General features: G+C 41.4%; 1 protein-coding gene across 1 annotated transcript; it reads left to right on the top strand.

Annotated features, from left to right (window-relative positions):
* The first annotated feature begins 15,880 nt into the window (after positions 1-15,880).
* On the top strand, positions 15,881-40,583 carry triqk (triple QxxK/R motif containing). Its single transcript, XM_034240815.1, has 4 exons — positions 15,881-16,046; positions 18,695-18,769; positions 29,581-29,666; positions 38,587-40,583. Exons 2-4 carry the CDS (start codon positions 18,709-18,711, stop codon positions 38,692-38,694), a joined length of 255 nt encoding a protein of 84 aa, XP_034096706.1. The 5' UTR covers positions 15,881-16,046; positions 18,695-18,708; the 3' UTR covers positions 38,695-40,583.
* Positions 40,584-72,089: the final 31,506 nt, after the last annotated feature.

Below are 72,089 nucleotides of genomic sequence, written 5' to 3'. Positions count from 1 at the left end.
TGTTTTGTTGTTGACTGGACACTTATTTTGTAAAAGAGATAGCATGAGAGGATCTCTTAAGCAATGCAGCTCACGTGTCCTTTTGATATGCTGTCCATTGAAATGCAGGAAAGTAATCACCAGCTCTGAGTGATCTGTTGCCGAGGGGACACTACACCGGAGTTACATAAGCAGAGATAAAGTGCTATTTTGGGGGGAACTCACCTCCTCTGGGGTCCCCCAGGAAGACTTTTTTTAAATACTGAAGTTAAAAGCATCAATCTTGTGCACTTTGAGAGCAACATCAAGAGATATGGATACATCTCTCAACACCCATATGTCAAAAAGAAATCAAAGAATCAGAATCAGAAACGGGTTTATTATTTAAAAACACTTCATTTTCCAATTAAATCATAAACTATGTCAAATTATTAGAAGTTGTTAGTAATCAGATTAAACAGAAAAAAGGGATGGAAGGAGGAAATAATAATCCCTCATCACTTGCTGTTTGCGGTTGAAATGATCTCTTTTGCTGGCCAAACATGCTGGATGGAAAGCAGTGATGTCTCACTTGCCTTGGCCCTGTATCTGCAGTCCCTAAATCAGTCATGTTACTCATAGACTCTTGTCTGTTCTGGTGTTCCTGTTCATTGTTGTCTCCATTGTCGTTCTTGTCTGTTGTATCTCCTTCTTGTGTGTCCCTTTCTCCTGTTCTCCTTTCTTCATCCTCTACTCTGTTTGGCTCATCTGTGATGACTGTGTAGGTAAACACAAACAAGTATGTATCAGTTTCCAGCTCTGTCAAATAAATGAATTTCAAGATACACACATTTGTCTTCATTAAAATGAGTGTCACCACACTGTCACAAAATGTAATACTAACCAATTGAAAATAGTTAAATGTACATCTCTTGTAGATATCACTGTTAGAGTAGTTATCTGCCAATAGGACAGAATCATTTCTATACAAATGCAGTTTGAGTAATTCACTTCATATATTTACTTAAAACTTTAATATAGTCATTTTCACTTAATACTCTAATATAGTCATCTTTCTGCATTCAACACTAAGGAAAGCTGTACAATTTCACATGATAATGAGGAAAAAAGGCCTCCGACAATGCAGATCATTTTTTGATCATATCAATTTTAAGATGCGGGTCAAGGCTTAATATTTGGGAGCATAGTGTCCCTTGCTCCCTTTCAGGAGCCCCACTGGATTGGCTTTGATCTGAAATATTTGTATAAAAAGCTTGTTAGCTGGTTGTCCATCTCATAATGTTCACATAGTAACTAGCTGTCAATAGGAAATATCAATCAGAAGAATTATATTTTCATGCAAAATCTGTCACAAAAAGAGGTTGCACATTTAAATGCAGGTGTTGTTATGGCAACGTCAGTGGCCAGACAGCCACATTTACTGCTGCAAATACGTTTAAACATGCTGTCGACACATAAAGCAGTGGCAACTATGCCACCATTTCAGCTGACTTTTTCTCAGAAATACTGTCACATAACATCCATATATATATATATTTCAGTGCTAGGTTGATGCTTAGCTAAGCTAACTATGAAACACTTTAACTGACAGGACTCAGGAATCAGGATCAACTGTGTACTCTAAGGTAGCTTCTAGCTTCATGTCGAACACTGACAGTAAGTCAACATTTTCCAGAGAGCTTTCTTTGAAATCACCAAGTAACGCTAAAAAACACAACATTTAGATTGTATGACAGTGTTTATTTAATATATCTGGCTAGCTATAGCTACTTGCTAACGGTTTAGCTTACCCGCGCGATTCAAAGTAACGTCAACGTAGCTATAATGTATGCTTTGCTTACATGTTCGCATAACTTGTAAGTTTACTGACAGGTACATACCTTGTTCACCTGGCTCAGGTGGTGGCTCTGGGGTTGTTGTGTGAGCCACCACTTGAGAATTGCCGTCTTTTTTATTAAAGAAATGTCTAATGTCCATCTTCAGAATCTCCGCGTCCGGGGCTGACAGTTTAAAGTTTAAACATTGTCACAGAGGAGAGGTACGTACCTGTCAGCCAATAAAACACGTGTATTTCCATGCAACTCTGTGATTGGTCTGGTGGCGTCGTCTTGCCTCTGTGTTGCATTCACCGAACATGGGAAATTACAATTCTGCCGTCCGTCCTATAGGTAAAGTAGGTTAATGTATTATATTATTGAGGGAGAATTTGTCCGGGGCTAAAGAAAAAACATCCGGGGCTAAAGCCCCGGATGCCTACCCCAGGCGACGCCCCTGGTTCAAAATATTGTCATTTGGGCGTTGAACCTCATTCACTTACATTACGGCGCGTCGATTAATTCCAGAGGTAAGTTGCTGAAATATCGAACTCTTTTGAATTGTCAACTGTCTATATTGTATCAGAGGCCCTTTATGATGCTTATACTGGTCTTCATTTGTATATGCACAGCGTAATTATCTATATTTTATCTTGGTTGTTACAACCAATTTAGCTAGCATTGCCTGCTAGTTAGCTAGCGCGACTTCGTCAGCTTTGAAGGTAAGATTTCAGTAATGAATCGCTAGCAGCTTATATATCAATGATGCTGGGTAACTAACAAGCAGGATTTAGATTGATTATGTGTTTTTATTGTTATTTTGGTTTTTATCCGCTGAACCTGACCGTGTCAGCCATCCTTAGTCGGCTTTTTCTGTATGATATGACTTCAAGAGCCTGTGACAGCATCCCAACAACTGTTGTGCAATGAAATATTGGGCTACTAGTAATCTCGAACCGTCAGTTTAAAAAAGAAAAAGCGATACCGTTCCGTTAAATATCAATAATTTCGAACATCGCGGGGAAATTCCTTCGACTCATTTTGAAGTTTTGGGGGAAGCCGGAAGTGACGTCAATGCGGGAACGCTTCACTGTGCGGCGAGAGAGCCAAACACGGACAAAGTGTGTTGTCATGCGTAGAAATGGTGAATTACTGAGTTTAGGCACGTTAATAACGTTTTAATGAAGTTGACTACAGTATATTCATATTTGTCAGTGCTTTCATGTCAATTCGGCGAACATAAACATAAATGATCGTGGTGAAGATGATGATTACATTAGGATTACAAATCGGTAGTGAGAGCTACTGAATTTCCTCCCGTAGGATGTGATATAAAAACAAATCGATTATTTTTGTAGTTGTAAACTCAAGTGGATGAAACTACATTTATTAGTGCTTTCATGTCAATTCGGCGAACATATGATAGATTAAATAATCGTGAGAATGATGATTAAAAATCGTTTGTTTGTGCCGGTCTGCATTTCCTGATGAGAAAACAAACCGATGCTTTTTGTAGTTGTAGTACACCAACATGGATTAAACGTGTGGTTTTTTTCACCACAATGTTGGGGAAATTAATGGATAAAATGCACGGATTATTATTATTATTATTCCCACTCCGATCGGGACACTAGGTCCACCGTTTCCCCGCATCGAGGCTCCCCCCGTTGACAGTTTACGTGGGCTGGGTGAAGTCGCGGACTGGCCATCGGGACGAATCCCGATGGGCCGGTACCTAAGTGGGCCTGTCGGATAAGTCACTAGCACATCCCCCATAGGCGGCGCGTGAGGCTCAGGTTTGGGAAGGCTAAATAACTTTTTTTACCTGACGCTGCCCGCCTCCGGCGTCTATAGAAAAGAGATCAACTCAGTGTGCAGAGTTTAAATCTCTCAAGTCATATTACAGGATAAAGGATATACAGTTTAAACTGCCGTAGGCCTATGCAGAGAAGACGCCGACGTGTCGCACTTATCATTCATATTACATCATCAATCAGATCATCGATCATATAATATCATAATATATCATATATTTCCTTATCTGCCGTATCTGGCCGTGCAACACTTACAGTGTCACATACTGTATGCAGAAGTATTATTTTTAGCAACACATTATGTTGACGAAACACTCGAGTCAAATGTAATTAAAGTCAGATCCACTCGTGTCTTAGACGTGAACGCGCTCTCAGCTGGAGAGAGAAACCCTGGCTTGATTTACCGAGTTGATAACCAGCGTCGTAGGACCGCTTAACGAGATCTCGTTTGTTAGTTTGTTGTTGTTAGTTTGTTTGTTACTCAAACATATCCAGGGTCTGTTGAACTGGCTTCGTAGTACAGGGCACAGGTGGCTGGCAGCGCTAATGTCAAAGACACACACATTGCATTATATTTGTATTTTACCAGGATGCAGTGACACAAATATTTACATATTTACATTTACTATCTACAGCACCCGCCGCCCCTGACATCCCCCACTCCCCCCGTTGACAATTTACTAGCGGTACCGAAGTGGGCCGGTCGAGAGTCCCGGGATGATTTTTAGTCCCATTCCACCACTGGCTACATGACCGTATGATCGCCCATATTGACGCACCTAATTCCTAAACTTCTAACAGATACAACATAAAGCGATCCTTCAGCCTCATATGAGCTCTCAGACACGTTCAAAATTAAACTGTCATCGCTGTCTGAGCTTGCTGCTGTGTGCGCCATCGTGCGTTTACATGCAGATGCTGGGATCCTGAACGGTGCAGCTGGAGCGCTGTGCCCGCAATGACGTCACACGTAATTTGGCGGGACTTGAAGAATCCCCGAGCAGATCCAGGAAATGGTCAACATTGAAGGGCAGATTAATGGTTATCAAAGTACAAATATCCAAAATCAGTTCAGTAACGGTTTTCAAGGGGACAATATTTACTCAAATTGATGGGTTTGGATGATGGGGGAAACTCGTGTCACAGGCTCTTTAACTGCTAGCACTAGTAGAAATGAGGTGGCGTTTGTGATAAATATTTCATTTAATATTTCATTGAATTTTGGGATATACTAACATAGGTATTATTCAGTCTTAAACAAATAATAGCCTACTGAATAGGCTACTCTACAGCAGTGAATGAAGGATGAGCCTAAAACATGGTCATGCATCCAAAATGTTTATTTTTAACAAAATAAACACTTTAAAAAAAATAATTAGCACTTTTTTTTTCACCCACAGTGACAACGAGCAGAGCATATTGGAACTCTACAGGTGTTGGGACAGAGTTCCTCAGACGAATGGACGAAAATGTGTTTTCCAGGCAGTCTTGAGTGAAGCGGCTTGTGAGAAAAAATGTGTGCCCTTGTCTCAACAGGTCATGCTGGACCTCCAGGGGGGTATACTACGAAGCAGGATTTTCGCTTAGCCGGCTAAATTCAGGGAAAACTCCGGCTTTCCGGTCCTACGAAGCTGGTTCTCTTTTTAGCAGGCTAGATCTCCATGGTAACTTATGCTTAGCGGCTAACCTGGTCGGGACCAGGTTAGGTTGCAGGCTAAGAGCTCAACTCAGTGAAAGCACTGCCTGCTGACCAATCAGAGCTCAGTGTGCGGAGTTTAAAGCGATCAAGTCATATTACAGGAGAAAGGAAATACCGAAAAGCTGCCGTCGCAGGAAAGACGGCTGGCAAAAATCACCGACTGTTTGAACGTGAACATTAATAGAATATCACCTCCCATCTTCAGAGCAATCTGACTATTATAACATTAGCGTTAAGAAAGCTTACTTACATATCTGCCACAACATAAGTAACCAGATCAGAGTAACATTAAGTACAGTCCGCGGCATATCACTTCATAATGTATCATATTTTCTTATCTGAGTCAGCTGAGCCGTGTCTGGCCGTGCAACACTCACAGTGTCACATACTGTATGCAGAAGTATTATTTTAAGCAACACATTAAGTTGACGAAACACTCGAGACAAATGTAATTAAAGTCAAATCGTGTTTTAGACGGGGCAGTGATATCATAAACCTGTTAATGTACGCATTCAAACACTTTTTCTTTTGCCAGCTGTATTCACCTTGCAGGTGCAGACTATGTGGCTTTTATCCTGGATAAAGTGTTTAAGTCATGGATGTTTAAAGTTTAACTTCTTCATTTTTGACTAGTATTAAAGTTCACTTTTCATTCAGGAAGTATGACGCTGCGCTGTCAGTACGCTTCTCCATGTTTGTGATTGGTCGAATGCTCCAAATACCACCCCTTTCATGTGAACGCGCACCTAACTAGATAGGGCACGGCTGGCTTGAGCGATCCACTTGATAACCCGCGTCGTAGTACAGTTTAGCGAGAGCGCGTATGTTTTGGATTAGGCCAACCGGCTAACTCAAACATATCCAGGTTAGGTTGAACCAGCTTCGTAGTAGAGGCCCCAGGATTGTTGTTGTGGCCATCACCAGTCCTGTCTGGACTGGTTTCCAGCTGCCCTTGGGACCGATCTTCAGGCCCCGAAACAGATGGATGGAGTCCCGGAGGAAGCTGATGGCCTTATCATACTCCTCCATCTTGAAATGACTTAGGGCAGTAACAGTGTTGCGTGACGACATGAGGTCAAACTTTTTGGTTTCCAATGTTCAGTCACTATTGGTAAGTAACAATTTGTTTTGGTCAAAATGTGTTATTCACACTCCTGACTCCAGTTTGATGTGCTGCATTCTCCTCTGAGTGGTCCTGATTTCAGGCAGAGGTCATGGCTTGGAAGGTTTTATATTCTGTGGTGTCTCAACAGAACCTAATATGAATTGCTTTATTGTCTCGTCGCTGGATCACCTCCCCCTGGCAAAGTGGCCTCGTTATTGTTGACAAACCTGTTTTTGTTGCTGGTTCAACAGGAGCTTCTGTAAATAGTTTTGTAAATAGTTTGAATATTTATCATAGTAATCATTTTTAGTCTCCCACTCTCTCAATTTAATGTATCGTTTCTTTGCCCCACCATATATTTTGTTGTCCAAGGGCACTAATTTGGTCTGTGTTGAAGATTGTTTTACACTTTAGATTAATCAAAATTGTGTTTTTTGGCTGAATTAATCTTTTTCTGTTGAACCCTAACCCTCTTTGTTCTCCTTCTCATTCATTTTACTTTGTTTTGTTCTAACACACATCCCACATCACATCACTTTTTCCATACACTGTTCTTAATACTTGTTCACACATTTGTTCGTCCCTTTTACTTTGTTCTTCCTGTTGTTCTTGTTCAAACACATATATCAATTGTTCATCCACTGTTGTGGTAAAATGATATTCATAGTCTTAATATGATCATGCTACCCATGCTAACATGAACACAAACGTTTCCCTCCAAAAATGTAAAACGTATCTAAGTACAGGCATGAAAACGGGTCAGGGGTGAAAAAGGTGAGAAGGATATTATCCCTCTTGGGGGGGTCCGGGGGCATGCTCCCCCGGAAGAACATGTTGAATGTTCCATATTTTAAAGCATCAATCAGATGCATTTTGAGATGCATTTTTTTTGCCAACCTGGGGAGAGCTGGAGAAACTTAACTTCAGCCATGAGTCAAAAATATTATGGCCTCCTTACTAAGTATTATCAGGGATGCAAACTCATCAGGTATGGAAAAGGTGACAAGGACCCGAGCCCCCCCGACCCCACGGAATATCGGCTTTAAAATAAGGAATAACAGAGGATTTTAGCAGTCAAAACAACTAAAGCAGCAGTGTTAATAATAACAGAAACGCTAAAGAGTCACATCTAATAGAAATAAAAGCATTTATTTTAATTGTGTAGCAGTCAGTTTATAATTTTGGCAGCACTGTTGAGCATTTTGAAAATCTATTGTCATGCCTCTGTGCAAGGCTTAGTCTTTCTATCTTTATGGCATCTGGTGTAAAGTAACTAAATTCATAAACTCAAGTACTATAGCCTACTTGGGTACCATTTTGAGATACTTGTACTTTATTTAAGTATTTCAATGTTTTGCTACTTTGTTCTTCTTCTCCTCTACAGTTCAGAGGTAAATGGTGTACTTTTACTCCACTACATTTATGTAATACCTTTAGTTACTTTGCAGATGTGGATGAATGATGTGAAATCTAATCATGTGTTGAATCAGACTTTAGTTAAAACTCAATAAAAAGTATGCAATAATGCAATTACAGCTGAAAAAGTACTTGGGTGTGTGTTTTTTTTATATATATATATTTACCATTCAATAACGCAATAGCTGCTGTCTGTCTGTCCCATAGAAGAACATGACAGTGTAGCGCAACTATACTACGGACGTGACTGCCCTGGCAGTGACAGCAACATAGCCTGCTTGTGCTACCACACTTTCCCCTCAAAATATCGTTAAATAACGAAACTTATAAATAGTGCCAATCCATACAAAGTGTAACCACATCATGTAAATATGAAAGCAATCTTTAAAAAATAACAGCGTTGGTTTAATCTATGACTATTTTGACCATGTTTGTGCTGTTTTTGCCATAGAGAAGCATTGCAACGGAAGTGCGTTTTGAACTATCCCGGCATACATAAACCACGTGACGGGCTGGCGGCGACATCAAAGAGTGTCGTAACTCTTATCTCTCTAGGGCAGGGGTGGGGAACCTCCGGCCCCTGGGCCGTATATGGCCCGCGAGACCATTTGGTATGGCCCTCGAGGTAATTTATAAACACACCCAAAAATGAAAGAAATCTAGACCGCAAAAAAATTCAACAAGCGAGTGCCTGTTTTTCCTGGCCAAGGTCAGGGTCCTTGAACACAACACGAGCCTAACGTGTCATCACGTGGTATATGTCTCGTCTGACAGGGGTGTAGTTCTGACGGAGAGCACCAGAACACCGCTCCGGCACTTCCAAAAATTGCAGTACCCATAAGGAGCCGTACACATGCCGCAGTTTTTGCGTGTCTGTGTCTTTAGTTGAAAGCCCAGTGGCGATCTGTCATAACTGTGTTGTTATTAGCATCTGGTTAGCTAGCTATGCTAACGAATATAGGCTAAGAAGCTTTTTCTCCAACCAGTGAGGTTAAGGCACATCTTTATATGATCATTATTATAAAAAAAATAAGAGAATAAAGTAAACAGGTATAAAATACTATATGACAGTAAAAAAAAGTTGTTATTAATAAACAAGAATACAGTTTGAAAGGGGAGTGATTTGTAAAATATCCATAAAGAAAAAGAAAATCTGCTTACAGTTCTGTTTCATATGGATGTTGAGAGATGTTTCCATAGAGCTCCTAATGTTGCTCTCAAAGTGCACCAGATTGATGCTTTGAACTTCAACATTTAAAAAAAAATCTTCCCGGGGGAGCATGCCCCCCGGACCCCCCTAGAGGAGGTGAGGTCCCCCCCACTTAAATCATGTCCACATGGATAGGAAACTAAATACATTTGCACACATCTTGTGTCCATATCTTTCTGTTTTGGTGGTCATGCCACAACCGTGCACGTGCATGCATCATCATGGTAAGATATCTGGATTCAGAGGTTGCTTTTTCTTTGCACAGCATGAAAGAAAGGCCAAATGAATGGGCTGTGATTTTAGTTTTTTTAAGCAGAGGTCAATAATTTGTACGGCCCTCAGAGGATGTTGAAAAAATTGAAATGGCCCTTGAGAGGAAAAAGGTTCCCCATCCCTGCTCTAGGGCTCTGGGAGAAGCGTACTGACAGCGCAGCGTCATACTTCCCGAATGAAAAGTGAACTTTAATACTAGTCAAAAATGAAGAAGTTAAACTTTAAACATCCATGACTTAAACACTTTATCCAGGATAAAAGCCACATAGTCTGCACCTGCAAGGTGAATACAGCTGGCAAAAGAAAACGTGTTTGAATGCGTACATTAACAGGTTTATGATATCACTGCCCCGTCTAAAACACGATTTGACTTAAATTACATTTGTCTCGAGTGTTTCGTCAACTTAATGTGTTGCTTAAAATAATACTTCTGCATACAGTAGGCCTATGTGACACTGTGAGTGTTGCACGGCCAGATACGGCTCAGCTGACTCAGATAAGAAACTATATGATACATTATGAAGTGATATGCCGCGGACTGTAGGCCTACTTAATGTTACTCTGGTCCGGTTACTTATTCAGTGCTGGAATTGGGCCGGTACTCACCGGTACGCAGTACCGGCACTTCTGGTTCTGACCCATGGAGTACCGGCACTTCTTGCTCAGTACCGGCATGCTGGCGGTACTCCGGTACTCATGCACCGTGCCAGTACTCAACACTCTCCCGCCGTTCTTATTATACATCCATATCAGGGTTTCCGTTAGCCGGTAATTACCGGTTTTTAGCTGGTAAAATTTATTAAAAACCGGTAAATTCAAAACCTGCCGGTCAAAATGTCTGGTAATAATTAGGAAGGCTCCGATAGATCAGCCACCGGTCATTATCGGCCGATATTCACTCTTAATAGTTTGATCGGTGCTCTATATAAAGAACGATCAGGAGAGCTGGATCTGATCGATATGGACATAAACGCGAGTGAAGTATAACCGGACAAGCGAGAGAGAGATCAGATCAGCTGCTGAGTCAGACCGAGACACGCAGCTCTGCATAATCACCTGAAGCCCCGCCCACTGTTTAGCGAGCTGCATGAGAAACTGACGGGCTGTCAGGAGAGAGAGAGAGGGAGAGGGGAAAAGAGAGGTTCCGTTTCTCCCGTGTTATTATTTAAAGTTAATGTAAACTTTTGAATAATGTACGTTATCTAGGCTACTACAAGTAGTTTGTTTGAATGTAATAATTATGTTGTTTGTTGTTGGTGGAATCATTTATTGAAAAATGGATCTGAATTTTTCGATCTGTTACGATTATAGACTGAAGCAATATAAAAATGAGCCCCGTGAACTGAGTTTTAAACTGAAGCATATCTGCTCATAGTCCGGTAATTACCTGCTAACGGAAACTCTGCTACACAACTCTTACTATTATTATTGAAACGTGACCGGTAAGTTTCAAATTTGTCCGGTAAAATAAATTCTGCCCGGACATTTGACCGGCGAGAAAAAATCCTAGCGGAAACCCTGATCCATATATATATATACAGCCGCCCGGTACTCAGTAGATCCGTCATGAGGTGCCGAACGGACATTCTCATCGCTCTAACCGCTGGAGTTTCACAGCGGCTGTCAGCTGTTTACTCCTGTCATTCAAACAGAACGTGCTGGAGAGGGGGCGGGGCTTATCTTCTCCATGTAAATACTGTGGTGGAAACGACTATGTCAAAATTAACCTATTTGACCGTGATTTAATAGTAATACACGTTTCAAAATAATAATAATAATAATGCCGAAGTAACAACATACTGAAAACTGTTAGTAAAACCATGTTTTAATGCTTTACAATTTACATACCTAGATGCACGTGTGTTGTGTTTATGCAGTGCAACTCCCACCCAGTGGGTGGCTATGTAGAGTGATAGAACAGAGCAGGCACACCCCCGAGAGAAGGAAAGCAAGTCATGTCACAAATGAGCATTTCTAAAATGTTAGCGTGGATTAATAAAAGTGCAAAAAGACAGCGGTTGTCGCCGGAAGAAACTTCAAATACAGAGAATGCTGTGCCTGTGTTGGAAATTGTGTCTGATGGGGAGCTTTCTTTGGTTGATCCTCCTGCTCCAAGTTCTAGTGCATTAGCATTAGCACTAGCTCCGCCGCCTCCTCCAGAGCCTCTAACGTTAGCTGCTGCTGGCGCAACTGCCACCACCAACACCGGGCAAAGCGATGCACCTGACTGCTGGACAACGGACCAGGTGCAATATTTTTTGCAAGACCAATGCATGGCTCCTTCTTAAAGATAAGAAGCTAGGATGTCGGATATGCAGAGATGTCAAATCTTTGGGAATACACACTGGTCAAGGACTGAAACTGTCAACTGAATGGGGTGAGTGTGCAGTGTCTCATTTCGGTGTTGACAAGGGCAAACAACAAGCTAGCCTGATAAAAAAAATCAAAGAACATAAAGAATCACAAGCCCATGTAAAAGCTGCTGACATCCTTACATCTGCTTCACGTGAAACTATTCAACATCAAGTGCAGTCTATGCATAAATCTGAATTAGACACCACTATCAGAGTTTTTCGAACGGCATATAAAATTGGCAAACATAGCCGGCCATTCACAGACATGCCAATTGATTTGAATGTACAGAAACTGAATGGGCTGAACGTGGGCAGGGTTTTGCACTCCAATAAAACCTGTGGCGAAATCATCGACCACATAGCTCATGAGCTGAAGAAAAAAATGGCAAAAGACATTACAGAAAACCAAAGAAAACTCTGTGTTTTGGTCGATGAATCTACCACTATTAGTGGTAAAACGGTGCTTGTTGTGTGTCTACGCTCAGCATTAGCTGATGCTGAGCCCGAAACGTTTTTTTGGGAGCTGATCGAGTTGGATGGAACAACGGCTGATGACATCACAAAGGCGTTAATGGAGTGTCTTGGAAGATATTTTAACGAGGACTTTTTAGGTCAGTGTTTCGTTTCTTTTGCATGTGATGGGGCTTCAGTCATGCTAGGGAAGAGAACAGGCGTTGCTACCCAGTTGTGTAGTAAATTCCCAAGCCTGTTTGTGTGGCACTGCTCCAATCATGTCTAGAGCTGGCAGTTGGGGATGTGGTCAAGGAGGTCTCAGGGCTCAATCATTTCCAGATCTTTTTTGACAAACTCTATTCCTTGTTCCATGCCTCCCCCAAAAATCAGAGGCAGTTAGCGCAGTGTGCGCAAGCAGTCGGACAGCGTCTCCTGGTGATAGGGCGTGTTTTGTCCATCCGCTGGGTGGCTTCAAGTGAAAGGAGCGTCAGAGCAGTCTGGGAAAACTACAGAGTGCTTCATGATCACTTCACAAATGCTGCAAACGACACGAGCAGGGATTCCAGAGACAGAGCAAAGTACAAGGGCCTGGATGATGTGCTCACATCTGCAACGTTTGTCAGCAATCTGGGACTGATGTACGATGCGCTCACAGAGCTCAGCGACCTCTCTCGGCAACTCCAAAAAAGAGAGATGACACTGCCTACAGCAGATAGGCTCTTAACTCGAGAAATACGAGTTTTTGAATCCATGGTCACCATGCCTGGCCCACACATGACTATAGTTCATACAGCTCTAGCTGAGAAGTCCTTCAAGGGTGTTGCCCTGCGTGAGAATGGCAGGCTTGTACAGATTCATGCAGGTCAGTTTTTCCGCAGTATGGTAGAGAATCTGAGACACAGAATGACTTCCACAACCTCCTCTCATGTCAGCACAAGAAAAATCCCATTACATGGCCGGGAGGCCCGGGACAATCAGCTAATCCAGGACATGAAAGTTATCCATCCTGGAAGTTGGCCTGAAGAGGAGTTAGACGTACAGTATGGGGACGTAGAGGTGCTACGTTTGTGCGAAGTGCTGAAAGTGGACAGAAGAGAGACTGTTCAGGGCTTTCGCGAATACAAGGAAACCAGGGCATCCCGTACACCTGCTGCCATGGAGCCTCTACTGAAAGCAGTCCGAACCATCGCTGTCTCCACTAGTGAGTGTGAGCGGGCATTCAGCTGCATGAACGATATCCTTACTGCAAAAAGGAATGCTCTCTCTGTCAGCCGACTGTCCAGCCTGGTTTTCATTAAATGTAATGGACCATCACTAGGACAGTTCAATCCGGAACAGTATGTGAGGTCCTGGCTGGCAAAGGGAAGGAGAAGTGCTGATGAAAGAGCCTGTCCAGCTCCAGCCCCTGATACTGATGTCCCCAAGGCCTTCTGGAGCCTTTTCTAACAATGTGAAGTATATTGCAAAGCAGCTCACCCAGTGAGAAGACTTTTGGCATAATGTGCCGATTTGTACAGATCCTGGAGATAGAAGGACTGCAGACCAACCAGGGAGTTATCTGATCAGCTTGGTGTTCAATGTAACTCTTTACCATGGCTCAGACTTTGTTACTTGCAGTTACAGTTTCTCATTTTAGATTGTGCAAATTTTGCATTTGTTTTTACATGTTCTTTGTTCATGCTCTTTATCATTTTTCTGAGTTGGAAAGTTAGATTGCATCATAGTTTACTTTATACATATTTGTATTCTTCAGTGGTGAAGTATATTGCAAAGCAGCTCAGCCATGTGAGAAGACTTTTGGCACTTTTTCGTTTTTCGTTTTCTGAGTTGGAAAGTTAGATTGCATTCAAAATGTACAGAAATACTTAATTTTGTTAAAGCTTTTTATAAAAAATGCTTCTGACCAGAGCTTTGTTTCCTTGTCATTAATGTTGAACACCACCAGAGGGGCTCTCACCTGAAAGGTCTCTGCTTCATGTGTCTTCAGCAGAAGATCTAGTCTTTGATTGCTATATTTTCAGTTAATATTGACCTTACTGAGCTTTAGCCATATCCGCTGCCTATCATAAAAAATTTTAAGTACAGTGAACCTTTCTAAAATATACAGTAGTAAAGAGACAAACCCACCAGCATTATAGTAGCCAATTCTTGTTTGTGGGCTGTATATATAAAATTGACTTGAAAAAGTTGCTGATTTTAGAGTACTGGCACCTTTTTCATTCCAATTCAAGCACTGGTTGTGGTAGATATGTGGTAAGTGTTCTTAACGCTAATGTTATAATAGTCAGATTGCTCTGAAGATGGGAGGTGATATTCTATTAATGTTCACGTTCACACAGTCGGTGATTTTTGCCGGCCGTCTTTCCTGCGACGGCAGCTTTTCTGTATTTCCTTTCTCCTGTAATATGACTTGATCGCTTTAAACTCCGCACACTGAGCTCTGATTGGTCAGCAGGCAGTGCTTTCACTAAGTTGAGCTCTTAGCCTGCAACCTAACCTGGGGGGTATACTACGAAGCAGGATTTTCGCTTAGCCGGCTAAATTCAGGGAAAACTCCGGCTTTCCGGTCCTACGAAGCTGGTTCTCTTTTTAGCAGGCTAGATCTCCATGGCAACTTATGCTTAGCGGCTAACCTGGTCGGGATTTCAACTTATTGAAATGAACTTATTGCACATATTAAACCTGGAACTAACAAAGCTTAAATGATTGCCTAAAAACAACATTAAACATTAAATAATCAGTTGCATTCATTTCTTATGGCTCTATCTGCAGCTTTTCCGGAGTCATTTCTTATAATTACATTTTTCCACAGGCCAACAACAGCTTCACTATTTCCCTCAAAGAAAAACCAAACATGCCCTGTTGTCGCAAGAAAAAAAGTGCAGAAGGAAACATCCATTGAAACTCAATTTGCTGCTCTGTGATGCTAGTTCAAGCCAGATACTTGGCATCTCATCTTGGGTGCAAGTTCATCAATGTTTGGGGTCAGGCTCTGAGCGGAGGAACTCCTCAGGATTGAGTGAAGGTGTGCGTGCAATATACCGGCGGGCCAGATCTAATAGTAATTGAAAATTATCCTGCGGGCCGAAATTAAATCCACCAAGGGCCTGATTTGGCCCCCGGGCCTTGACTTTGACACCCCTTCTTTAGATTGAGCTGATCATTGCTACTGTATACATTGCTGGTAGCTTCAACTTCAAACAAGGCTTTATCATTTTTTGTACATAAAATATTCATCTTTACAAGATCAAGATCAATAAGATCAGATACATGTTGTGGAAGAACAATTCTACCTGTACAATGTAGCGGAGTTGGAGTATAAACCCCTTAAAGATGCATTGCAATATAACGTATTATTGTAATATAATATTGTATAGTATGTGAGTAAATGTAGCCTACTTTTGACCTTTCCATTGTGCTTCACCTACATCAGAATACAGCATATTATTATGAAATGTTGTTTCATACAATACACTCATATAACTGTTTTATCATGTTCACAAGATAGCAAAACTCTATTGAAAACTGATTGTGATGGTAACGTCAATAACAATGTTTTTGTATATCATTGATATAAACATAATATATCAAAACATCTTTAAATGAGTGGGAGTGTCTCTACTATCCAGTCGTCGCGTGCTGCTCCTGTGTTTTGGTCTGAATGTCCCACCCCACTCTGTTGCTATTGGTCAACTCTATAAATACTCGAATCGGATTGGACTGAAGCTCTGCCTATCATTGGCGTGGACGTGTAAACCAGGAACTGGGATAGGGAGGAGTGGTGTGTTGGCATTTTGGACACATTTGGATCAAAGTGCAATAAAACTGTCAATGCTGTCGTTCCGCGTCTCCACAAACAACAGCCAGACATTTCCTAATGCAGAAACAGCTCTAAAAGGCGACACATTCACTCGATAAACAAGAGCAGTGTGAGTATCATCGCTAATGCAATGAATGAAACCTGCATGTTGTCAATAACATCTCCACTCGAAGTAAATAATGCTGTCAGTTTGCTCGAAAGCTAACCTCGTTGCCCTGCAAACAGTCGCTAACTTTCTTTTTCGTGATGAGGCAGAAGGAAAAAAGTGCAAATGCATGCATCGTCGTTTTTCAGAAACCTAAGAGTCTGATAGTTTCAGAGTGCATGTTGTCATTTTCCACATGCATACATGTAGGCTTTCTGAGACCACACCTCCCCACCATGTTATTAGAGCGGCCTGTACCTACTTTCAGTTTCCCATTTCAATAGAGATCCTCTAAAAAAATCCCACCATTATCATTTCAATATGTGTTATTGATAGTGTGGATAATGTTTAAAAAATGATCATTCCCTCTAACATTGCACTTCATATCGCAATTTCAATACATTCAAATAGTTATTTTCCCAAAATTGTTCAGCCCCATGTCTTTATCCCCCACTGTTGCAAATGCAAAATCTACAGTAGCCTATCATATCTTTAGAAATGTCAAAGTGGAATGACCACAGGTGATGATGGAGGCTTCAAATGTGTTGCTTTTGACCATTTACATAGTAATACTGTGATACACAGTACAACCTAGCTTTCAAGGGTCTACGGCCCCTACACACAGCGGCGTGCGTTGAAGCTGGGCGGTGGGCGTGTCTGAAGCTTGGGGAGTTAACGCGACCATCAACCAATCACATGAATCTCATGTTATTGTATAATTACATGTCACACTTTATATGATGAACATTTATGACATCTATGGTGCTATTTTATGCAACATTCCATGCTGGTTAAGTATACTGTCAATGCCTGATAGCTGTCCATTCAAACGAAGTACACTGGATATAAACTCCCCTAACAGGTGAAAACCTACCAGTTTCACCCACTGTCTCTGCCACCTCCCTCCATGCCTGGCTCCTCCGGTTTGTAACCCTGTATGTGAACAGGGACTGGTCATACAACACCGAGTGAGCTCTACTTTTGAAGCTTCAACGCACGCCGCCGTGTGTAGGGGCCGCTACTGTGTCTGACGGCCCGTCCACACGGCGGCATGCGTTGAAGCTTCAACGCTTCTGCTCATTCACTTTGAATGGGGTGACGTCACGCTTTACCGAACTGCATTGTGGCTTCGCGTTGCTCGCTTCAAAAGTTGAACAATGTTCAACTTTTGAAGCTTCGACGGAAGCGTCAGCCAATCAAATCATATGCCAGTACAAGCTCTAGCCAATCAAACCGCGTGCTTGTGTGTCCGGGGCGGGAGATTCATGTGATTGGTTGTTCGTCGAGTTTCAGACACGCCCACCGGCAAGCTTCAACGCACGCCGCCGTGTGGACGCTGCGTGACTGTAAACATTACATTTGGACAATTTCCTCTTTCTTTTGTACCCCTCTCGTGTCCTTTAATTAGCTGACTCTGGTTTCCCCTCGCTGGAGAACAATAGCATACATCCTCCTTCTCTGCTGGCACTAACCGTGTTTGAAATGTAGCTGAAAACTGTGTTTTTAGTTTAAGGTAGAATTCAGGTGTCCCTAGGCAGCAGTCTCCTGTGAGAAGGCATCAGTCGGCACAGCCAGCCTGCCACGCTCCTTGAACATGCTAATTCAGTCTCTTTCCTCTATTCCCCTGCTGCACCTCTAGACTCTTCACCACTCTTGTTCTTCTTGGATGCACATAGATTTATTTTATTCCATTCGTATTCAACTCTTCTCCCCTGTGCACACCTGCTCACACATTTCTCTTCCTATCACTCTTAAACATGCTTCTTTAAAATGAATTTCAATCATCATTATACTAGCAGAAATTGATAGATATTAAGAACGGTATTAGTGAAAATATATCAGGCATTTCTTACAAATCATGCTAAAAATCTTTCAGCCAGGTCAGAAGGACTTGGTATGATCAGATAGCACAGTCCTGCCCCTCGACTCATACTTGCTTTTTTTCACTATTTTAAACAAAAGGCTACAATATTGATCGATGCAGTGTGTTGTGACTTGTGAGGGATCCTGTCTGGAATTTAGAGCAGAGTGCTCACTGAGAAACAAACATGTTCGGTGGATGCATGAACACCCACACTGAGTTTTAGCACTTTTGTAAAGAAAAGTATAATACAAGCAGAGTTATTTCTGGAGACTATACAGCTATTCCTGCGCATGTTTTGACATTAACACATGTTGACTGACATTTATGCCGTCAAATAGTTACATGTTATGCTTTTTGTCTTACTCCATGCTTTTACTCCATATCTTCCCTGTCAGCTGCCAGGGTATTCAAAGAGAGCTCATGGTGTGAAGGGAAATGGTGTTAGGCTAAATGAGATGGATAGGAAGTGTGCACATCACACATGGAAAATATGGAGAATTAATTTAATTATGTCTAGCAGATGTATGTGAAAGATAAACCATCTGCCTGATCAACACTGACTACTCTTGCCTATTGTATGATTGTGTATTAACTTGAATCCTTGCTGCAGATTTCACAAGTCCTCTCCAGATACAGTAGCAGGAATGGAGCTGTATTTGATGAAGCTAAATGATCTGGTGTTGCATTGAAACCCAGCTGTTAGACTCTCTCACTCAGAAGGTGTTGAATTATTCTCATTTCTCGTTAGGGTGAGGAAGGAGAATGGGGAAGAAGGATGCCAGTGCGACCAGATTACCTGTCGAACAGTACAGAAAACAGATTGGTGAGTCTTCATTCCGCAAAGTTATCTGTAATCACTCAAGAAACAACATTTGGTATTGTCAGGCGATTTCACATTTGAACATAGTTTAGATATTTAATAGCTTGTATTGTTTCATAACAAAATCATCAGGGCTCAATTAATGTAGCATTCTGTAAACTAAATGATTTATAGTTTAATCAAAAAGATAATCAATGTATTAACTGACAATCAAAACAATAAGGTCTGTTAATTACACCAACGTTATTTTTGACAGATGTGATTGGTTATTGGCTTCTTGCGCAACTCCTTTTTAATACAAATCATAGTTCAGTGCTGGCAGTTTGACCACAGCTCTCTAATCAACTCAGCGTTCCCTCATAGAAATAACATATAATGCCACAATTCATAAACCTCACATGATACTGTGTTGCAGTCAGACATTTCTTTTGTGGTTTTACATATATCCCAAAGCGTCTAAGCCCAAGTCTTTTAAAGACATTCATTAACGTTGGAACCTAACATGAGCATGATCTATTCACACAGTGCTTGAACATTTTTCAGATTTCTGTTTGATTGAAAAACGTTTTTACTAAAGGAGAATCAGTATACAAGCTGTGGAAGTAATTTGACTTGAAGACAAACAAGCTGAATCTAAGGTCACATTACTGACAGATAGTGAATTCCATGCTTAAAAAGCTTCTTATTTTGATACGATGTCAGTAGCTGTTTTATCAAAGTTTTATACCACTTTAATGCTGCAGTGTTTTGTTCCCCATCTTTCCCCTTACATCACAAACGCCTCGATGGCAATATGTTCGGTATCAATCAAAAGTGTGTTCCCCTTTAGCATGCCAGCTGTGGTTGCTTGAAGATCACAGCTCCTATCGTATCATGTCTTTTTGTTTTTGTTTTCCTCTTGTAGAGGAAAACAAAAAGGCAAAGTGGCAAAGCTTGGTAATTGTGAGCAGCTAGCTATGATTGACACAGACACAAAGGGAAGGTCTGTTCTCTTTATTGGCTTAAGGTTTTCACATAAAATCCCTTATTTTTGACTTGTAATGTGACTGAGTAGTGTAATTAGAAGCATAAGAAGCCCACTTAAAAATCCAAGAAAGAACACTTTCCACTAAATATAGCGAGTCTCTTAAAGCTAATAATTAATTGGACTTGATCTCATAGTATCTCTAACAGGGACTTAAAGAAAGGCTGAATTATCTCAGTTGAAGTGGAGATCGTGCTCCTAAAGCCCCGGACACACCAAGGCGATTTTGGCCGTCGATGGATGTCAGGCTGTGATGCCCCTGTGGGTTCATCAGTGGAGAGGGTGTGGCTGTCCTGTCTTGGCTGCATTGATCGCACTGATTGCAGTAACTCAGGGAACCTGGGTCTCTCTCTGCAGCTATTTTAATGCCTCTCTGCTCCTGTCTGTTCTCTCTCTCTGCTTTTTCCTGCAGGCACCCGGCTCTGATGAGTATAAACCATGAGTTGACTTGAACAGTGTGGTGCAAATAAACACCTTTACCTACCCGTTGACATGTTGTGTCTCCTTTTTGTTGTGGCCAGGTCGCAACAAATGGGGGCTCGTCCAACGGGTTATTTGTTTAAAAAGTTTGTGTAGTGCTCAGAGCACATGGTGTCATTGAGCAGCTCATTCATTGTTGTGGTCCAGCTGTGTGCTGGCTTGTCGCTGCTATTTGGGGGACACATCATGTCTTTTGGGTTTCAGGAAGCTGTAGTGTTTGACATGTCGTCAGGTTTTGTGTGCCAATCAGAAGGTAAGATGTTGCTGTTTGTTACGCTTTTGTAAAAGAGATTTTACCCCGCTAGGCTTAAGTGGCGTTTCCCCTTGGGTTGCGTCTGTTTTTTGTTTTTTTCATAGTGTTGTGGCGACATGGTTAGTGTCAGCTGTTTTCGGACAGCTGTCTCGGGGGCACGTCCGCGTGAGTTCTTGGTGTTACCTGCGTGCAGGTCGCTCCATAACTCCGCCGGGTTCCAGTGCGTAATTACCCACCGCAAGCCACATGAAGACTAGGTGAGATTAGGAAGATTTTGTTTAGGTAGTTAGGGGGAAATTCTCTGTTGGGTTAATCTTATGCCCATGCGTGTTGGCAGTTTAATACTTTGCTTTCTGATTGGCCTTTTGAGCCAGGTCGCAACACAGGCCGACGATGAGCGTCCTGTCGCCCTACTCAGATTGGCGTGTCCCGCACCGTCGTGTCTTTTCGGCCGTGCCGACACCTTTTTGGCCGGCAATCGGCCAAAGGCTGTCGGTCAAATAAATCACTCTGATTGGCTGTTCAGCTAGCGAATCAGTGCATGAGAAGCGAAACGGAAGTGAGGGACCCAAACAAACTATTAAGAAGGCAAATCTGAGATTTCGTTTAACTCCAGCTCTCGACAAAGGTTCGGGAAAGCCCCATGAGCTTCTCGCTGTAGAGTGAATATGGAACGCACACGCTTTTTTTGTTTATATCACACAGTCTGTTCTTCTTCTCTCGGTGTATCACACAGTCTGTCTTCCGGTTATTGCCTCTTTTGAATGACGAATACACACTACCGCCACCTGCTGGTAAGGAGAGTTATTGCCACTCCCGCATTCGCAGTTCGTACGTGCAACTTGGCCGTCGGCTGAAGTCTTTGCGGTGTGTTCCAGTGCGACTGTTGGCCAAGACGCAGGAGACGTGAGGCGACACAACAGTCGGGTCCGTCTGTGTGAGTTCTTTGGTGTCAGCTTGGTGTGTCCCTAGCTTTTAAATGGCAACAATCACGGTTTAGCTGGAGAGTGACACAGTCTTCACATAGGAGACAGCTGGCTATGGGAAGTTTAAAAACCACATTCTTACGGCTAATATTTCTGCTGCTTAGACCACATGTTTGATCATGACTACCATTTTTAAGTTTGGAAAACAAGAACAATTTGTCCTATCAGTCAGAAGACTTTTAACCAACTACAAGGAAAGGGGATTAGGGATAATGTTGAACATACAAGCGAAGAACACCAACCACCCACTATTTGTACCTGTGTGTCCAGATCCAAGGGACATTCACAACAAAAGCTGGCCAAATAAATTTCATTTAATTATATTTTGCATCCGTTGTTTTTCGTCATATCTTGGAGCCACTGTTTCCATTTTGGGATCTTATTTTAAAGATACATTTTTTAAATCAATTCTGACAACATTAGATGTGTTGCCGGACTGTACACAAAAGTGTTTTTGAATTGTTAATGTATTTTTGTCTAAACTGTCAAGTGTTAACAGTGGATAAGAAGAGATAATGGTATTAATGATATACCCTTATATAGTGTGTTGCAAAAACGGAAGAAATGCCAATACAGGTTCAATGGTAATACAGGTTACGCTAAATGGAGATACATTCTCTGTCTTTAAACCATACATTAGGGTAATTTGAATTAACCTACACACCCACCCCCCCTTGTGAAGATTGTTTAAACCGTGGCATTGTTCAGGTCCTCTTCCTCTCAGTGGATGGTGATATGTTGGTCCCTGGTGATTGACATCCTCTGATTATTCAGGTTTTATATTACCTGGTGTTACTTATGTGTTTCCCCCTCCACCCGTTCACGCAACCTTGGCGTTATATTTGACCCCACCCTCTCCCTCGAGCCCCATATCCGTCAAGTTGTAAAAACCTCATTTTTCCACCTTTCTCACCCGCCCTGCAGCTGAGCGACTCATTCACGCCTTCATCTCCTCCCACCTTGACTATTGCAACTCACTATAGACTCCAGCGTGTCCAGAACGCAGCCGCCAGACTCCTCATCCACACCAAATCATGGCATCACATCACCCCAGGTCCTCAAAGAACTCCACTGGCTCCCCGTTTCACACCGCATCCACTACAAACTCCTGGTCCTCACTTTCAAAGCCCTCACCATCTGGCCCCCCCCCCCCTACCTCACTGACCTCCTCATCCTCTACCAACCACCCCGGTCCCTCAGATCCACCTCAGCCGGTTTGCTTTCCATCCCCAAGGCCAAACTCCGGAGCTTCGGGATAGAGCCTTCTCTGTGGCAGCCCCGAAGCTCTGGAACTCCCTCCCCCAAGACCTCCGTGAGTCTGAGTCCCTCACCCTGTTCCAGTCCCGCCTCAAAACTCACCTCTTCAACTCTGTATCCATAAGCCCCCCCCCCCCCTCTCAACCAACTTCCTCCTGACTGCTTTTCTGTTTTGTTTTGTTTCTTTTTGGCTTTGTCTTTGTTTTGTTTGTCTACCCTCCCTCCCAAATGTAAAGCGCCTTTGGGTTCAAGAAAAGCGCTATAGAAAATAAATGTATTATTATTATTAACTTGAGTCATGAGAGGGTCTTATAGTTTTTGCACCTCCTTTTTAGTTCTTAAAGGAACATTTATTTATTTAATTTGATAGCAATATTTGAGGCATTGAATAACCTTTTGAGATTGTTGTCTTTCTCCTGTTTATTATTGCATCTATAATAGGGCTAAGGTCTCATAAAGCAGCATAATGGTTGTGTATGTTTTTTTATAGTCGGACTGAAGAAAAACACTATTTAGTCCACAGACACCCCTTAACCGTGTGTACAACTCGGCAGCTTGAACAAAAGAGAGAGAGAGAGAGAGAGAGAGAGACAAGCTCATTTCCCATCGTTTTATCCCATACCATGAGGGCAGACACTTTGTTTCCTTTTTTTCTGCCCATTTAGTGTTATGTTTCTAAGCACATCTCATCACTTTAAAACATATTTTACACAGGTGTCAGAGACATGTTGGTCCTCTTTCTGCCTTTGCCTCCTTCAATCCTTAATTTAACCCTTGTTATGCTTTTTGAAAAAGAATGGCTTATTCATGGGCATCAGTAGTAGTGCAGGCTGGTGTTGAGCTACTATCATCTCTGCTGGAGAGCTTTTGTCGTGTCAGAGGGCCGTCAAGGGTCCACTGTTGACACTCCTTTAAATACCATTATTAAGCCTCTTATAATTGACTGCGCCTCAGAAGAGGTAAAGCTATATGTTCTTACATGTAAGTGTTCAAGTAATGATTGCAGCTGCCTGCTGAACAAATAGGGAAAATAGCCGACTTGACACAGAAAAACACCCGAGATTTTGAGTAGAGCAATTGATATGTGGTCTGAATATTTTACTAAAGACTACAATATATCATAAAGGTATAGTTGTTTTCCTCTTGTTATTAAATTGTAGATGATCTTTACTCAGCTCTTAATATCACCTTGACTGTGACTTTTCTCTCCTCGTTGCACATTAAGCTAAGGACAAGGCATACATATCTCATGTTTCTGGCATGTGCCCCCGAGTTCCTCGACCATCCATCCTGGCAGATGCCAGCGATCTGCACCATGTGGTCACTGACTATTTGGCTGCCACGTAGAAGCAAACACGAGGAACTGTCTGACATGCTGTCAGTGTGTTGCCTGCCTCGTCCCAGCGCTCTCAGAGAGAACCGGACTGTGGTCTGTATGCCAAATCACCCCACCTCACAGAAAATCAAAACATACACACTAAACGCCTCAGGTATATTTGTGTTTCAGAGGGTCAAGGGTCACCTTCACCGTGACACCTTCAGATAGTTTCCTGCCTGTCAATCCATCAGAATATTAGCATTGCGTGAAGAATACTTGAAACTTTGCAGGATTTCTCAGGGCTCAAAATGAGGCAAAGGTGGTGCAGTACCTCAGCTCTGACCTAATGAACCGAGATGGATTTTTATTTAAATGTAAGAATGGGCAAGACTGCCCAATATAAAGTGTGTATGTCTTATCTGTAAACATCCAGGACATGGTTAAACCGTACACCCCAGCGTGTGCACTACGCTCTGCATCAGCCAAACGACTCGCTGCGCCCTCGCTGCGCCCTCGCTGCGAGGGGGACCCAAGTTCCCATCGGCGAAAACACGTGGGTTTGCTGTCCTGGCTCCAGGATGGTGGAATGAGCTCCCCATTGACATCAGGACGGCAGATAGCTTACACACCTTCCGGCGCAGACTGAAAACTCATCTCTTTCGACTCCACTTCGAGCGATAGAACTATTAACGAAGCACTTTTATACTAATAAAGGACTGGCTTATCTAAAGCCAGTTGAGTAGCACTTGAAATGTTTGGCTCTATGAAACCTGATGTACTTATATGATTCTGTTTTCTTCAAGGTTGTGTCTTCCTGGTCGAATGTACTTATTGTAAGTCGCTTTGGATAAAAGCGTCAGCTAAATGCAATGCAATGTAATGTAATGTGTTTCAATTGACACACTTATGTGCTTGTTTGTAACAATTTTACCTGCACAGTAGCTTTTTAAACATTACAGTACTGGCTGGATTTTACATGTACCAACAGACAACCTGGCAAGAGGCAAATAACAGTTTTACCGCGACACCTTCAAATCAAATCAAGTTTTATTTATAGAGCACATTTTTAAACGATTTTTGGTCGAGCCAAAGTGCTGTACATATAATAAAAATAGCCTACAGTAGAGACACTTTACAGCAAATACACAGATTGTTCAGAATATCAGTATGAGAAAAACGACAACCTCTATCCTTAGAGGGTCAAGGGTCACCTTCACCGTGACGCCTTCAGATAGTTTCCTGCCTGTCAATCCATCAGAATATTAGCATTGCGTGAAGAATACTTGAAACTTTGCAGGATTTCTCAGGGCTCAAAATGAGGCAAAGGTGGTGCAGTACCTCAGCTCTGACCTAATGAACCTAGATGGATTTTTATTTAAATGTAAGAATGGGCAAGACTGCCCAATATAAAGTGTGTATGTCTTATCTGTAAACATCCAAGTGACTTGGTTATAATATGGATTTGTTGACAAGTAGAAGTATTTTATTGTTTGAAGTACTACTTAAAATATCAAGTCGTCACTTGTTCCTTACTGTTATATTGTAAAGTGTTAATATTTGTATTCCTTGGTATTTATGATATCTAAAATATTTTATGCTGATTTAAAGAAAAAAATATTGATTACATTTCCTTAAATGTTGTTTGTTTGTGACTAAACAACTAATGTTTCAAAGAAGAATTGAAACTATAGGTAACCACTTGTTTGTTTGCTGGAGTTCAAGTTGTCAGGAATGCATTTAATGCAACATCTTGACACTTTACCATTACTCCTATGGTCAACGTTTATTTGTATTCCATTTGACTACTTTACTACTTTTCATTCGCACAAGCTGTTACACTCTGAGCTGTATACTCTTCCCCTACCTTCACTTAAATGGCCAATTGAGATGACAAACAAATTACATACCTTTACCCCCTCCTTCCCATGAGTGCTCAATCATTTGTAGCTAATTTGAGCTACCTGTCTCGTTATGCTAAGCAGAACAATAGCTCTAGATACAAATAATTTCGACACCATTTACAGGTAAATGCAATGATAAACTATCAAGGAAAAACCCTAAAACACACATCTGAGGGAATGTACAGTAAGTGGGATGGGGGAGGGGGCGGCACATTCATTTTTCTCTTGTCCTCTTGACATGAAATCAGTGATGTCTTCAATGAAAGGTACACTCAGGGAAGCCTCTTAGCAGGCACTCTGCGCCGCCTTACAAGGCCTAATGTCTTCCTCAGAATGCTGTACAGGAGGACAGTAATGGCCTTTCAGTGTGGCAGGCAGCAGTAGGGAGGGATGGGAGGACGGGGTGTATCCCACTGTAGCTGGAAAATTGGTAACAGAGTGTCTACAGAGCAATGACTAATAGGAGTGCTCATAGGCCCAATGCAATATCATCAGGAGTGTGTGAATGTGTGTACACGATATATGCAAACAAACTACAGGAGACAACATGAGGCTTTAAGAATAACCACTGTAATACAACAACATTACAATATTTTACACAGCCTGATGTAATTTTCTGGCATTCTCTGTCATATCATTTATTCATCCTTGGTGTAATTATTTTTATTTTGCTCCAATTAAGTATTGATTCTTACCAGATGGTTACGGTTAAATGCATACAAATATAATTTCTCCAACAATTTAAGCCCCATGAATGAGAAAAAAAAGCAGCAAAGGTGGATGTTGTAAAGCCGTTTATGGGAATTGTTGTAAATGCTGAAAAGTCTGTTGTGGAAATGTTAACTCCAGCTTGTTTAAGTTTCGATATTGTTTTGTCTTTGAGTATCCTTGGGAACTTTCCTGCAGAAGCTGTTGTCCCAAAGGACATAGAGAGTATGAACGCAGAAAGTAGAGCTTGCTCAAGTTGTGGGCATCAATTTTTAAATCGAAGTCTACAACTTTTTCCCCCATGACTGGCTGAGTACAGGACAGTTGGATACCTACCATTTTCCACCAGGCAACAACATCCAATTGCTGATCCTGTTAAGCACATGAAGAAGGCTATTTTTCCAGGATTAGGGTATTCTAGTATTTTTTAAGTAAACGTATAAGCATAAAGGCCCAGGCATATCAAATGGTGTGAGCAATGGATTTGCTCTCATCAATGGCCCCAAAAGTCAATTTGGGCCAATGATCAAGTACCAGGCAATTGTCAATCAACAGTGGGTTAACAAGCTTTACAGTTTGAAAAGCTTTCCATACCATGAAGTATCATGTCTCTTGGGGAGCAGTGGACAGCCATGCAGGAGAGGAGATAACCATAAGCATGGTGTTAAGCAGCCTCTCTCCCACTTCACATACACATATCTGTTTTTCTCACCCCCCTACTTCTTTTTCAGAAATCTTGCACTCAATGTATCTGCCTTTCTCAATTCCTCCATCCCTCCTGGTCCCAGACTCCTCCTCCACCTCCCTCTGACTCATAATGTCATTAACTCTTTATTTAATGACATTATGGACAACACTTACAAATTGGAGGTAATCCCACTAGTAAAGAGAAAATAGGAGGGACTAGAACTAGCATTTTCTTGTCTGGTGGTTAGCTAGTTAGCTTCATCTGTTTGCCAACTAGACACAGAGTTAACTTATAAGAAAGGAGTGCTACAAATGTATTTAATGCAGCCGATTCTGTTTATGTTGCATACCCTATGTATGACTTTCTGTATTTTATAAATGTGTATATAGAATAAGAATTTGATAAAGTGTCCTGTCGTTTTACATGTTCATTCCCAGCCATTTCCAGTACAATTTCTGTGAATGGTGAGCAACCTGAGGTGCCCTCCAATCAAATGTCTCCCTCTTCACTTTCTGACAAGAGGAGACATCCAGTGCCCCCCCCCCCCCCCCCCCATAATAAATTCCCACTCGCTCACTCTGCTTCTGGCAACATGCTCCCCATTTCTATTAACCTTCCACTGAGTCAGAGGGAGGTGTAGGAGGAGTCTGGGACCAGGAGGGATGGAGGAATCGAGAAAGGCAGAGAAATTGAGTGCAAGAATTCTGAAAAAGAAGTAGGGGGGTGAGAAAAACAGATATGTGTATGTGAAGTGAGAGAGAGAGGCTGTTTAACACCATGCTTATGGTTATCTCCTCTCCTGCATGGCTGTCCACTGCTCCCCAAGAGACATGATACTCCATGGTATGCAGCTCTGTCTGTTTGTTTTCAAAATCTCAACACGCACACACCTCCTCACCACTCCTCTCTCACTAGCTCATGTTCACTCTTTTCTCTTACACAACCTTTCCAGATGGATTTGGACTCTTTCCCTCTAATTCCTCCTTCTCTTGTTCCCTCTCTCGATGTAAATAAGTCTTAATTGGCTGGGAGTAAAAACTCCAAGTAGCCTCTGCATGTCACATCACCCACTGAGAAAGCCTTAAAGCTGACCCAGGGGCTCTCTGACACGCACGCACGCACACGCACATACACACACACTTTTGTATTGTACCTTTCTCCTTGTGATAGCCATCCATTTATTTGCCGGCTACTCACTTAAATGTGATCTATCTGAAAGTCATGCATAATCTTAACCCTCACCATAGATTCAACCGAATCATATTTTCTAAATGTACCCATCAACTAAATGTTCTAAAATAACATGTTTAGGGAGCTTGCTAAAATGTCAACAAACCTAGTTTATAAATTGGTACTCACAAAGATAAGGGCTCAAGGGTAGAAAACACACACACACACACACACACACACACCACACACACACACACACACACACACACACACACACACACACACACACACACCAACACACAGTTCAGCAAGCTGTTGCCTTTCCACCCTATTGTTAGCAAAGTTCCTTTTCCTGCAGTGTGTTGATTCTAATTAGACCAGGACAGCCGGCTCAGCCTCATGTGAAACACACACACACACACACACACACACACACACACACACACACACACACACACACACACACACACACACACACACCACACACACACGCACACACACACACACACACACATAAACAAACATGCTTTTCCAGGTGGCCAGTTTGCCCACAAGACACACCCTAGATATTTGAGCCTCGAGCAAGCACAGGTGAACTGTGTGCAGCTCAGTCCAGAAAGTATTATTATAGTGTATATGTTGTCTGTGCAGAACCTGTGTGGGGGTTAATGTTATTGTAGAGATTGAGAAACTTAATTTACATAAACTACATTTATCTTTATTTTCTCATGCCTCACTGGATTTTTTTTGCAGCTATTTTAGTTAGTATTGAAATTGCAGCAAAACTTACAAAGTAGTTTTAACATTTTGGTTATAATTATTATTCCCTTTCTTGTAGAGAGTTACATGATGAGATCAATATTGCTCTAATTGCTTAGCATAAAGTCTGGAAACAGGGAAACTGCATCCCTGGCTCTGTTTTCAGGTTAAACTAGTCTGCCTTACATATCCGATTAAACTCACCAAAAACACGTGTGATCGTTTTTCAGTCTTTTCAAATGTGTAACCCACTTATTTTCTCTCTTTTAGGTAAACAGGACTACAAAAAGACAAAGTTAGATTTAAAGCTAACACGGCTGAAAGCTGAAGCAAAGAAGAATTCCTCTGGATTCAAGGTGAGAATTGCTGGACTTACAATTGTGTTCAGGACTGCTGAGGTCTTTTTTTCCATCTTTTTCTCTTTCTGCTGGCCTGTCCGTTCTATCCTGTGATTGTGCTTGTCTGGCTGTTTGCCAACTTTCTTCTTTTCGCATGTGTGTCCATCTACCTGTTTCAGGGTGTCTCACTAGATCAGTGGTTCTCAAACTTTTTTCAATCATGTACCCCCTTTGAAAAAAAAATTCAGCCAAGTACCCCCTGATCAGCGCAAAAACTATTTGTTAAGGAAACAATGCCTATATAAAAAGGTACGGCGCTGCACCATCAGTGTCTGATTTATTAAAACAACAACCTTGTAACTGAGAAACACTTAAATGCTACATTTCAAATGTTTACAATCCATCACTAAATTCATGGCAGACCAATTTTAACATCATGCAATAACACTAAGACGACATTAGTTGCGTTGAACTGATCTTTTTAATAAGTTGTACTTACAATGTCGTGAGAAACATGGGCTTGTGCTTCACTGAGGATCTTTGTCATTCTCAGTGACAGGGAGGCAAACTGCAGTTATTACACTTCGCGTTTTGAAATATGTGTAACTCTGTTCATTATAAAACCCACACTGCTCAAACTTCGTTACTTTTCGTAAATTGATATATTTATTTATTTTGGGGCGTGGGGAATGAAGAGAAAAAATATATGAGCATTTTATGAGCATGAGATTTTGACCCCTCATATAAACATATGCATAATGCTGCGCTATACTTTGCGGCCACACACCGTTGCCAAGCAACGCTTATTGTTAAGGTCCTTTTTGAAAAGCAGGCAGTCATATAATTAACTAGAACTAGCTAGATCTGATAGATTTGGACATAAACGCGAGTGAAGTATAACCGGACACGAGAGAGAGATCAGATCAGCTGCTGCTGACGGAGAACACGCAGCTCTGCATGATCACAGCTCCGCCGCTGTGACGGATCTTTGAGCCGAGCAAAATACACTAAGAGTTAGACCTAACACACTTAGCTAGTTTATCTACTCTGGAACTAGCTCAACTAGTTATAAATATATTTATTCTTTACTGTCGGGTCACTTATTACAGGTTCAGCGAGCTGCACGAGACTGACGGGCTGTCAGGAGAGGGAGAGGAAAAGAGAGCACCCCGTTTATTGTTCCCATTTTATTATCTAGAATTACTGTAAACTTTTGAATACAGTAGTTCATCTACAATTAGTAGTTTGTGTAAATGCATTAATGATGTTTGTTTTTTCATTAACATAAAATAAATCTCACGTACCCCCTGCAGTACTCCAACGTACCCCTAGGGGTCCGCGTACCCCCATTTGAGAACCACTGCACTAGATCATTTCCATATCTCTTGCTCTTCGCTCTTATACAACCTTCCTCTGGTTTTGTAATGAATATAATAGGGCTGTACCCGAATATCCGAATATTTGTTCGTTGGAGTACTATTCGGGTTTCAATTTCGTTTTCTTTTTTTTTTTCTTTTTTTTGTTGAATTTATTGAAATCTCCAATATCAACGTAAGTGCTTGTGCCTCTTCGGGGGTGCTAACACAACCATAAATGTTATCGTTTACTTTCTCCGTCTTTATATGTAGATATGACTTTTTCTCCATTAATCTCCGTCACGTTCAGCTACTTCCTGTCAACAGCGCTAACTCTCCTTCAAAATAAAAGCATGTCCATGCTGCTGATTACTACGCCCCCGGGTATTCTGGTCAGCCCTAGAATATAACAATATACTGTATATCCGCCTGTAATGATGTGATGTTGTCCCCATGCCTATTCTTAAAGGTCTGACCAATCAGGAACACTTTCTTTAAAAAATACATGAGCCTTCCTTAGAATATAGTTAACAAAACTCTTTTCTGTCTACAAAAAGATGACATTACATATGAGTTCCTGAAAAATCTAAAAACAGTACACAGATAGCGAACTACTACAGTGTTCTTAATATAGTTCGCTATCTGTGTACTTTGTTTTATATTTAATGTATGCACCATGACATCAAGTCAAATTCCTCGTATGTGTGAACCCACCCAGCAATAAACCCGTTTCTGATTCTGAAAGGATTGAAATTCAAGGGGGTCCTTGTTCATTTACTGGTGAAGAAGCAATTTAGGAGGAGAGACAGTGTATAATACAACGAGCAGAGAGGAAAAAGAAAAGGAACACTAAGGTGATAATAAAGAAAGAGTTGAGTAATTCAAAGGTAAAAGGTGGTGAGGTGTTGATAGAAAAGTCTGTCTCTCCTTTTCCATTATGCTGGCAAAGATGGATGACTCCACATGTATCACTGGCAAACACGGTACCGCTGTTTATGCTTTTTTTCATTCAGTTGGCTTACCAATAAACAGTTTATTGAAATAGTAAAACTGTTTATTGGTAAGCCAACTGAATGAAAAAAAGCATAAACAGCGGTACTGTGTTTGCCAGTGATACATGTGGAGTCATACTATTTCTCCATATATAGTTTGCCAATTCCAATATAATAGCTTTTGAATCTACCGTAAAATGCTTTAAAAACCTCTTTGTAATTGCAGATGCATGACATCAGGTGCTCAGTGTTTTTTCTTTAAGCTGTTGCAAAATGAAAGTCAGTTGTAAGAACATAATAACGGTCTGAGTACTGAACAAGACGTGCTGAACCTAGTTAACTGATACGGTTATTGTGCTTAGAGGTAGCAACGAGGCTCATTAGCACCACCTACAAAAGATGCAGCCTTCTGATTGGTCCTTTGAATCAACCCCCTTGATGGTCGTTGATTAGAGCCCTATGATCGACCGATTTTACGGTCCCTATAATTGTCCTTTTTGAACAAGCCATTTGATTGGCTCATTGAGCGAGACACATTTTGTAGGCATTACAATCCCAAGAGTGTTCTGTCATTATAGCTTAAATTATATGGACTCTTGACATTCTCTCCAGGAAATCATCAGTGATTTTATTGCATTAGTTGTACTTATACTGAATCCTAATGGTGCATGCTCAAGGGTTGAGGCCTTGTGATCAACATTGAGTCATAATCATTGCAATACCTCACGCCAGCCTCATGTGACGAACATTATCTGATGTACATGAAAATATATACCAAAAAAAAGACATGGATGTGAGAACCTGTACTTCCCTGCTTGCAGCTATAATTCAGACTTGTTTCCTTTTTTTACGCATGTTTTCTTTGTGGCATTGAGAATTGGTTCTGTGTACAGTACATGAAAAGCCACAAGGCTTCACTTCCTCATTAAACCTCAGTTGGCACGTAGTACACAGAGATGAACAAATCATAGTGAGGATTAAACACTGGGTGAAATGGTCAGGTTTTAAAATATGCATCTCTTAGACACGCAAGGCCTCATTAAGCACGTCTTTAATCCAATTAGATTAGTCCATATCTTGAAATATTGATATTGCTTATGAATTATTCAGGTTTTCACGCCCAAGACAGAGGGGAATTTTCAGAGGTCGGATTAAAAATACCTCTGGGACAAGGATATTAAACTGATTTGGACCCTTTGGCCCCCGAGTTCGACTGAAATTCAGCCCAAATGTAATGGATATTTGGTCACGCTTGCTTTCCCATCGAGTCGTTTTAGCATTATATAAAGTTGTGATTTTACACAGCTCTGTTATGACGGTAAAAAGCCCCCCTCCCTGCCTTTGTATCTCCTTCCTTAGGTTCATAGCAATGATTTAGCAGCAGGTTTTTAAATCATGTGTGCATTAGGATTCCTCTCCTCTCGCCTTTCCCTTCTCATTCTTTCACCGTGTCCCTGGTTGAGCTGCTGGTCTCGGATGCAGCTGGCATCTCAGAAGGACCAGCAGACATGCGGGCACGGAGAATCTGGCAGCTGCCAGGGCAGGCTGTCTCGGGGCTGTCCTAGTAGCAGGGCAGTCTGGGGAAGTTGGCAGCAAAAAGGATGGAGAGACTAAGAGAGAGCGAACGTCTGTTCCCCACAACAGCGATCAGTTGTCGGGCTGCACAAAACCTCGACCTCTGAAGTGGCAGAAAGCAGCCACATGTTATGGCTGAGGGTGTTATTATTAACACGTTGAGTCACGGTGTGTCTATGGAAATAGCTTGTTACTTCCTGAATGCAAGTGTAGACATATTTCCTGTCCTGCTCCTTCAAACTCTGGATGGCAGCGCTCTCTCTGCAGTCTCTCCTCAGGTTGCCAGGAGAAGAAGAGGCGCCTTCGAAGTAGCTCCAGCACACTCGCTTGCAGCACAGGAAACAAGCCTGCTGCCTTGTCTAATTGGCATACTAGCCTTCTGTTCAGTCCTGCACTATTTTCCTTCTGCTTTATTTAGCTGCTGAGCCTAGAAAGCTGGGGGAAAAATTGCTTATGGGATTGGCGGATGGAGGATACGAATAATAACTTAGAAATGGATATACAAGTCTGCAAAGAATGGGATTTCTGCTGTAGCATTATGTTTTTTGCCATCAAAATGTCTTAAAATCAGTTTAGTGTCAATCCACGTATTTCCATAAAAATATAACTTGATTCATGAAGCTTGAAGGAGAATTTCTGATAAACAGGCACAGAAATGATTGAGTGCCATCTCCATTGCTATTGAACAGTTGAGTAAAAAGTCTCCGTATAAGCTGTGAGTGGGGGTGTGCTGAAAACTGCCAAACTGTAGCATCTGCGCCTCTCACTGAAGAAGCCTGATCTGTTATCTGTGCTGGCCATTAGCTTCATGAGGCCTATTCACACCTTACTGCTGGTTTGGAGCGTAGACGGCTAACACATGGGAATTTGTAGGTTTTATGGCCTTTTATGTCTTTCATTTACAGTAGGCTTTATGACCGACTCAATGAGTTGTGATAAGACTTTTCTACCCCTGGAGATGCTTTTTTTAAGTGTCCCTTAAGCATGCGTAAAGGGAACGGTCGTATAAGAAAAAGGTTTTATCTGTAGTATGTAACGGGCCCATTTGTTCACTTTAGATGAGCAGATAACTAAAGGTGGTTACAGCGTGGAGTTATTTTGATCGCACTTTTACATATGGCTATCCCTTTGAGAGGTGACGACAGCTTGGGATATAAAAAAGCTGAAACAATTGGTCAATTATTTAATCAGTCTAATTATTTCAAGTTCATTTTTCGACCATTTGTCTTATAAAATCTTTAACAATTAATTGTACCCCTTGCTCTAGGGAAATGTCAGGCATTTTTCACTATTTTGTGACATAAGAAAAAAAGAAGATCAATGAATCAATATTTTAATTAATTTTTAATTGCAGGCGTGGAATGGTTTTAAATGAGTGTGGAAATGTTAATGATACCTGATCGTTTGCTGATTCATGGATGACGTATAATCAAATCAAGGTTAGTTTGAAGTGGGGTTCAGTGTAGTAAGTCAGTTTCCTTCAGTAGACGAAGGTTGGCATGCCCCAAGTTTGGAAAAGCAGACCAGCAGTTAGAGGACCAAAAGATAAGTAAAACAATATCTGTTTATTTAAAGGTTCACAGCCCTTTCTTACAGGGAACTAAAGAGGTTTTTATATTCTCTTCAAAGCCACCATGCTCCTTTAACAAAAACAGTAGTTTTAACTCGATTAGTTGTTTGTGTGACTTTCTTGTGAATCCAAAATACCCTTTCAAAGTCACCTTTTTACAGCCATTAAACCATAAAGAATAATTGAAAGAATGTCAATATAAAATGTCTTGTATTTAACCATAAAATATAACCTAATGGTTGTTTATTTACGAGTTGTACATATGAGACCTGCTTACCAACTGCATCCCAAATGCAACAACAGTTGTTTGTCTGTCTGCCACCCACACACAGCCACACACACTGAGTCTCTCTTGCTTAGCACATAGTCACACACACACACATACACACACACACACACACACACACACACACACACACACACACACACACACACACACACACACACACACACACACACACACACACACACACACACACACACACACACACACACACACAAACCCAGGAGGAGAATAAAAGGCAGACCAGATGAGGGGATGTCTGCTGAGTAGTGGCTTGTCGCCAGGGTGACAGGCACCCAGCTCCCAGCATGCCGAGCGCGCTGCAGCTGCCGCCGGTGCAGAGAGAGCCACATGATGAAGATGATGGTGCTTGGGCCCGCTCCAGGTGTCTCCATCAGAATGTGGGCAGAGAGGCTGTGTGTTTATGTCTGAGTGTGTGTGGACGTGTGAGTGGGCGCACATACATTTATTTGTGAGACAAGGCAAGAGTCAACACAGTGGGCCACTCTCCTCGAAAACAATGATCTCAATCAAGTGCAGGTGCTTCCTACAACTCAAGTGTTTTCACCAAAACCCCTCCAGCTTGTTTTCAGAGACGAGTCCCTGTAACCAGCTGGCCTCCTTTTCTCTCAAACCTGAAGCACAGACGGGGGAAGAAAAAGAAAACCTGGTTTGCGCTTTCATGGCTCCTTTTTGTTTCAGCGGCAATTCAAGGAGAAGCTTACCTGCGTCAGAAGCGGAACATATTCTCTGCGATAATGTCGGCAGCATTACTAACGCTTCTCTTTGTCATGTTTTCCAAAGCTGCGAGAGAACACAAGAAAAAAGAAATAGGAAAACAATCAAGCCTCTGTGATTTGATAACAGTTCTCTCTTCTCTGATGCCGAGGCAAAATTGAAAAGTAAATCAAGCAGTGGCAGCCTGGCGGTTAATATATGAAACTAAAGTGCATGAAATTTAAAAGTTTTCCAATTAAGCGAGGACTTAAAGCTGTTTGGAGGCTGCCGGGATGTAGATAAATGTGGGCTGAGGCTAATGAAGACCAATGCCGCTGATGACTAGGCACTACAACATGTACACAGATAGCCGTGGAAGCCGTGACGCCTTTTAATTGTCACCCCCCACCCCATTTGTCGAATGGGAATTATTATTATTAGCCCCCCGCCACCCCTCGTTTATGCCGAGCCTTATCTCTCACTTGTTTTCTCTCTCGTTCTTACTCTTGTTTTTCATTTTGTCATTCCTCTCTGGTCAGTGAGTTGAATTGCAGTCGCCTCTGTGTGTGCGTGCTACGTATAGCAATTACAGAACTGATGTTTTCTTACATTTTCATTCATTTGTTTCTTGTTGGCTGATTTCCTGAGGGTCCTATTCATTTACTGTAACATGGTTATTTAATTTATCATGGTTTAGGTAGATTTTTAGATATGTATTGTCCTAAAAAAATCTCCTGATGGAATAATAGGATTCTAAATATCTATTAATAATAAAATCAAAGGTTATTAATTGTTTTCTGTAGAATTAAAATCATGTTTTAAATGCACTTGCCATGTCACTACTGTTGTTGTGGCCCCGATTGCATGTAAAAACTAATTTCCATGTTCAAATCAAACATTTCTTTTTGAATAACCCCCAATCAGACAGCACTCCGCACCCTTTTAAAGCCCTCCAAGCTCTCCAGTGTTGATTAGAAAGTTTGCTGCTAATGAGTTCTCTTGATAAAAAATAACTGGCATTGTTCAATACTCTGAGTGGCCCTAATGAAACTCCAGCTGATGAAGATTGTAATCGTGTGAGCGCCACATAATGAACAAGCGTTCCAAATTCTCATTTTCAAGTTGAATGCCACTCCTCTGTAAAGCCTCAATTTGTTTGACAATTAACCAATAGAAAATCTGAAAAAAAGGAAAATAGGCCATTTTGTTGAGGAAAGTTAAACTTTTCAGTTGAAGTGTCAGGAGAACAGTGGAGACTGATTGCAGATAGAATAGATTCAAATACTGCGGTCACTGAAGGCCTGCTTTATGAAATGCGATACCACATATTTTCTTCTCAGGTGTAGCTCCAGATTTACTTCGCAACATTTTTCCACTTAATCTTTATACATTGATAGAAAACCTGAAACCAGAAAGTTTCTCCAATTGTCATTGTTTTATGAAAACTAGCTATACCCAACATTAGTGCGTGAAAGGGAGGTACTGTAGCTTTCTACCTTGAACAAAACTAACTTTATGTAAAGAAATAAAACTAAACATGAATGCTTTGAAGTATTGACGTAATTTTACATCAGTATATTTATCGTTAGTGTTCCTTTTATTTCACCAGGTAACGGTTCCCCACAGGGATTCTCTCGAAACAGCTGAGAGTGTTTGTGTCACTAGAGTAAGAACACCTACTGTGGAGACCTGGTTTACTTTAGAGAGTGTGAAACTGTTGCCACACAAATGCAGAAACATGCAACACACCTGTTTGTCTGTTTTGGCCATTAGCAGTAATGTTGTTTTCCACCGCTGTAAACTATTCAGAGTGGATGTTTTATAAATGCCATTATTGTGTACGTGTGAAGAGGAAACGCTGACACATGATTATGAGCTTGTTATCCTTTTTAAACAAAACCAACATGGCTTTCAGATGACTGTGCAGTTGCTTTATTTCATGTCACATATGCAAATGTTATTATTTTTAAAGTGATATTATAAAATATTAGGATTTGATCAAAGTAAACCGGATTTAAATGATAGAATAATAAGATTGTGTTACTGCGGAGTCATCGTAACACTGAAACAGAGACATACCATAAGTCAGAGATAACTCCTGTATCGTATGATCAGATATATTATACCAATACTTTTAATACAGTGTTTTCCTATTTGCAGCCCACTCACATTCAAACACTTAAAATAATTAATGTTAACTTTTCAAAATGAGCAAATAAACAATATATTCTTTCTTCGTTAGCCTGGTAAGACTTAGATGAAAAGAAACACAAAGGGGACTTGGCGAATAACAACACTAAGAGATAAGGACAGTAATAACAGAACCATGCCAAAGTAGAGCTGTTCCTGTGAGTAACAGAAGACAAGGGATCCTGCAGATGAATATATAAATAGTTCTGCAGATAAACAATGTATCTTTTTAAAACTTTCTCTCTGTCCTTCTCAGGATGCGTTCCTGGTCATCGCAGCAATCGCGTTCTTCGTCCTCTGCGTCTACGCCTTCTTCTACCTCAACCTGATCACCGAGCTGGACCTGGATGTGGACGTGGATTAATGACAGTCTGTCAACTCACTTTTGGTGACGCTGTGACAAGAAACCTTAAGGAGAAATGACCCAATGCATCAAATAACTCAGGACATTTTTAAACACATTTTCTTCCTTCCCTTTATTGTTCTGCTTGGGAGCACACCAACGTAAATCTAAGGATACTTTACTATACCATGTTTCTATATTTATAAATCTTAGTTCTTCTGTTCTTTCCCTATATGAGTGTGTAGCTTTGTTTCTCTTCCCTTTTTACACAATGCTTCCAAACTCCAGTGGAGACCAACCCTCTGCTAATCATATTCCGCAGAATCACGTCCCACTGTTTCCTGCACTAATAGAAAAATGTAAATCTCCCACTGAAGCTCTCGTCACATCGAGACAAACACTTGCCTCACATTCCAGCGCCCAAACCTCTCCTCCCGGATATCTGCAGATCACAAAGTGTGAGATTAGAATCCACAAAGCCCTCGCTCTGATTGAATGTGTGTGCAGAATACAGAACAACACATTCAACCTGCTGCACCAAGGCAGACATTCTCAGGATTAGCTTTACAAATATCATTCCTCTTCGTTCATTTGAATGGAAATTACCGACATGTACGTGGACTGATTCGAGGTGAGCCTCTGTATTCCTCTTAATGAACACCTTGATAATTCTCCTTCTTGTCAAATGTATGTTTTGTGTGAAGGTTCTGTCAAAGACTCTTTATCAATGCACAAGTACTGCAAGGTGCAACGGCTGACCTTCTTTTAAGCATCTCGGTCCAAGTGCTTTCACTATTTGAGAAGTTCTTTGTTCGCAGTGCAAGCAGGAGCTTTTACCGAGTCCATTTTTCTGTTTGAAATTGCAACATTTTCCAAGTTATTATCAGTTTCCATTCCATCTATCTTCAGCACTCATGAACCTTAACTATCAGTAGCAATTATTTTCTCTTAAAGCAATAATGCATTGTTTTCGATATGACTCTTCTATATATGTATTGTTGTGTAATAGAAGCTTCGAATGAAGAACCAAGCGAATCTTGTCCAAACTGAACGCGTTTACTTTATATTAATTTAACAGTTTCCAACAAGAACGGTGGAAGACGGAGAAAATGCACTCGACATACACTTATTCATTTCTATATCAAAACAGGAAGGAGCAAAAGCAGAACACATACTTGCACTTCAAAATAAAAGCATTTGCTTTTTTACCTTCAACAATTTACCCTTAACTTCTGTCAAGAAGCAAATAAACAAATGTTTTTACTGCCTTAAATAAAAGAAGTTACAACATGTATGGTGCATGAAAGGCTAATAGCAAATACACAAGAGGCCTTGTTGCTTATATCTGACATGTCCCCCCCCCCTTTCCCTCGACCATGCCTCTTTTAATAACAAGTCTTGTGTCTGTGCCTCACGTGTTCAGATGAAATGTGAGACTGAATTTTGAGCTTTAAGTTTCTGCCTTTTTCCTCCCATGACCTCCCTCACCCCCCCGAGTCACTCACATGTGTAACAATAGATTTCCCGACCGAACAGACCTTCATAGTTGACACATGTTATCTAAAAGGTTACCATTACATACTACATGAGCTCTGACATCCACACAATGCATAGGATCTCGCGGGACAACATATTTATTCAGAACCACCTTTTGAAATATTAGGTGCAAATTATTTTACTGCTTTTTTAATTGGCATTTGAATTGCTATACAAACATTTGTAAGGTTTGTTTTGTCATTATTTCTCGGTTACTGTGTGGTGATATATTTTCTTTGTGTTTTTTGTCAAATTGCTTTGAAGATTAAAACCATGTATCTTTCTGTGAAGATATATACATAATGTGAAAGGAAATTAAAGCACCTTTTCAATAAATGTATTTCTATCATTTATATGAGATCTTAAGTGTTAAAGACGTGTCAGCTTCTGAGTTTACATTAGATTAAATATGTCTGGGTTTTGTTGTTTTAATAGTTCTCATTAACGTTGAACACAAAGTGCTTTGTATCACAGTGAAATCAACAGTCAGTGTTGAATATCTATGGTTTGAAAGATGAAAACTCTAAGTATGTTTCCTCTATTGCACCCATAAAACTTAACAGTATAAAAATGGACAACAGTATATGCTTATTGCACATTTTAAATCGTAGTGTTGCATTGAAACATTTTGGCAGCTGATCAAGCAGGGTATTCTTAAAATAACAACTTGACATTAGCTTATCTACCAGAAACGTTTTATACTTTTTTATCCTTGAAGGTTTATATTTATCTGTACAATACAGGTTGTTGTTACCTTGAGTGTTAAAAGTAAAATAAATCCCATTGTGTATACACTTTTATTGGGTTTAATTGAGCTATTTCTTCTTTTAATTAGCTTTAATTCAAGTAATAAACAACTGTGTTCTATCAGCAATTGGTTGTTTAATGGAATTGACTATAGTAAGGTCTTTATCGGTCTAAATGTCATGGCCTTTCCTTAAAAAGAGCCTGTGTGTCAACAAGTGTAGCTGGTAGGATGTTGTTGCAGGATTTCCTTACACACAGCAGAGATAATCCACGACCATAACAAAAGGACATGTGTATGTGATGTCAGCACTCCTCGTCCGACATATCTCTGCTAATTGACGGCGTTTCACTGACTCCTGCACACCGCAGTCAAACGTAGGAAATTAATCAGCAGTAGCATTGTATGAGTGTTTAGCGTGACCTTAGCAGCTTCCACAGGAGTTGAACGCACCAAAGCTTTACCTACCATCCTGTGACAAATGAGCTAGACGCCACGCGCCCAAATCCTGCTCATTAGTCATGTGAGGGATGTCACCAAGAGTAATTATACTTAGCTTCAAACTTGCATATGCAACACACACACAAAAAACCGTCTTGCCGCACTTTCCCACACTTAAGCCAGTAGGAAACGTTCTCATACATACAAGGCTGTTTACCGAGACATGAATCATAATTATGACTGCTGGTGAACTCGACACTGCGCATTTCAAGCATGCTAGGTTTGGCTCTCATGTTATTTATTTTAGACATAAACAAACACGTGCATTTTGTCACATTTTCTGAGGGCACCATGACGTCATGTGAACATAGATGCACGTTGACCTTGGCGTACTTTCTGTTTTGTCTCTGGTTTGGAGCCATTTTTGTGTGTGTGAGAATACAGGGGCTTTTGCAGTCGCCTTTCTCCTGTGTGTGTGTGTGTGTGTGTGTGTATATTTTCAGTATTCAGCACAGTGCCTTTGGCTATGCTCCAGTGGAGCGCTCAGTCTCTCTGACGGACCAGTGAAAAGTGAGGAGGGTCAGTCCCGCCAGGAGCTCATTTAGTCCCTATCTCTGTCACACACACACACACACACACACACACACACACACACACACACACACACACACACACACACACACACACACACACACACACACACACACACACACACACACACACACACACGCACACACACAGTCTTCACTAGTCTGACAGGGAGACTCATTGCTCCTTCCCTATCTCTCTCTATTTCTCTCTCTCACACACACACACACACACACACACACACACACACACACACACACACACACACACACACACACACACACACAGTCTTCACTAGTCTGACAGGGAGACTCATTGCTCCTTCCCTATCTCTCTCTATTTCTCTCTCTCACACACACACACACACACACACACACACACACACACACACACGCACGCACACACACACACACACACACACACACACACACACACACACACACACACACACACACACACAAGCACACCCTGCTGCGCTCCCATTAGGGAGATATAGTGAGAAGACAGGGCCGATGATGCATGTCACAAAGTACTACTGCTAGTCTCTCACATAATGTCTCCTCCCTTTTTCTCTCTCCCCACTTTCCCCCATTTATTCTTCCACATCTCATTGATTTGCTGAATTTTTTTCACTGCTTCTGCTCAAAAATTAAAATATGTATGGATTAATATCATGAAGCATACATCCAGAGTCAGGGGGTCATAATGAAAGAAGACATAAAAGCTTAACTCTCAGGATGATGTGTTGCATATTTAAAGCACTACCCTATATCATAATGTGCTAAATAACTCTGAGTGCACAGTAATGTAGAATACTGATGTGTAGTAGAAATATGTTGAAGTTACAAACCATCTGCCTACCTATCTACTACATTACCGCAGTAATCTGCAGACTTTAATGTGAAAAACAAACATGACCATGTCAACACAAAACTTGACAGTAATGCTCTGGTGTTTAATTCTCTGCCGACCTCTGTTGCCTGTGTGTCTGATATGAATGCATTAGCAGGATTGTGCTGTGCGGTGGATTAGAAACTCCCCTGTGCTTTGTGAGGTGTGTGGTAATGCCAGATTTAGCGGATTCTACTGCGAATCACATCCCCCCCATCCCCTTCTTAATCCCTGATGCGCTGCCTAATGACACAGAGACTGAAGAACTCAGCGGGAGAGCGATGGAAGGCAGGGAGAGAGTGATAGAAAACTTGGAAATACTCAAAAAGCAGTTTGATCTGATAGAAAAGTCCATGTTAAACCCTAAATATGTCATTAATCGTCCTTTAAGGTACTACAATATTTGCTATTTGGAGAAAATGTAATCAAGTTTTTTGTGTATGTGTGTTCAGTTCTGCATCCGTAATCAGTATGTCAAGAGCGGATAGGGCAGGTGCTCAACAGGTGCGCTCTCTGATACCAGTCCCTCTCCATTTGCCTGTCTGTCCCTCCATGTTTGCACACGCTCATTGTGTTCTTCATAGAGGAACACCTGGGCTCTGCTGTACCTGGGCTCGTTGCCCAGTCTCCACACACACACTCACACACTGGAACTCTGCCAGTTCCTGTTACTGGCTATAGCAGGAAGCAGCAGCTGACATCCTATCCTTCAGTTCCCAGGAGACTCGACAGTAAACCATCCGAGTCGGACCCACTTGAGACCGGCTCACCTGAGAATCAGGCCTCTTGTACACAACAGTTAAATGGGAAAGGAGAGCACTGAGGACTCTGTTAGCGTGTTAAGCTAATAAGTATCAGGTACTTCAGTTGGATTCTCTAAGGCTGATTGTTTTGAGCAGCCATTTGTTTTGCTTTTCAAGCGTGGTTCATCGTGCCAACAAAAGCCGCATTAGAGATTTTTGAGCTAAATTCCAGTGAATAAGCTTCAGTGGCAGGTGCCAGATTTAGCCATGGTTTGTCTGTTTAGATCAGTGTACCTTTCCTGGCAACAGATCACTATGTTTCAAATCAACACACATTGAGCAATGTTTCCTCTAATATCTTATTTTGGAGACCTTTAAAAATGCTTTAAATAGTCTCCCATGAGAAACATATATAATATTAGATTATTTTCACTATTAACTCAAAGCTGCCCTTTGTGTGTTGGAGATAAAGACAAAGTCTGATGCAGTGAGGAAAGAAAGGCCTCCTAGAAATGGAGCAGAATCGCTGTGTTTCCCACAATGGTCTGCTTTGCCATGCACTAGTGAGCTTGGGATTACCTGAGGGAATAACACAAACAGGTTGTCTCCGGTTCTTTTGGTTTGTTGTGGGTTTTTCCTGGAATAAGTAAGGAGATCTCAGCTCCTGCTTCTCTCACCGAGGCATTGTTCCAGAGAGTAGGCAAGCACTGAAGAGTGCATTCAAGTAGCTCAGTGGCTCACTCGATTGTTTCTCAACCATCAGGCTCTCCAAACAGCAGTTGATGCATCGGTTGCCATTCCTTTTTGTTACACATTATTTTCATTTTAATATATTTGTGTATCACCTGCTCATTTAAATATGTTGCACGTGGGCGCAGCAGATCAAGCTATGGACACATCATTGACTTATTTTCAATGTATTAAGTGGTTTCGGCTAATGTATAAGGCTCAGTGTCCTCATTGTGTGCCTTCTGGAATTGTTTTGAATGAGAAAAGAGTATATCCATGCGCATGCGACTGCCTCCTTTTACTCAATGCTCTGCCTTTTTCCGGCGGCCTCTACTGACGCCTCTAGTAAAATCTCAGATTTATTTTTAAAAGTCTGTAGAAAATAAAAGAGAAGCTTATTTTCGTCCTGTCAGTATTTATTTGACAGATTCTTTCATAACATAACTGAAAAGCCCATGTGTAGGGACAGATCAGCCGGCTCTTCCTTGCTCTACAACTAACAGATTAACTGGTGACAAATGTATTCATACACAGTATTGGGGCCGGCATTCCTAATTTGTGTTCATGTTGAAAAACATTGTCCATCTTAAATGAAGTCACACAAATACTGTAGATAATAATAACCTAGGGCGCGATGCTTTTTTCTCTCAGGGTGATATGGTGTCAAGAAATTGGCTTTTCTGACCTGAAATATGTTTCTCCATTATTCAGTCATTTTCTTTTTGAACGCTGCGTTTTGTTCTCCACCAATATATATACTGACTCTTAAGCTGATGAATGCTATAATGTGGACTTTGGCTACACACCAAAAACAACGAGCTGTAGAAGGTTGCAGTTTGATTGAAATCACCAAAAGTGATTCTTCTCACAGTTTTCTTAATTAGCCAGTCTCCCATCTTCAAGCAGGCACAGAGTTGACCTGGGCAGGATACCAAACCCCACAGGAACAACCCATTAGTTGCATTGGGAACGTAACCCACATCATTAGCAATGGCATTTAACGGACTGAAGTAGCAGTCAGTGTTTTGGCAACAGTGACAATGGCAGATGATACATGGTCCAAGAAGATGGTGGCCATCAATCTCTCTATTCACCTCTCCATCTTGTTCACTTGTTCCCTCTTTGTGGGTGAAACAACCCTGAACAGATCACATGACACCGGGGTAACGAGCCTGAACACAGTCTGTGTTTTAGGGACCGTGTTCACATAAGCTGTGTGCAGCAGTCGTGTGTCGTTATACTTTCTATTCTCCACCTGAGCGAGGACTCTTAATGGTCGTCTTTAGGAAATGTTGAGAGGGTCATTCAGAGATTGTAGTTGTGCAGTGTCTTTGATTCAGAAGAGCCAGAGCCACAGGAGTCACACCCCGGAGGGAAAAGAGAGAAGACACATGCTCTTTCTCCTTTTTTCTGTCCCACAAATTCACACACTGCCTTCTTTATTTCCACATCACTGTCCACTCTCTCTCTTTCTTGTCCCCTAAAGCCAGAGGTCACTCGAGGTCAGGGCAGATATCATATAGTCAGAGGGGCTTTAGAGGAAGAAAGAGGGCCATTCTTTTCTCTTGTTTCAGTTTTTCATCTCTGCACCGCTGTCATTCTAGATAGTTTCTGCCAGAAGACCCTCTGTCAAAGGGTAGTGAGACCGTGCACGGGCTATGCTCAGCGTTCAGAGAAGTTTCCTGGCAGCAGATGCTGGATTTATTGTGCCTGGATGAGGGTTTGACCTTAGGTTTTGTCCTGCACTGACACTTGGATATACAATTCATTATTTATGTTTGTGACTAGATTTTTTCTGTTAAGAGTAAGACCTGTTTAATGAATGTGTCATTGGTGAACGAAGAAATATGTTGGATGCCCCTAGTGAGGGCAGTGCTGTTCAGCTGATCATTCTAGTCCAGACTTAAATATCTCAACCTATGTTAAAGGGTTCGCGATAACATTTTGTTCAAATGTTCGATATTTTTCTATTTTATTTCCCCCCAGATGTGATACTTGTAGGGACTTCTGCGGTCTCTTGACTTTTCCTCTTCTTCCCATCAGATTGACATTTGGGTTTCAGTCTGACCATTACTATTGGATGGATTGACATAACATTTTGCACAGATACTTCCAGTACACCACAGGATGAAGATTCATATAAGGATACCCATAAACGTTATATCTAGCCTTGTCATCAATTGGGTCCAACCAGTCGAGTTAACTAAGCTTTGCAGATTGTATCACTATTCATACAAATAAATCCCAATGTGTTCATAAAGAAATTGCTTACTAACGAACAAACTTGCTTACAAGACGACATCATGTTTAACTTTTAAATGTACTCTTGAAACTAATCTTGTCGGTTCAATATAGCCTAAAAATTGTTATATATATTATAACATATATTGGAGAAAATGTATATTGCAATGTCCGTTTTTTTCCAATATGTTGCCGCATGAACGTACAAGTCAAAAGAGTATGGAGACTGCAAGGTAAAACTTGCTATTATTCAAAACACTATTAAATACACTTTATTGTGCAGAGAGCAGCCAGTGAAAGCATTGGTCTGTATTTAGGCCTTGTTATTCTTATTATCCAAGCCCTGAGATGCTATAAAAATGACCTCAATAAAGAACAACCATAACACAAGCTTCAATTGAGCTGATCTATTATTAAAGCATAAAGAGTTTATTGTAATTATTAAAAGATATTGCCTCAATAAGGTTGAACTCTACAAAGGTGTTTTATATAATCTAAATGTGTGTATCTTGGAGTTATCACAGAATCAACATCACCTGACAGGCCGGGCTCTCTGCACACACATCGAAATATCGAGTGACATGGCAGTTTACACAGGTGTCCGCCCTTCAAAGGAGAGAGAAAAATTCCTGTGATATTTGCATTTGACTTCTAAATATCCGCCCTTAAAAACACTCGCACACGCACCCTTTGAGTGAGGGAGAAAGAGAGAGACAGCGCTTGACAGGCCTTGGGGCGAGAGTGAAATTTACACAGACAGGCTTAATACCAATACCTTTCTGAAGGACGACTCTGACACCGCCGTGGCTCTGCGTCATTACATTTCATTCCCATCACCGGGCACTATGCGAGTGTGTGTATGTGACACCTATTCGTACTGGACCTGTTTTAATGATGGGGTTAGATAATACACACCTGTGGCCTTTTGTTATCTCCACACACACACACACACACACACACACACACACACACACACACACACACACACACACACACACACACACACACACACACACACACACACACACACACACACACACACACACACACACACACACATCCCATCATGGGCTACTGAACTGATCCTTTATTTGGTTTCTCACACCCAGCTTCAGCTGGTCCACCACCACAAAATGATTGATCACAATCACATGTTGACTTTAACACACAACATGATTGTTTTTTCTTTTATTGTTGTTGTTAAAAATACAGTATTCCAATAACATCCTTCTTCCTTCCCTCCCTCTCCGTTTGGTTAGCTCGCAAACACTTCTCTCTACAAAAAATAACGCAGCTGCTTTCATAATAAATCCTCAGAAAAACGAATTCAGACCTTCTGTTAAGGACAAACAATGTGCTTTATATACATATTAGTTTTTCTTAAATCTGATACTAATAGTTTTCATCTAAAAGCATCTGAGGACAGTTACACTCTGCTGCACAAGTCACATCGTGATTTCCAGATTTAAAACATATTTCTGCGGCCGCCAATGGTTTCCATTATTTTGATATGCAGTGAAAATCATTGGGAATAATAGAAAACATTTCCTTGAGGAAAATAGTCATTACATCTCTGTTTGTTGTAGTCAAAGCACACAAATCACAACACTTCTATTTCAGAGGACAAACAATACGCAACAAAAATGTCATTAGAAGAAAGTGATGTGAGTTTGACAGCTCCTTGAATTAAAGTTTTGTTTGGCAGTTGTTGTTGTTGTTGTTGTTGTTATACTGTTTTTACACTCTTTATTCCAAAATGACTTTGATGCATCGATATTCAAACATTAGGGTTGTCAATACCAAACAGAAGGAAAACAAACACAAAACATACCTTTATCCGGTTTTAGAAAGATGAAATGACCAAATAGTGAAATATGTCTGTTGAGAGATGGTGGAAACAATACAGAAATATAAGTGTAAGAAAATAAATGTTTCACAGTCTATTGCCTTTTTATCTTTAGCTCAAAGCGAGTGGCAAACAAAGTAACAAGTTTATCATAAACTATGATGTTTGTTTCTTATTTTATTGTACCTAAAGATGTATATTACAGTTCATACATTTTAAAAAGTGTAATTATTGTAAGCTCTCACAGCAGCGTTGCCGTTTACACAAGGGTTAGACACATTTTCACCTCTCTAAACAAAGAATCTCAGAGTCGTATAAATCAGGCTATTCAAGCGAACACCACCCACTGTTTTCAGATTGAATATGAAACTATAAACACGTACAAGCTGCAGATGAAGAACGGCCTTCCTCACACCTTGTCCTCGTCATCCCTTCACCTTGACCACAGAGAAATAATGAATATTGAGGTCCCTGCAAATCATTTACAGGTGCTGACTAGGCGTCTACACAGTGTGTGTGTGTGTGTGTGTGTGTGTGTGTGTGTGTGTGTGTGTGTGTGTGTGTGTGTGTGTGTGTGTGTGTGTGTGTGTGTTCTCCAGGTCATCTCTCCCCCCTCTGACCCGCCCACACACCATTTAGCATCATTCTCCCTCCTTTTTGTATTTTACCCCACCCCCACACACCTCAGTCATAACACTAACTCCCCCCCCCTCACCCACCTAGCCCTGACCCAGCCTCCCCCTCCCTGAACTGCAGATAGTGTAAGATGATGGAGGGGGGGGGGCAGACGGATCCCAGGCCTCGATGCAAGCCAGTACCAGGGTGAGACAGGGAGCATCCCTTGCATACTTGCCCCCTGACTCACCCACAAGCCAGGGGTGAGCTCGACCCCCCCCCCCCCCTGTCTCCCACGCACCCTCGGTCCCTCCTAGCGAGCTCATCTGTCTCACCTTGCTCTTTGACTGCTTTTTAACTGTGTATGTTTCGAGCTACTTCCTTGTGTTCCCCTATCACACCACAATTGAACCTCTTTTTGCAACCCTTTTTCACAAGCGTTGACTTTTATTTGTATAATTTGTCATGTTGTTTTGACTTCATCACACTTTTTTCTATTAATGTCTTTCTGGCATGAATGATAATGAGATGCACTACCGCTAACAATTATTAATATCAGAGCATATGGAAGAATATATTAATTAGCATACATTGCTAATTTGCGATTTCAACACCTTTTTTTGATATCATTGCCATCTTTGTAGTGTCACCCTGCCGGTGTGAAACTATGAACACACACTGAGTCATAATATGATCTAATACATTTCGAGCTTTATTGCATTTCTCTTTAAATGAGAAAACATTCTGCTGTTGTCGAATAGAATTAAGAAAATAATGAATAAACCTTATTTATAAACTCATTACAAATTGAAACGCAAGGTCACAGTTTGATTGTGTCACAGCAGAGGAGTGTGCCTCATTGTGTGTGATCTGTGGAAAGGTGTTACCTCTGAAATAACCCGTGCTTTGTTCCCTGCAATCAAATCAAACAATGAGACTAAAGGGAACTATGTTTAAAATAAATGTTGAATTTTTGAAAATAACCACCATGTTACACAGCCCTTTGTTTGGTCTTCAAATATATTTATCTCTAAGCAAATACCAAAACAGTAGCTTACAATTTTTCAGTACAAACTCATTTGAAGCCTCTGATTTGTTGAAAGATAAACACTGTATAATAAAAGCAGTTGTTTTTAACACTTGTTGAAAGAAAATAACACTTAAAACTCAAACAGACACCAAGTATTACATTTCATTTAACTGTATATGCTAACACAGGTTATGCAAAGCTACCAAGCTGACCATATCTTGTCAAATCTATTCACGTCCCACTGAAATCAGGCTTGAATCAATTGACACGCATATGATATCAATCAGCTTGACCCTTTGTTGTTCTGATGGATGCTAACTGGCCATCTTGGCAACAGTAGACAGTGGGTGTTTCATCTTTGACTTTCATGGATGTCTTTCAGGATTAAGATTATTGGTTATTTGAAATTGGGAATCTCTGTGTTCTTTTTAAGGATATATTGTAAAGGGGGAAACATTTTGCTCATACAAACAATTTCAGTACACCCAGCTGCACGAATGCATTTCCCCCAACAGATAGAATGTTGTGATACCATGACCTGTTAACGTTCTGGTTACATCAGGTATTAAACTTTCAAGTGCCTCCTAACCTAGAAAGCATACTGCGTTTGGAAAAGTATCCACTTATACTAGATTGTTTTTTTACCTGTGCCGTGACCTGTTGTCGAAGCATTGACAGTGTACAAACACGAATATATTAAGCTTGTTTTTTCATGTTAACTCGGATTTGCAGAGGATGTCGTTGCTATGATAACACAATCTGAGTAACACGGCGCACAGATAAACGGGATTCCTGTAGTGCTCCAATGGATTCTGTGCAGAGCGAATATCCAATTCATCCTCCGCCCATAGCTATTGTGTTGTCAAAGCATCAGCTGAATATGAAAGGTGCTGTTGCTCCCAGTGTTTATTTACTACGGCTTAACATTAACCATCGCCTATTTGTTAAAAAAAAAATACAAGTGAAAACGAGGGAAGGTGGGATGTAGAAGGAGAATATGAACAATTCTTCCCAGTTCAGTACAATTCTTAACTGCATGTGCTGCCCTCCATCGCAAATCTTCTGTGGCGCAATTTTTGGCCTATTTATCTCATTTAATGTTGTTACTCTGAAAGGCTGAATTGCATTTGTGAAAAGGAATGGATTAGGACGCATTCACACATGTTGCACGGACACAAAAAGCACTTAGGAGGACCCCTGGAACTGCTGCTGGAGGAAAAGGCAAAACGATTACACCCACTGTTCCCATTATTTCACTATGACCCATGTTTGAGAGTCTAATCTACTTCTTAAAAAATCAGTTAGACAGTTACATATACTCTGGAGCATATGCGGAGATCCCGCCATCAACACTTAACATTTCATTTTATTCAATTGTTGCTCCCCAAATGGTCGATAAACGTGTGTCCTTTTAGGCATCGCATTAAAGATAAAGATCTGAACAATGGCTCTGAGCCAAACACACTTTAATCGTCTTGCCAATTTAGTTATGTCTTTGTGAAAGTAGGAAAGTGTACTACACGTACAATAATCAGGTGTATTCTACTGCGCGTCACAGTGCTTTTAGATTCTAATTGGTGTTTCCTTGGCTGTTCGGTAACACACAACATCCTGCGATACACATACAGACGTTATGCGTCCCAAGGTATTCCACCGTCCCCTCACCCCAAAAAAGGAGTGCTTGTAGACACCGATTGCAGATTGAAGATACATTTCAGGCAAAGTTTGGAAGCGAGTTCAAGTAAGGCTATTGATTTAGCATGTGTCTCTTCTGTGAGTGTGTGTATGGCGGTGTGCATTTGGTGTGAAGTTGTTAAAGAAAGTCAAACTGTATGTGATTGTATGAGTGTATTAACTGTAGACAAGCACTCAGCTCTGTTTTGGTAGCTGCTATGTACACCTATTTCTCAGGTGTCCACTCTGCGTTGTGTGTGTGTGTACTGTACGTGTGTGTTTGTGTGTGTGTTTGTGTTAGTGTTAGTGTGGTTCTACACACATTGCCAATTATAATTACGACTTCCCGGGGCCACTTCCCACTGTCTGGGCTGGCTCTCCCAGCAGGGGTAGATTGGGAGAAAATAAGGGCTTATTCACTGGACTATAAAAGAGCAGTAAACAATCCCACATTGTAGCTACTGGGAGGAAACGGGGAGCTGGCAGCGTGACTGAGGCACTCGGCTGCCTGGCTGTCTGCTGCTCGGCTACTTCACCGACTATCTGGTTAGTTGGGTTGTTGGGGAGTCGCCTGGCAGTTTGGCCGTTCGTTGCTCTCCAAACGCCTCTGGCCATCTCTGCCACGCATCCAGGCACTTAGTAGAGGAGGAGGAGGAGGAGGAGGAGGAGGAGGAGGAGGAGGAGGAGGAGGAGGAGGAGGAGGAGGAGGAGGAGGAGGAGGAGGAGGAGGAGGGAGTGGAAGAGGGTTTCAGAACGGAGAGACAGTGTTTATGACCTCAAACCCACTTTCCCAGCAAGCCCGTGTTCAGCAGATTAAAGAGATGTGTAATTTCAGAGTGATGCTCTTTGATTACGATTGGTTCCCTAGAGACTGAGTCATAGACTTAGTATAGCAGCTACACAATAACAATGTTTGAAAGTTCATTCAGGCCAAGTTGAGTCTTTTTCTAGTTTGGATGAGAAACACCCATAACAAGTATTTTAGATATGTTTATGTTTTGTCAAGTGCTTTCATTTCATTTTCATTTAATCGCTTATTTGAAAAGGGACAATGCACTTTGATGAACACTTTAAACAAATAATGCTTCAAATGTGAATATGCCGGATTTGAGCTTTGAGCTCATTTCCATCCGTAGTCCCTCACATACAACATTCAGCTGGTAATTCAGTAAAGCCAAGCATTCTCAGATGTGTATTCCTGCACTGTAAAATGTTTGACTGTAAAATTACAGTAAATTACTGGCTACTAGTTGCATGGATTTCACAGTAATTGACTGTGAATATTTCACAGTAATTGACTGTGAATATTTTACAGTCAATTACTGTAGATATTTTACAGTAAATTAGAATAAAAGTACAACTAAATACTGTGACTTTACAGTTGCCATGCCCATGGAATTACAGTGATATAGCAGTACAGAGCTGTGATATTATGGTACCTTGCTGTACATAAATTACAGTATTACAGTAAATTACTATTTTCACACTATTACTGTAGAAGTAATGCAACACAGTAGCCAGTAATTTACTGTAAATATAAAAATGTAAATAATACGATAATATATTGTAAATCTGACTAGTTCACTGGGATTTTACCATAACTACACAATTCAATCAGCTCAATCAACAAAGAAAATGCCCATTTTAACTTTGTATTACTCCATTGAAGTGCAAAGTACATTTCACAGTGTCTTGGACATGTTGTTACGGCCCCAACCTCTACTCCGCGTAGTGGCTGGTGCTGAGACCCGCAACATGAAAGAATACACGCAATAACACACGCAATAACACACGCAATAACCGGTACTTGGTAATGAGCATTTATTGATAATCAGCCGTTTGCTCACACAAGCAAAACGGGAAACAAAAAGAGGTCTGGAGGACTGGCCAAAAGGAACAAACAGAAGGAGGGAACCCGAGCCAGCCACACCACGGGCCATAGGACCCAGAACTGCCCCCCCTAACCAAAAATCAATTATACTGTAAACCCTATGGGAAACAAAATAAAGCCACGAAAACTGGACTACCAGGTCCTCCAGGCTAAACATAAAGACACCTGCAAAAATATGGCCTACAGCTCAAAATGGCAAAGAGGTATTCTAAGGAGAGTGTCTCCCGGCGTTAGGAAAGGCGAGACATCCTTCTCCTCCAGCTTCTCTTTATATATACACGGCTGAGTGGAATTTGGAACACCTGGGCAGAGGCGGAGCCAGGGGAAGACCAGGTGCACCTGGGCAGAGGCGGAGCCAGGGGCAGACCAGGTGCACCTGCAGCAGGGAGACAGAAAGAAAACAAGGAGGGGAGCACGTAACATATGTCTAGAGACATCCACTCGAAGTCAACAATTTTTCTGAAGAATGTGCTGACATGGGGGTTTAAATTGCCATGCCTCTTTTTGGCTTTTGAGCCCGTCTTGGGGTTAATGCCCAGGAAGCACCTGAAAACAATAAGCCAAGACAACCATTTCAATTTTACATAGATTTATATGTTGCATCGTTTATTTTAAGGCACATGCAGCGGTGCCCCTTTCAATTTAATTAAAACCTGCACCAAAGAAATAAATCAGTATTTAAAGCCAAGCAAGAGCGATGAAAGCAAGAAAATCACTTAATTTGTTGTGTTATCACAGAGGATGGTCTGAATACAGTATTTTACTGTGAAATAATACAGTAAAATGTTGTGAAATCCTTGTAATCATTGATGCTGTACATTCACAGTCATTAACTGTGCCTGTATTGATTTCACTGTGAAATTCAAAATTACAGTATTATATTGTGAACATTACAGGTAAAGACTGTAAAGTGGTAAAACAGTACATTTATTGTAAAATATTACAACTAAATATTGTGAAATCATGGTAATATTTTACAGTGTGGCTGTAGAAACATATTTTACTTAAAGACAAATGAAGCTTAGCGCAAGTTCAGACAGGAAGACCTATCACTCCGTATTGCACGTCATGGCAATACTCGCTCCCTGCACTAAATGACAGGGAGCGCCACTCCTCAGCTAACCTATCACTCCCCTCCATTTACAAGCCTAATTATCGCACCTGTTAATCCCCCTATATATGCTCTCCCCTTTCCTATCAGCTGTCTTCCAGGTGTCAACGCGCAACCCCCCTTCGCCTCCTGCTTTCAACTCAGGGCCAAGCTTAACCTTCTCCCTTCCAACCGGACCTAACCACTTATCACCACCACCAGTGTCTAGACCCAGGGGGGTTCATCGGAAACGGTTCTTCCCTTCCCGATTGATATCCTACAAAACCTGGGCCTAATCGCCAAAACACCATTTCATTCACTTGTTATAAACTGTCATCATTATGTTTCATTTATATAATGTGACCGATAATAAATATGTATTCCATACATCACGTCTCTCCTGATTGAAATACAAATACTGCTCCACATCAACAATGATTGTGTACAATCTCTATTCTGCCTCAGTTCATTGTTTAAACTGTATAATTATAATCTGACGACCCTGACAGTGTTGCCTTAAATTCCTATCACAGCATCACGCACATCTCTCCTCATAAAAGGACAGAAAAAGTCAACATTTTAACTTTTTTTTTTTATATATAAATACATAAACTGTTAACCGTATTTGTACATCATCACTTACTGGCAGGACTTAAAGCCTCACCACCTGCCCATCAGAAGCCTGGGCTGCAGTGAAGTAATAAGCACGTAGCTGCATCAATATGCATGCACAGTATGAATGGGGCATTTATATAATGGCTTGTAGTCACGTCCCGCACGTAATAATTACGCAAAAGGCATTCGCCTGGTAATGGCACATAATTTCCCCCATCAAGATTCCTCTCAGAGGTGTCCCATTCGGTGGCATATTGATTCGGCTCTAATGAGAGTCTGGGCAGCAAGAACTTTCACAAAGGTTACAGACAGTGCTGTTTGTGCATCAGTAATGATTCAGGAAATAAATATCCGGTTTTTTATGAAGTGAAGTTTGCTTAAGTTTTTGTAAACATCTATTCATATATGTAGTATAAGTCAATCATTGTAAATGTTTGTCTTTTTGTGTATCGTTAAAAAACACTTCAATGGAAAATCTTGAATCTGATCAATCAGATTACTTATTTTACCATCAGCTAAAAGTTACTATTGGCAAGTCAATTTCTTACATCAACCGATGAATTGTCACTGTTTCCATATGTATCTGAAATGCTGTTATTCCTACCAGCTATTAGCAAAATAGGCTCATTGTAAAAATCTGTTTAAAAAGACGCTCAGTAATGGAAGCTAAGCACACTTAAAGCCTTGGTTGAATGTGTGTATATCTGTTGGATACACTCACACACACATTTCAGGCACCCGCCCAATGATAAGCAGCTCATTAAAACAACCTGTGTGTTTTTGCCAAGTCCTCTCAGCTTTGGGGACATTATTCTGCGATACACACCCCTCTATCTGGGAGCAGGGGGGATATCGTTTACTGTTGCACAACTCTGAGGAGCCACTTATGCGTGAAAGGCAGATGTGTTTGTAATGTAAACAAGAGAGGGGAGACGGAGAGGGGCTCAGAGCCATGCCAAGAGATGCTCTCTCTGCCAGGGGGGCTGCACTAGTAGACTCATGAAACAATACACAACAATAAATGTTAATGTAATTATTTGACATTCAATACTTTCGCAAATCTGTTATCCTCGTTGTGTTGAGCGTACACACACATCAGCAGGACATGCTCATCACCTTTGCAGCAAACAAACAGTGTATTTTGGCAGAAATCTTGAATAATATCCGTGGAATCTTTTGCTTTCATCAGCTTTCACAGTCACTTGTCTGCAACGTGTCCTTACGAAGCATCTATTCATTCATTTTGCACAAAACAAAGTATGCCAATCTTAATTATTTCCACAGCATCAAAGCTCAGACATGGCTCTGCTTATTGACACACTGCTTTTGTAAGCTATGGTACAATGAGATTTCACTTTGTCCTCTCCCACCCGTAAGCTGATTTCAGTGACGTTCTGTTTATCAGAACCTTTGAATAGAGTAGACCTAGTTATTGCTCTCCACAGTTCAAAATGGAGTTAATCAAATCCCTCCCCGAGCTATTATAGACTTCTTTTCTGACCACAAAATACAGCCCACTTTATTTCTGGCCTTGTAAAACATAACATCCTTTTCCCAAGAAAAGTGTATCCCGTCATTGTGGATCAGTACTTTATTGAGTATCAAGGAATCCTCCTCCCTGTCCTCGCAATCATCATGTTCATCTGAAGTTGAGTATTGTCTTTTTGGTTTCATTTCATCTAGTTTCATATGAATACTAAAAGGTTTTTCAAAGACAGAAAATCAAAAGGGTTTAGTGTCACTAAGGCCACTTTAAGCAGATCTTCTAGCAATTTCATTTGACTTCAATAAAGTTGATGGACTCACTAACATGTCATTAGGAAAAACAAGTGGTTGAAATAATAATATCAAAAGCTGAGCGATCTTGAGTTGAAGTGTGTCCTTCAATTCCCATCATGCAACTTAATTAATAGTGTCCTTGGATTAGATTAGACCCTCCCCGACTGAGTGACCACACATCTGTAATTCCATGCCCTGCCAAGTTTCTTCTAAAAAAATTGTTTTACAATGTGATATCCGCCCAATAGGACTCTTTTAGTTCTCTATTATTTCAGCTGCATATTTAAGAGAATAACTTCGATCCAAGGCAACATTTACTGAACAGCGGGACGTAAAGTCACCATTACAAATCCGTCTGCTCCTTCAGCACCACGGACAGCGCCATGGATTCATCAATACACTGAACTGTTACTTCAGAGCCATGGCCGGGGGCTATAGATTGTAACTTGCAAAAAACTTCAGTCAGATAAAAGATCAATGACTCAGGCGGACTAGACTAACATATTCAACCTAATGATCCCAGCACTCTCTGCCATATAAGATGGAGCGGGATAGCAGGTTTAAAAAGGCCAAGCATGTTTTGTCATCTTGGTTAAAAAAACATACCATTACATTGATATGTTTCATTAGGGTATAAAAGTGTTTTCACGATTACAAAGTTGGTTTTCTTTATTGTCATGTAATAAGTATTGATCAAAACAGATAGAAAATATACACATTAACATACTGACTTAATGGATGCCACTTTTGCATAATGTCCATACTGTAGTTTGAATAGCATTGTTGTTCAATCCAATCCACTTTATTTCTATAGCACATATTAAAAACAGAGGGTTTACCAAAGTGCTTCACAGCAAACATAACATTATAATAAAATATAATATTACAATAATAGATAAAAGGCATACATTGTTCTCAGAAGTCATTTGAATACTTTAGTTAGACCCTCTCAAACAAGACATTAGGGGAGTACTTATGCATTCAGTCCAGTGCCAATATCCTCGCAGGCTTTCTCTTGTGCTTTATTTATTTATAAAGCAATTATTTGAGCGTTTTTTTGTAATTAAGTGTTGGAAAAACCCATAAATTTCAATTAATGAGTGCTGCTCACCGGCCATGAACTTCCCAGCGTGGTCCTGACAGGTAGTTGTGGCCATTATGGATATTTTGCTTTGATGTTTGACCCCATATGTCGGCTTAAGAATAATGTGTTGTGAATATGTCCTAATTGCTCAAACTTGGCACAAACAGGCCCAGTCAGAGAGAAGCTTGATTTTACCCTTTTGGAATCTATTAAGTCTTTGTTGGATATAAATCTCTTGTTTGATTCCCTTTTCTAATTGAATACCCCACTGGTCCTTCGAAAGGAGGTCTGTATTCTGTAATAGGGATGGATATCTTGGCTCAGTAGGTGCAAACTTAATTGATAGTATCATCATAATGTTCCTACAGTTTGCATTCTTGCTGAAAAGAGTTTGTGTACAATTGTGTGCAAGTTCATATTCATTTGTGTGTGTGTGTGTGTGTGTGTGTGTGTGTGTGTGTGTGTGTGTGTGTGTGTGTGTGTGTGTGTGTGTGTGTGTGTGTGTGTGTGTGTGTGTGTGTGTGTGTGTGTGTGTGTGTATATAATAAGTTACCTCATTACAGAACTTAAAAATCAAAAGGCAAAACTTTATACAAAATAATCAAGAATTAAAATGGATGGCCATTTCTCAGATTTGCCAGACTATGGAATATGACAAAAATACAAAAACTGTGTGTGTGTGTGTGTGTGTGTGTGTGTGTGTGTGTGTGTGTGTGTGTGTGTGTGTGTGTGTGTGTGTGTGTGTGTGTGTGTGTGTGTGTGTGTGTGTGTGTGTGTGTGGCACTGCAAGTTGATAAGTGAGGGCGAGCGGTAGACGTGTGTGTTTGTGTTAGGGGGAATATACAAACGTTTGCCAACATGCATTAAGAGAGAAGTGTGGTGTGAATGGTGATTGTGCGTATTCTTTCTACAAGAATGTAAATGTGGGAGTAAGCACAACGCGTGCATGTAGTGTTAATGAGGCCGCACGCCTGCTTGTATTTGCGTGTCTGTGTGTCTGTATACCAGTGTACTTGTGTGTACACACATCTCATCTGCATGGCGCCATGCCCCATCGCTTCCATTGGGGTGTGTGAGAACAAAGACTTTCCATTTCCAGCGCTGCTGTGCCTGCAGGGAGAAGCCTGATCATAATTAGCTGAATGATGAGCCTCCGCCATGCACCGCGCAGCAGGCCTGTGGCTGCCTCTCTGCAGCACCTCCCTGTCTCTCTCTCCATTTGACTTATTTGTCTATTTCAGGCCTTTTCTTTCTATTCATTATCTCTCGCATGTGCTGCGTTCTGCTCACAATCGTTCTTCCCCTCTCACTCTTTATTTCATTCCTTGGATCTGACCCACTCGATTTTCCCTCTCTGTCTTCTCTTTTCTCTCTACCTCGTTCTGCTTCTCTGACACACTCCCGTTTTTTGTATCTTCCATCTCCTCTGAAGCTGGAGAAAGTAGGGATGGGACAAGATTGCCTTTAGACTGTCTCGGGAAAGATCAGACCCAGACATGGATTTGCATATTGAGACGCCAACATGCCACAGAGCTGAATTAGAAATGTGTGATGACAAAAGGGTCTGAATCATCATTCAACAATTACATTGAATATATGCAGGTAGTTATATTTTCAGCATACCTATTATTAACTTTAAGAGAATATGTTCTCTTTGGTATATCATTTCAAATCAATTATATTTCATCTTCAGATGGTGTGAATTATAGTTATTTTAAAGGCTCTCTTTTTATGCGGCATGAAACACATAATTTTCTTGTGTAAATGACATCAACATCTAAAATCAGCCCTCCTCATATAATTTAAAAGCTTTGCACCAACCAGATATACAGAAATAAAGATGGGAACGTGGTGCAAAAACAATTCTTTGAGATTCACCCCACTTCAAGCGATAAGACACTTTCAATTTGTTTTCCTGCTCCTCCCTTGATCTTATCAGTTAATTCAGTCTGGCAAAAATTCCCCACATTGTGATATTATTTTTCTGAGTGTTTACAACTCAAGCAGCCCCTTTTTACTGCTCACCTCCAGGGTGAGTGTTGCCATGTTTGTTGCCTGTATCGTGACTTGGGGATCAGTGGCATTTCATTATGTTGGGGATTATTAATGACATCTGTTCTCAGCCAAGCAGCGTAGCCCTTCCTCCATGATGGAGTGTGCTGAGAGGCAACAAAGGTTGTGTGAGCAAGAAGATGAAAGGGATACTGTGAAGTCATCTGAGTAGTGTTTGACTCAAGTGGAAATCCCTGCATCTGGTGAGCATCTGCACAGAGAACCCAAACCAGTCATTTGCTCACTCAACAAGGTGTTGATGCTTGATGCAATAATGAAAACGTCACCATTAGGGCGTATTTTAAATTCCTCTTTTTTAGTCTGGATACTGGTAAACCATCATGAGTTTGCATGTGAGGGTACATTAACTGAATAGTAAGCATTACATTAAGATGGTTTTGTGAGTGGAGAGCTGTCTGCATTCACATGTTGATGCATGTGTAGATGTTCCATGGTTGTCTTTAAATGCCTCTCTTGTTAGTCCGAAACTCAAAAATATTCTTTTAATATGATGTTAAACAGGGAAAAGTTGAGAGGCTATAAAAATACTTTTTGCGTAAAAATTAAAACCTTTAGTTTGATCAATAAGTCATCAACAAATTTGTCTGCTGATTGAGTAATCAAGTAATTGAGTATTCGTTCCATCACTAGTGTTGTGTGTGTATGTTTGTGTGTGTCTTATACCAAAGTGATGGACCACCAGAACAATATTGTGTGTGGTGGCCTCTGGGCAACGGTCATTCACTGCACTCTCACACCCCCACACACACACATGCACACACTACTCTCTCTCTTTCCTTTCCTCTCTCCATGTCTCTCTCTGTATACCACAACAGGCCGGGCAGATGGCAGCCCCTCGGCCCGCCGTGCCAGGGAAAGCTTGTGAATTAAAGGTTATACCCAGCAGGTTTGAAGAGCTGCCAGCCCCGACGCGTTGCGGCAGAGGGGGGGGCCCCGGGGCCCCGGCCCACCTGCCTCCCAGGCTCTGGGACATCTGGCTGGGGTTTTGTGGAATGATGAGTGCGCCGTCGCCAACCACCACGACAGGCAGCACGCCGAGAGGAGAAGCCGTCATCTGTTCGGGTTTTCAGATAGCAAATGAACAAATGAGCGGGTGTCCCTCTGTCTGCTGGTCTGTCTGCTGGTCTGACTGCTGGTCTGCCTGCTGGTCTGTCTGCTGGTCTGTCTGCTGGTCTGTGTACTGGTCTGTGTGCTGGTCTGTGTGCTGGTCTGTGTGCTGGTCTGTGTGCTGGTCTGTGTGCTGGTCTGTGTGCTGGTCTGTCTGCTGGTCTGTCTGCTGGTCTGTGTGCTGGTCTGTCTGCTGGTCTGTGTGCTGGTCTGTCTGCTGGTCTGTGTGCTGGTCTGTGTGCTGGTCTGTGTACTGGTCTGTGTGCTGGTCTGTCTGCTGGTCTGTGTGCTGGTCTGTGTGTTGGTCTGTGTGCTGGTCTGTGTGCTGGTCTGTGTGCTGGTCTGTGTGCTGGTCTGTCTGCTGGTCTGTCTGCTGGTCTGTGTGCTGGTCTGTCTGCTGGTCTGTGTGCTGGTCTGTGTGCTGGTCTGTGTGCTGGTCTGTGTGCTGGTCTGTCTGCTGGTCTGTGTGCTGGTCTGTGTGCTGGTCTGTCTGCTGGTCTGTGTGCTGGTCTGTGTGCTGGTCTGTGTGCTGGTCTGTGTGCTGGTCTGTGTGCTGGTCTGTGTGCTGGTCTGACTGCTGGTCTGTGAGAGGACCAGAAGAGGTTTCTACTTCTAATCTGTCAGATCGGATTGGAAGAGGAATAAGGTTCACATAATGGATTTAAATGTTAGGGCAGAGTTCAGGTTGAGTCTCAGCAGACCCCAATTTTCCAAAGTTTTCCTGCTGTATTATTTATTTGTCTCCGTTAACAAAACATTTAGACGCATATGGAGTTTGAAAGTTCTATACAAAAAGTACACTTCTTAATATATGTACATTTTAAGCCTCCAGACATGCAAATCAGCACCTCGCAAATCTTGGCTGGGGTTGCCAGGTCTATGAAGCGGTTGCCAGGTCATGCTGTCTGAAACAGAAATGTCAGTGGTGAAGGCTTAACAATACAGACTGTCTCAAATCTGCCCTTAATTCCTTCCCAATATGTTTCCTCTTGTTTGCTTTAGCTTGGAGCGAAGTGAAACGTTAGGACCACAAGTAGCTTCACAGATGTTGCAGCATATTTCTAGTCCTGCCAGCACACAGAAGCTTTATCAGGGAGCAAGACACATTACATCCACCTCAGGGAGTCCCTGACAGTAATGATTAGAGGTGGTTTGATTGGAATGGCCTTTGGTTTGTGAAGTTAGGAAGAATACAGAATATTGGATAACATTCAGGGGTTACAGTTGCTATAGATGGTAATGTTTTACAACAGTTTTTTGGCTATCACCATTGGCTTAAAACATATTTTGTTACTTCTAGAGGGAAAGTAAATATTCTTCTTTTATTGGTCCAATCAACTCTAATTACTGGAACAGGCTTTCAGTGAGAGCGACTCCACTGGGAGAAAATATGGCAACACCAAGTCACTTTTAACGGTTGATTCCGTTTTCCAATCGTTGGTATTGGTAAAAAAAAAAGCATGGTGCTCACAAATCCATAAGACCTTGGAAAACAATGATTGAAAGAGTTCAACAGTTGATAGACATGTCTTTAACTGAACCACACATTAAGGAAGCTTTAAAAATCATTATCAATTATCATCATTATATATCAGTGTTTGCAGACTAACGGCTATTACCTCCCATAGTTGTATGCAAATCACATATTTAAGTGTTGTTGTTGTTGTGCTCCCAGATCTCAGCTATTACTTTGAGTACATGGTTATGAACGATTCAAAGCAGATGTGATGTAGGCCTACATTATTACCCAGGCTATTTTTTGCATTAGCTAGATATCGAAGAGATCAGGTGATGCAAAATGTCCCCCCACGTCATTGCAAGATGTTGCTTTCAATTAGTTTGATAACAATCATGCAAGTAGATTTTCCGTAATCCTGCTGATTGACAAACCAAGCAGAAAACAAAACCTCATTGGCGGAGGTAATAAAAAAACAAACCTGAATTTAAATAGTGTAGAAGAAAACCTCAAAGCTTTAATCTGCCATATCCTGTGTGAGGCATGTTGGTGTTACATGGCTCCTGGAAACAACACATGTGACTGGTGTGTGCCCCCTTAACTCCAGAGGTCAAAACCATCAGTGATGTCAGAGGAAAACCAGATGCCTGCTGAAGGTGTTAATGACAGCTCAGCCACAAACTCAGCACAGCGTGTGGATGTTGAGTGTGTGCACGGACTCTGGGGAACAACTATCAACAGAGAGGAACTCTTTTGAGTCGGGAGTGTTTTGTGCAAGTGTTAATGCACTTATCTGATTTAATAGACACGGAGGCATGCAGAACACGTTCATGTTCCCTCTTGCTTTCTCTTTTTCTCGCCAAAGCTCCCATCTGACACACACACAACTCTGAGCAATGTGTTAAAGCAGCTCCTAATGTCTGTGCCTCTAGACTCAGTGCTGGACTGCCTCTCTGCCAGCTGCCAGCTCCTGACCTCTTGATACATCCTCCTCCACATGGCCCACACAGCTGGTGCAGAGCCTACACAATGGAGGCTGCTCACACACACACACACACACACACACACACACACACACACACACACACACACACACACACACACACACACACACACACACACACACACACACACACACACACACACACACACACACACACACACACACACACACACACACACACAGGCATAAGTGCGTGGGCAGAGAAAAACATATATGTTAACATAGTCAGACACTAACGCACCATCACATATGCAGCAAAGCACACACACAAATACAGAGATGTATTGCACATGTTAACATGTAATCATCATTCACAAAACACACTCTGCTTTCTCTCTCGCCCACACACAGATGCGTGCACAGATGCGTGCTCCTCTCAAATCTCAACACAGACCCACATCTTAAACCACTTACTACTCTCACTCCCTTTTCTGTTTGCCGGTGAAGGTGCAGAGGGCAGAGAGAGCATCCTGCACACCACGCTATTGTTCCAGCAACTCTGTTAAAGTACTCACGCAACTCTCCTGTGAGCGTCGCCCTGTCTTATGCTCAGATCTGTCTGTAGTGTTATATGGTTTAGAGTTGTTGCATGAGAGAAAGACAAATAGTTGGACACGTGGTAGATGGGAAAAGCATGAGAGAGCGATTTGTGGCAGATGATTGATTTTAAAGAGATGCGGGGTTGTGGAAAGTGTTTTGGGTGTATTATGTTGTCAGTTGCTTCTTAAATTGTTCCCCATTGACTGCAAAGACAGAAAAACAGTTTGAAGAAATTGAAAATGTATATAATTTGTTTAAAATGAGTCCTTGTTCAAATAGTGCCACTGGTAAATACTACATCAGACAGCAGCCTTTGGTGATTTAAAGGCAACCACTTTAGACCTTAATTTCATTCCACCATACCTGACGCTGCCCCAGGCTTTGTTTGCTCTTTGTGCAACACACACACACGCGCACACACACACACACACACACACACACACACACACACACACACACACACACACATACACACACATACGCACACACACACACACACACACACACACACATACACACACATACGCACGCACACACACACACACACACACACACATACGCACACACACATACGCACACACACATACGCACTCACACACACACACACACACACACACACACACACACACACATACGCACACACACACACACACACACACACACACACACACACACACACACACACACACACACACACACACACACACACACACACACACACACACACACACTCTGTCACCACTTCACCCATGACGGCATGCGTCCTGTTTATAGCCCCCATGGCGCTGTACTGTCTGTTGCCATAATCGGCACTAAGAAAAATGATCGGCAACTACTTTGATGATTGATTGATCAATTTAAGTCATTTTTCATGCACAAATGGCCGCTGATGATGTTTCCAGACTCTCAAATATAGATATGCTTATCCGTGTTCCATATCATATTAAACTGAATATATTTAGGTTTAGGACTAAAAAAGAGGTTTTAAAGACATAGTGTTGGACCATTAGTAACTGGGATGGATATTTTTCACTAAAACACACACTTACACACACCACTTCATCAGCACTTCACCCATGGTGGCATGCGTCCTGTTTATAGCCCCCATGGCGCTGTACTGTCTGTGGCCATCATCAGCGGCTGTATCCTTAACTGGCGATGCCACTCCTGTCACCAGGCTGGGTCGGAAGTATTCTCAGCTATAACAGACACAAAAGATATGTATTATTTTTAAGAGGTGCAACTGACTGATTAACATCATTTTCAACATTTCCCCCTGAAGTGACACAGCACCTAACGCACACTATACCCCAGCTGGTAGGAATCACATTTTGACCTGCGGGTCTTGGCCTCAAGTCCTTTCATTTACAGGGAGAGCTTCCACCATGTTTCCTTTTAAAGTTATGGTTAAAAACACGTTTATGTGGTGAAACTGAAGTTTGAAATAGTTACTATTCTTTATACATTGTTTTTACCTTTATTCGTCCCAAGACATGATTTGTTCTGTTCTGCTGTAATGGGGGCTTTAAGAAAGGGAGTGTGTTTGGTTGTGGAAGGGCAGCCTCAGGGCAGGTTATCAGCCACCGCAGGCTCCTCACTTGTAGCACGCCTGGTGGGCGTCAATATGGTGCCAGCGGGCTCTGTTGATGAAAACCAGACAGTCTGGAGCTGAAAGGTGAAGCACTAGCAGGCTAAAGGCATGGAGGGGAAATATATACAATACAGTGTATTCAAGAAGGGAGTGTTGGAAGGGATAAGAGCAGTGGAAGGAAATATGAGAAGCAATGTGATAAACATTGGAGTAGAGTGTAGACTGAGAGACACATTTGGGAAGCTTACAGCGAGCCACAGTAGATCTTTCCTCTAGCTGTGTTTAATGGCAAACAGAAGAAAGGATGGATGTTCCATGGATTATCAGTTTACACACAAATGTAACAGCAGTAGTATTCAAACACATTTTTATCGCTCACTTGTTTGAACTCCAAAAGAGGAAACACAGCTTGAGCTTTCAAAGTGTTGCATGCAAATTCAGTATAATCGTTTTCTCATTTTCCTCATCACAATCCAGTTGCTGCTCGAACAGAGACATGCAGCTCTGCTTAATTGTCCAATTTGTTGCTGCCATGTGTGGAAACACGCCTAGCTAAGCATCGGCTGTTTGTATCTTCATTCATTTGATTGAGGGTAGATTCTCTGGGAAAGTTGAGATCAAGTCACAACTTTGCCTATTAAGTTGTGTGTACCGGCTGAATATGGAATGAACTATAGCATGTTTTTACACATCTCACATCAGTGAAATGTGTGAATCATTTACAGATTATTGACTTCATTTCTGATATGTAATTGGATACATCAGGTCTTTTTGGAAGCTGTTGAGAGATGCATGTAAATAACACGAAAAGCAAGGTTGGAGCTGAAACCTGGGTGTATTAGATTTGAGAGCAGGGCAGAGCGTGTGTGTGTGTGTGTGACACAGTGTGACACAGTGCAGGTGTGTGTAGGCGGCTGTTGGCTATCAGGCAGGGAGGTGCTGCAGACACACAGCACTGACAGAGGAGCGGGGCGACAAAGTGCTGTTGATAAGGAATGGAGACAGAGGGTCACATGAGGGACTGCTGGCTTCAATCCCGCTGCACTAAGTACACACACACACACACACACACACACACACACACACACACACACACACACACACACACACACACACACACACACACACACACACACACACACACACACACACACACACACACACACACACACACACACAGTTTTTGTATTTTTGTCATATTCCATAGTAAATCTGAGAAATGGCCATCCATTTTAATTCTTGATTATTTTGTATAAAGTTTTGCCTTTTGATTTTTAAGTTCTGTAATGAGGTAACTTATTGTTTATATATCTGTATTTAAATAAGTGGACATCACCTAAAGAACATTTAAAATATATTTTGAATTGATTTGAAGGTTAAACTGGAAGAATGAAAAGAAACAGTATTTCAGTGCTCTTTCCACCTATGTGAGTTTATGAGTGTGTGATTGTTTGTAAAATCTCTTATTCTGCATCTATATTATTTGAGAAGTTTTTTAAATAAAACTGGTTTACGTGGGGAAAATATGACTGTAAAACAACGTTTTATTGCATTAAATACAACTTCAGGGCCACTGTGTTGATATTGCAATTCTTTTTGTGAGTGTAGGTCCCTTGAATTTTTTTTATACTTTTTGGCGTGCAGTAAACATTTTTCTTGAGTGCAGACTAGTGCGGTACATCGGTCGGTATTTTACAGCCACTCAATTCAAGTTCTATTTAAACAGAGAAAACTGGTTTAAAATATTGATTGATTGAAAACAGTGAGATATTATATTTTGGAAACATTGAGTGTGAAACAAAATAAAAATAATTCAGAAAGCTATGAGGGATACAAAATATCAGAAAAATAGAGAGTATTGCCACGACCATAATTCATCCAGCCGGCTGTGGAAAAAGACATGGGAAACCTTCCAAAGCCCTCAGACTAGCTAAGGTGTTTAACAGAAGGATGTCTTTCAACCTGACAAATGTCCAAAGTGAACAGAGTGACTCAGATGCTTTTCCTCTAAGTACAATATATGCAATGTCTTTAATACTGTATGCGTGTGGAGGGGAAATGGAGTGAGACAGAGCACGAGACAGTGAAAAGGGCAAGCGACAGGCAGGAGGAAAATAACCTTGAAAGGGGAAATAAGAGTTGACGAGAGGTCATATTGTCATGGCAGGGACCTACAATCAGAAACACTGGAGTCACAGAGGTATAGCGTCTACGTGTGTAAGTACATCAATTATGGTCATGTGCTTTTTTAAATCTCAGTATTTGGGGGTCTCTGAACCCCGGACAATGTTAGCACACTTCTAGACTTTTCCCCAGGGCCACAGAGTCTGAAACCTAGATTTATTCCCAACCTTTGAAATATACAATGCAAACTCTTTTTAGTTAGCTTGTCATTTTAAATGTTGTTTAACAGTTATTTTAAATCAGATTATTTGAATTGCAAACATGCTTTTGTGACATGCTTTTCAGTTGGAGGCGAGAAATGTAGGGCCATAAGAATATCAGATTTTCACTACACGACTATAGTGGACAAAATAATAAATGCACTCAAGAAAATCCTTTAGGGGAGGCAGAGAGAGTCTGTGACCCCACAGAACTGCACAAAAGCAGAACAAACATGCTGCATTTATTACACGACATTATTATATGTGTATTGTGAAAATACAATTAATATTCAATTCAATTAAACATCATGGTTAGCATCAGTAGCGGTATATCGCAACACCGCTTTCCTAAGAAAAAATCTGAATAAATGCAGGATATATGCACTTGATTATCTAAAATGAATATACAGCCAAGCTAAAAGAATAATCTGATTATACATTCTGGCTTTTAAACCTCATCAGAAGTTGGCATTGTGTGTTTTTTCATCAGTGTGTGTACAGTACTGCACATTGTTTATCTACACATTGTTATATTGTTTGTCCTGCTTTCTATACAGTCTCAAACCCACTGTAATGCAACAGATGGCTGGCACACGAGTAACCTGTATTAATGAAGCATCCCATTGTTGGAACTGTTTACATGCAGAGTATCTCTACAAGGACTTCTGATGTGAAACAAAAGCACCACCACCCATTCCTGCACTACTTATCCTGGCTGCACACGGGGAGCATTCCTCTCCTATCATGGTCCATGCGAGCTGTGAAGCCGCCCGCCTGCTCTCCATCACAGCGCTGTGACAGCCAGTCGGCAGCTCCCTGCTCCTAATTTGCTGCCTGGAGTTAGCGAGAGGTGGTTCTGGCTAGTGTTAAACCGCTGGAATGATAAGACCCAGGTCCTCTGCTCTTTACGTCCTAGTTTTTCCACATGAACCAATGGGCTCTTTTGTTTGAGGCACTGCGACGACTGTTGGCAGACGCACACAAACATCCATGTACACGGGAACATTTACACACACACTGAGGTGCAGGAACAAACATGCATGGACACACACTCACACACACACATACACAAATACCAACACAGGCCCCACCACCTACTCCAAGTGAAACACGGAAGATGTATGACTTGTCTGCAGCTTGACGCCTGCTGTTGCGTACCTCCACAATTCCTTGACTGTAACAGATGATGTGTGTATTGTGCCAGAGAGCACGCCTGGTATAGCTCATGGCAAAGCTCTGCTATTCAACATCGGGCAGACGGTCCTGCGAAAAAGGAAAGGTTATTCTAGGCTCCCAGTGAACAGAAAGTTGCTGCACACAAGGTCATATCTATATTATTCAAGATTCAAGGCTTTATTGTCATTTGTACAGGAGCCACAGTGCAGATATGTCAATGCAAAACTGAGGTCACAGGCTCCTCCAACAGTGCAACAAATATATAAGACATAGAACAAATAGGACAGATAAAATAGTGCAAGTAAATACAAATAAAATAGAAATAGTGCAAGAAGAGTCTATATACAAGTAAATGGAATATGATATATCAGATAAATAATTAGCAAGATGCAGACGGATGAATGTTTATGGATGTTCTTTCAAAAGTTCAGGTGTTTAAATATTCAACCTCTATCTCTGTATTTCGCCAACCTCTGCATTGCTACAGTTTCAGATTCTCAGTTCTGCTTTGTTTGGACATCTAGCCAATTCCATTTAGAAACGATCAGCTATATCTTTAATTTGATGAACGCAATCAAAGTTGTATAACAATTTAAACACTTGCACATCTCCTACAATTGCAGTAAACACATTGACTTATAAATACAGTAGTCTCATACATTGATTTAACATTGGACCGACTGATCGGTTTACTGTTCACATGGGAAAGGTTTGGGCTCCAACCAATCAGCTGGATATTCGCTAATCAGTTCCCTCAGGAAAGAAAGTACATCTGAGCAAAGTGAGATGGAGAAGGAGAGAAAGCTGCCTGCGGCAACACCCCTGCTCGGTTACCATCCACCGTATAATGTTATAGATCTGTTTTTGCTGGCTTTGACTGACAGGTGACACATTTTGTCAGCAGCATTGCAATAGCTCCCCACTCCTGCATCTCTGACAGACACGTATCTATGACCTTCGGTGTCAAATGCCAAACCAAAATATTGACTGAAAGCTTCCTTTCATCAGGTACCAGTGGAAGAGTATTACGCTTTCAGAAAGCATAATGCAGAAAGCGTAACAGGTCAGGTTGTTCACTCCCCCATGAATCATTCTCTGCTGTAAGGACCATCTTTCAACCCTTGTGTTGTTTCATCACGGGCTGATTAAGTACTCTAGCCCTGTGGAGTGGGGAATCTTGTTTAGCTTGGCCATGCTTCCCTGACCTCGGATATTCATGAATGCTATATGTAAAACTCTTTAACATACAGTAAATCCACAAAGAACCCTTATTCCTGTCTATTCTCTTTAAGCTGGAGTATCACAACTTCCCTTGTACTCTTTTGAATGATGAATTGAGGGTTGCAGAGAAACCATTCTTTGTTTAAAGGGGAATCTGTCTTATCATTGAATGAGAAAGACAGGTTCGCGGAGGGTTCTGTTTCTTCGCTCTACAGTGGAAGTCATAGCAGACGAATTAAGGTCAGCATTGTGTGTCTGGAAAATATAGAGCTCATACGCCTGCCGGAGAATACTTCAAAATAAATCCATCGCTCTCTGCCGGTGTCTATCTGCTCAAATACATCTGTCTATTACATATCTGTCACTCCTGTCCCTTTTCCTTGTCACTGTCCAACTCTGCCTATTGTCCTTTTTGTGAGTTATATCTGATGTCTACCTTCTTCCTTCTTGCCTTCCCCCCCCCCTTCAGTTTCTCCCAGATCCAAACATGTCAGTCCTTCTCAATAAGTGTCCAGACGTCCCCTATGAGGTAACACTCCAAGGGTCTGTTTAATTTCCAAGCATGCCTCAGATCACATAAATGGCTTCAAAATAAAAGCAGCTACAAAAGTGCCGATTGTGGTAGCATCAACAATTGCTCACACATCCAAGGCTGCCAGAGAATTTATTTTAGTAATGAGATGGAGAGATGCCCTGCGCATATCACAGCTTGGGCTTTGATTTATGCCGCTGAATGAGGTGATGCCGTAATTTGTGCACAAGGGGAAAACACACACAGCCATTTAGTGATGGGATCCAGCTCTGTTCAGTGGCACTCTCCCAGCCCATCTGGCTTCATTTACAATCCATTTGGAGTCACACACGAACATTATACTTGGCTGTCTTCATTTTTATTGGTCAGCCTTGATTTATGACCATCAAAGTCCAAAATAATTGGCTGACACTGGATGTCTTTTATAAGTCGTGTTCAGGGGGCAAAGCTTCAGCGGCAAAAAATGCTGGAAAATGAGTGAAAACAGAAGGAATGCATGACGTGATGCCTTGAGAAGGAGCAGCAGGAGTCTCTGCGGCCGAGCTTCCACTTGTGTATTTTTATAACAGGCGCCTCCTTGGCCAGCTATGTATGGTCGTGCCAAGTACTTGTGTACACAGTGTTGGCCAGGTCATGTAACTTGTAGATGAAAAACATCTTTGCACGGATAGGTTCAATGACTGCAGAACACACAGAACTGAAGGAGATACTGTGTTTAAAGCTGAATCAGATCAAATTACTTGAAACAGTAAGAAGTTAATTAGCCTAGTCGTTTCCTACATATGCTTTTAATGC

Source organism: Gymnodraco acuticeps, unplaced genomic scaffold (assembly GCF_902827175.1).
Source record: "Gymnodraco acuticeps unplaced genomic scaffold, fGymAcu1.1, whole genome shotgun sequence".
NCBI lineage: Eukaryota > Metazoa > Chordata > Actinopteri > Perciformes > Bathydraconidae > Gymnodraco > Gymnodraco acuticeps.
This window is presented reverse-complemented; position numbering and strand designations above follow the sequence as displayed.

Excerpts from the sequence above, each read along its gene's own strand:
- triqk (XM_034240815.1), top strand. The coding sequence starts at position 18,709 with ATGGGGAAGAAGGATGCCAGTGCGACCAGATTACCTGTCGAACAGTAC. Across the intron at positions 18,770-29,580 it reads ACAGTACAGAAAACAGATTG|GTAAACAGGACTACAAAAAG; the intron begins GTGAGTCTTCAT and ends TCTCTCTTTTAG. Across the intron at positions 29,667-38,586 it reads AGAATTCCTCTGGATTCAAG|GATGCGTTCCTGGTCATCGC; the intron begins GTGAGAATTGCT and ends TGTCCTTCTCAG.